This window comes from Neomonachus schauinslandi, chromosome 8 (assembly GCF_002201575.2).
Source record: "Neomonachus schauinslandi chromosome 8, ASM220157v2, whole genome shotgun sequence".
Classification (NCBI taxonomy): Eukaryota; Metazoa; Chordata; class Mammalia; order Carnivora; family Phocidae; genus Neomonachus; species Neomonachus schauinslandi.
This window is the reverse complement of record NC_058410.1, coordinates 61,393,526-61,465,614: the sequence shown is the minus strand read 5'-3', so window position 1 is coordinate 61,465,614 and position 72,089 is coordinate 61,393,526.

The following is a 72,089-nucleotide window of genomic DNA, read 5'->3' as shown; positions in this document are numbered from 1 at the left end:
CTATCTGTCGGGCTCCAGTTACTAAGATGATGATCAAGTCAAATAAGAAAACTAATAGAACTCCACTAGGTAGCGGTCTTTTAGAGAATCAATAACTAATAGAAATAATAAGAGTCAACATTATTAAATGCTTACTATGTACAAGCCCCTATGTTTATTAAATACTTCTCACATATAATTGGTCAGGAAGCCTTTCTGTTCTCAGTGCATAGCCCAGCTTTTGGTATACAAGGGGCATTCTCTTATTATTTTTCAATGAAAACAATAATTTTGTCCACATAAAAATGACAGTAAAGACTGTCACATTTCCTTAGTATTTTTGAAATAACTCTATACTTATAATTACTTTTTACCATCTTCCAACCTTCCTTTTTTTCTTTTTTTCTGTTTTTATTCCCCTGCATTTTCTCCTTCTCTTCCTTCTCCTTCTCCCCTTCCTCCTCCTCCTTCTTTTTTTGCTTAGGGCTTAGGTAGGAAATTATTTTGCTCAAACAATTATAAACAAACAAAACACTTCATTTTGAAATGTTACTCAAATTCAAATTCTTTTATATTCAAATTTCTTTTGTATTTTAATCTTAAAAAATGATTCTATCTGGATACGAATATATTCTCAAGATGTCATTTTTATGTAGGCCATTAAAATATCCCCTCTTCCTTAACTTTAATTATTATTGAGTTTTCTGGGGGTCATTTTCATCTCTTTTGTAAATGTAAGTAGAGAATTGTATTTTCTTTCCCTTTCATCTCTCATAGCTCCCTAGATCCCCACAGTTTTTCAGAAAGAACTGTAAATGATGCAGTTAGCATGCTTGCCAGTTTCTCTCATCCCACAGATAGAAGGTATATCATCTGAACCTGCTGACTTGTAGATATGCTTACTTTCCAAGGACTCACTTAGCCTGCTTTTGTAGATAGCTATTTTTACAAGATCTTCATTACTTCCTGATTGCCCAATATTTTTCTTTTTTTATTCTTTCCAAAGACCAATTTATAAGATAAGTTCAAGGCCTCAGACATGTTAAAGTGATCATTAATTTCAAGATGCTCCACATTCATGAGTCCATTGGTCACAGCATTGATTGTGTCCCTACTGTGTTCAGAGCTCTGTATTTACCAAAGCCAAGAGCAGCTTGAGGCTTTTCTCCCTAAGAGCCTCTTCTTGTTACAGTTTGTTACTCTGTCTCATGTTAGCTTTTGCTGGAGTTTCTCACTCACGCAACCTGTTGGGTTTGGGTTCATTATCTTCTTCTCAATTTACAGTACAGATTACATGCTCCCTGGAACAATTCTGAAGAGTATTATAAGAGAGCACGCTCAATGTTTACACACCTAGGTTCTGCTTTGTTTATGGAATTTTTTTGAAGTTACTTTGCGTCACATGCTCATTTGTTGTTGTAGCTTAATATTTTCCAAAATCTGATTCATTAAGACTTTTTAACTTACTCAGCTAATGGGTCTATCTTGATTGGAATAGAATACAAGCAGTGGATTTTGAGGGGTAGGCTTGTCATTATTATTGTCCAAGATGCACCATGATGATACTTACCTATTGATAATAGAGCTGACTCTCTTTCTGTTAATGGGTGGTTTTCAAATATGTGTTATGACTATTAATAGCCTAAAGGTTTGTAGGAATTCTACCTCCCATTGTGACATTTGGAAATCACAGTAACTACAGAAACTGACATTCAGACACACACTGTACATCACTTTTTTACACAATAAAACGGAAGCAACAGACTGTCCATCTTGAGTGATGGACTAATGGCCCCATTCACAAGGCAAATGGCTGCTTTTGGTTAATACTTGAGTTAATACTTGGCACCTTTCTGACTGGACTTTGGAATATTTGGAGGAATAAACAAGAGTAAGACATTTTGTTCGCTTCGTTTTTGTTAAAATTTCAAGAACCTTATTTTTTCATACCCACTGATTTAATTATCTCTGTATAACATAATTCCATCATTAGGCAAAACATTTTTGACTCTTTAAATACTGGAGAAGCACCAGGCCAGATTAACTGACATAAATGGTTCTTAGGGCTGAAGAACGAAAACAGTTATTTATTAAGACCCCGTTTTAATGTAAGGCTTAGCTTACTGGGGCAGCAGATTCAGGCGGCCAGACTGTGGCAGGAAGTGCAGGTGGGCTCCTCCTTGACATGGCCCCTCCTGTTGGGCATGGCCTAGTGCCAGGGGGACAGTGTAGACATCGGACTCACAACAGTTGGGTTCAGGTGCCACAGCTTCCACTCCTTATTCCCTGAAACTGGACAAGTTACGTTATCCTTCTGAGTTTCACTTTTCTACATATGCACCTGCTTTACTGTTGTATGAGATACCGTGTGGTATCACATGCAGTCCAGCATGAGACTGAGTGCTGTTGTCATTTTTCTGTAAATTTTATTTTTAAAAAAGGGAAACAGAAACAAGATTATTCCTAGATAATTAAGCCCACATTAAATGAGCTCTGTATACGTTAACAACATAAATATATACACAGTACAGGTAAAATCAGTATTTTAATGCAGTGCCTTTATTTATATCTTGCTAAACTGTAAAATGTTTCTCTACTTTCCCCTCTTCGTTCACTTTTCTCTCTTTTTCTCTTACAAGTGTAGGAACATGAGAATGACTTTGAAGGCATGGTAAAGGTCAAATGAATACAACGTAGAAAACAAGAAAAGGAAGTCTACTGTTCCTCAGTACTTGCCACACTTATTTTTTAGTCTGAAAGCCAAGTGGTCAGTCTGTGTATTAGTATGAGAATTTGTTATTCCCATCAATTAATGGTGGTTTTCGACAAGGACGACTAGAATTTGTGTTCAGGGGTTAGACCTCTTTTGCTTTTAACCTCTTATTGTTGTGTTTTCCTCCTGTTCCAATCTATGTTGGTCTGGCTCAGTGCCTAGTCCCTGAACATACCACATTCTCATGCTTCATTTGAGAATGTTGTCCCCACTCCCAGGAAGGTCCTCTGGAATTTAAGTCTCCTGGGCCCCTGCTATTCACTTGTCAACTCTTAATTTATGCTCGACTCCTTTAACAAGCTAGGCCTGAAGTCTCCAAGTGCACTAGACACTCCTTCTTCTCTATTTGTACAGACCCTGTATTACGGCACTCTAGGGGCCTTAGGTACAGAAGAGCATTTTTTTTTTTTAGATTTTATTTATTTATTTGACAGAGAGAGAGACACAGCGAGAGAGGGAACACAAGCGGGGGGAGGGGGGGAGAAGCAGGCTTCCCGCCGAGCAGGGAGCCCGACGCGGGGCTTGATCTCAGGACCCTGGGATCATGACCTGAGCGGAAGGCAGATGCTTAACGACTGAGCCACCCAGGCGCCCCCAATTTTTTTTTTTCTTATGACACCAGCATGGTCCCTGTCACACAACAGGCCCTCAGTTAATACCCATGGATAAATTAATGGGTGTTTGTTTCCCTACAGCAATGCTGATGTGATAAATGCCACATAGCAATTGTTTTCAGTTATAGAACTCATAAGCTGAAACTCTAAGGCCATTTCTAATCACTATTCCACTTAATCTTTAACACAACTCTATACAATTGACATTATTATCCTTTTTTTTAATAGATGGGAGTCAGAAAGGTTAAATAACTTGCCCAAAGTCATATAGGCAGTAAGTAGTACAGTGGGGAAGGAAACTCAAGTTGGCCTGGGTCCAAAGTCTTAGCTCTCAACACAAAGTACTGTAGAGGGTTATCAGTCTTCCTGCCTCTGCTTCTCTAAGCCCTGTAAGAGTTCAGTTACAGCAATTCCATGATTTGCCTTAATTCTTTCTTTTTACTATTGAGTTCTATCTCCACCAAACTATACGCTTTATAGGTGGTGCTACTTTCCAATGTGGCTTACGCTCCACTATACCTCTCTGGAGCTATAGTTTGAAACTACAGTGTGTTCCAGACTGAGGACCCCCTGGAAGTTTCTCCTATTATTCAATGGCATTTTTCCATATGTTTTCCCATCAGTGCTTCCAATGCAAAATTGTGTGCCCCTAGAGTTAAGCATAGTTTAATCGGCTGGAGATTTTGTTGTTTCACTGTTTCAAGCTCACTTTAAGTATATTTTAACATTACAATTTATTGCATGAATTTGTATCCATAGCCCCCCAGGTTAAAGTAATTGTATTAACTCCCAACTTACTGAGCTCTTACTGGATGATGGGCACTATGTGAAATGTTCTACATGCATTATCTAATTTAAACTTTATGACCGCTGTATAATATGATGCTAGTGCTGAACTCATATAGGAGAAAAATGAGGTCACTGGTCCAAGGTTACAAAGCTAACAAGTGAAAGATGCAGAATTCTATCACTGTACTATTACTAGAGTCTGAACCCTTAATTACTGCTATATTATCTCTCAACCAGTACCTCACAAAACATAACTATTTATGCTGAAAGGAAAAACTATAGCTGTTACTAATATAAGAATTAGCAGACTGTCTCAACAGCCATATCATATTTTTAGTGGCAAGTTGTACTCAAAAGCACTGAACAGGAAGATAAGATCATAGACTTACTTATCTGTAAGAAATTTAGAAAAAGAAATAAGTCCTGTTTACCAGCCTGATTGCAATTAATGGCTTCTTTTATTATATGTCATTGATCATTAATATACTAACTTGAAGTAATTAAAGCTAAAAGCAACAAAAGGTTATAGCTTTGAGCTTCTGCAACTTAAACACCAGAACACAAATGATTCTGTTAGCCATTGTATAATGTTGACATGTGCTTATAGACCCATTATTACACTGGGAGAGGCAGTCTTAGCAGACATGTCTGGGGGACCCCAGAAGCATATATGATTGATCTAATCCATTTTCTTTCAAACAGAACATTTCCTATTTTAAATGATTCCAAAATAAGTCCCCCACTGCCCCATATCAAAGTGCAATTATTTCTGCATTGATTTTAAATAAATGAAGTCAAGAGCCATCATAAGTGGAAAGGTTTTGAGCTACTGGTTGGACACATCATTCCCTGTTGAGAAGGCCAGGGAAATCTCTCCTGCCTGTCTTAAAGGTGGTCTCAGTTTTACCTGCATATTCTTTGTTCTCCTGATTATGGAAGGTATATAACATTGAGTGGAACACTTCTTGCTTTAATTCTTACCCACCTATTTACAAATGTGAGCCCCTCTCATTTCTGTTTACAAATACATTGTGTAGACAGGGAGTTTATAGAGTATTTCTAGGGTGCTAAAGTGAGCCACCGTCCACAAAGATGCACTGACAGTGAATTAAACAAAAACAACACATAAATGCATGTCTGAAAATAACACATTTTGTTATTCTTTAAAAACAAAACAGTCAGTTGTGTCTTATTGTTGAATTAAATGCTGTATATTGGTGTTAAAATAAATGAACTGATGAACACATTCCTTTTCAGTGCTGCTATCTGTGACGTACAATGAATCGCATTCCTGGAGGAATTCTTGTGGGAAACTTGCTTATAAATATGCTTTCTTTTCAAATATTAAGGGTTCGTTGATCTTTTATGTTTTGTGAATTTTTGTTAAAATTAACACATGAGGAAAGTGCTTTAAACAGGATGTGAGATAATTAATGCATGGAAAGTTATGATTTCTTTTTACCACAATAGACGGATAGATAGACAGACAGACCAATCTTCCTATTTGGTGTCCTTTTCCAGAATTCTCTTCATCTGATCAATAGCTTACTAGAGAAATGGAAGGATATTACAGGATTTTTAATTGGTCAATTTCTACTTTTAAAAATCTTCAATACTTTTCTAATTCTCCCCTTTCAATCCTCAAGGTTACATCTGCAATTATGCTACGTTATTGAGGTCATTCAAAATAATATATAGACACCTTAGTATTTTCTATTCTCCACTGATGGCTTTACTGTCCTTTCTCCTGATTTGCTCTAATGGAGCTCACTTACAAGCATTCTGTGCGCGTCGGGCTTCATCTCTGTTTGGCAGTGGCAGCTGCTGGCTTCCTCAGCATCCCTCCTACTTGCACTCAACACATCATAATGCTAGATGCAAGATCACCGTACGGATAAATGAAAACCTTGAGTGTTAATTCTGAAACGGCCCCGATCAATCAACACAAGTCCATTCAATTATGAAGAAGTTTATACTTCTAAATCTTCAGGAGCCAGCCAATGGTGCTCTGGTCAGGTCTGCGCTTTCTCCCTGGACGTCTGGACTTGTTATCCTGATCCTTCCCCCTCTTCCAGGAGCTGGGAGCATTGGAGAAATCACCTGCATCATCAACCGGGATGGTGGGAAGGAAGGATGTGGGGACACGACTGCACAGTAGGATGCTCTTCTGTGTGTGCGTGTGTGTGTGAGAGAGAGTGTGAAAATAGCTAAATCGCTGTCTGACTATGATGATGGCAGATGCGCAAACAACACCACAATGAGGCAAGGAATCTCATGTGATAGAAGCAACATTTTAATCCGGGTCAGGGGAATTTGAATTTATAGCTATTCTTTTCATCCAAATCCTTCCTGGGATCCACAAAATCCCTCAGAAACTGCTGGAGGAGGAGTGAATAGTTGCAACCAATTCGGATATCTAGGTCCTGATGTTGAGGATTTATATTACTCAGAAATTCCACTCTTACACATATCCTAGACTCTTCATAACAGCACTATTCACAATAGCAACACCTTAGCAAAATGGCCTCAAATGCTGAGAAAATAAACTGTGGTATATTCACACAAAATGTTACGTCGTAGTCACAACAAATGAACTATAGCAACAAGGATCAATGTAGGTGAATGATAGCAATAAATTATTGAGTGCAAATGGAAGTCCAAAGGTGGCATACTGTCCTTAAGAAGAAAAGCTATAATAAAAGTATGCACTTTTATGCTAAAAATATAGATGCAATAAAACCTATAAAACATGGAGTGTGGTCAGTGATGCATTTAAGTTTCAAATAATGCTTGCCTTGGGTGGGGAAAATATGAAGATAAGATGAGGAACCATATGATTAGATGTATGTTTCAGTTACTATGGCTTCCCCAAAAAAACTACCCCCAAAATTTAGTAATAAGTCGTTTATCATGCTCATGGTGTCTGTGAATCAGAAATTTGGGCATGGCATAGCAGGATGGCTTATCTGCTGCACCAAGTCTGCAACCTGAGATGGAAAACTTCAAGGGGATAAAATTGCCAGAAGAGTCATTCATTCTACAGACTCAGTGATTGATGGTGGATATCAATTGGGGCAGTTGGATCCTCTTCAAGTGGACCTGTCCGTAGGAACTCTGCATGGTATAGTGTGAGCTTCCCTACAGCATGGTGGCTTGGGTCCAGGGCAAGTTTCCTCAGAGAGAGCCACTTGGAAACTGGAGAGCCTTTATGACTTAATCTTACAAGTTAGGGGCATCACCACATTCTAATCATTGAGGCAGTCGCAAAGTCTGAAGCAGGTGCAAGAGGAGGGAATTACACTCTTTTATAACATCGTCATGTTAATGCAAGGTTTTAGAAGAGCCTGGGGGACAAGAAATATTGCTTTGATCTTTTTTGGAAATTACATTCTGCCATAGACTACCCTCTGACTACGAAATTTACATCCCTACCTCATAGAAAATATACTCAGCATCTCCTCAAGCTGCTCTCAGCCTCAACTCATTACAGCACAGTTCTCAGGCTCAAGGATGTGAATTCCATTCTCTACATCAGGTGCAGTGTAAATGAGGCATAAAAATGGTATTATTGATTTATCCAAAGGATACAAAAATATAGATTCAAAGAGTTACATACACCCCGATGTTTATAGCAACATTATCAACAATAACCAAACTATGGAAAGAGCCCAAATGTCCATCAACTGATAAATGAATAAAGAAGATGTGGTTTATATATACAGTGGAATATTACTCAGCCATCAAAAAGAATGAAATCTTGCCATTTGTAATGATGTGGTTGGAGCTAGAGTATATTACGCTAAGTGAAATAAGTTGGTCAGAGAAAGACAAATACCATATGATTTCACTCATATGTGGAATTTAAGAAACAAAACAGATGAACATATGGGAGGGGGAGAAAAGAGAGAGAAGGAAACAAACCATAAGAGGTGGTTCTTAAAAGATAGAGAACAAACTGAGGGGTGATGGAGGGAGGTGGGTGAGGGGATGGGCTAGATGGGTGATGGGCATTAAGGAGGGGACTTGTTATGATGAGCACTGGGTATTGTATGTAAGTGATGAATCACTGAATTCTCCTAAAACAAATATTGCACTGTATATTAACTATAATTTAAATAAAAATTTAAAAAATAAAAAATATTAATAACAGATGGAAAAAAAGATGTTATTGAGAAAGCTCAGATAGGGACTCCCAAAAGTGAGGAGCATAATATTATTACTATAATTGATTATGTCCAAAGGGTATATATGAGGCCCATATATGAAAACCCACTGAAGAGTAGAGACAGAACTAAGGTCTTTTTGTTTTTTTAAGATTTTATTTATTTATTTGACAGAGACAGAGATAGCGAGAGCAGGAGCACAAGCAGCAGGAGTGGGAGAGGGAGAGCAGGCTTCCCACCGAGCAGGGAGCCTGATGTGGGACTCGATCCCAGGACCCTGGGATCATGACCTGAGCCAAAGGCAGCCGCTTAACCGACTGAGCCACCCAGGTGTCCCCAGAACTAAGGTCTTAGGCAAATGGTAAAGTGGGCCTGGGGAAGTGACAGTGAGGTTAGAGGGAAGAGGAGAGGGAAAAAGGAATGATCAGCAGACCCACACACAGTGTTGCTGGGGCAAGATAACTCCAACAGTTCTGGCTAGGGGAAACCTAAGGACACCAGCTGCAAGTCACTAATGGGAACAGAATAAATACAGCTTAATAAATATAAGTTAACTAAGTGAAAGTTGTAAATCTATGGTACAGTTAACTAAGGGCTGTGGGATGTTAGGGGCAATGGAATGTGAGAAAGGAGAGTAGGAAAGTACAGGTATGGGTGTGGTGGGAGCTCATACTGATTGAGAGAAAGCTGGAAAAATAGACTTAAGCTTTGGTGGGGGGGGGCACAGTTGTTGGAGGAGTGTGTGTGTGTGTGTGTGTGTGTGTGTAAATGTGTTTGTGAAATGTGAAAAGGTTTGCTTTCTGGGAGTAGGGAGGACGAGCAGGACATATATTCAGCTCAGCAAACAGCGTAAAATTGTTTCCAAATTCTATATGTATTTGGTCAAGATTTGCTCAGACGTAGGATCACATATATGATTCCACTGTTCAAGAAAGTTACACCTGAGGTTTTGAGAAAGCCAAGAGCATACTGTTCCAAACAACAACTAAATACCTTAGGTCTCCCTTTTGGTGTAGTTAAGGAAATTGCTTTTATATCTTTGGGTGCTCCCAAATGAGATGCTACCAAGCGACAAAACCTTATTACCTCATTTCCTGAAGATTATATAAGAAGACTATCTATACATTCAAAATCACTAATATGTCAAGGATAACCCAAGTTTATAAGCCTGGTAAAGGTATAGAGTGCATATTATGCAATAAAAGTCATTACCAGAGATATAAAGGTAGAGTCCTTGTTACCAATCCAGAAAAGTGGTATTGCTCACTGTCAGCCTATGATGAGTCCAATTTAGCCAGCATGCTATGAAAGTTACTAAATTATCATGGATTTGATTTTCCCATAGTTGGCCCAGAAGTTCAGAGATATATCATGAATGACCATTTTCAGGTGTTTTATTTATTTATAAAGTAAAATCAAATGCTGTACAAAAGACCATTCGGTATTAAAATAACAGTAAAGAAAGAAGGAACGCATATCCTTCCTTTGAACTATTAATATGACATCGGAAAAATTTGATGAAAGAAATATGCAAATCGCACCTTTTCCCAGAGGAGCCTGACTGGCTGTGGATATCTGGGAAAGCACAGCCCTGATTATTCTTCCCCACAAACACAAAAATTCTCCTGACACCATCTGTCTGTCCTCACCTACCAAACATATCTGCTCCATTCTGAGAAAAATGTCTCTCGGCAACTTTCTTCTCATAAAACAAAGTTATGAAAATAAACTAGCATTATTCATGAACATTTCACCAGTCTGAAACAACATGTGCAAAATAAAAATAAAATTTGGAAAACCACATCTCAGGAAAAGCACAAATTCAAACCACGAAGAAAAAAAAAGAAACAAAAGAAAAGAGAAATCAGCCAGCCCCATAATAATTCTAAAAGTTTCGTCAGTTGAAGTAGCTAGGCAGGCTCGCTTGCCTCTCAAGCCTGAGGTTGAGAGGATATAACCCTTTTTTGCATTACATGAAATAGCTTCTCCTAAAAAAAAAAAAAATCCACTCTTGTTACATAGCCCTTGTGGTTATCCTTGAAGCACAATAGGAAGGCAGTCAAGACACTCAGAAGAATACATTTGAGTGAACTGAATGACTTTAAAGGAAATCAGAAAATGACCTCCAGAGCAGTAATCTTCATAGAGATATTTATATTTTAATATTGCAAGAAATTTTGCTGCTTATCAAAGCTAGAAAGTAAAACCACTGGCTGGGGTTGAGCTTCCTGTCTCCTGGGAAAAGACTTTTCTCCACACATACTTAGTTTTTCATAAATCCTGACTTAACGTGAACCTCCTTTCCAGTGACTTCTACCACTTTTCTTGCTCCTGACAGCATAAGTAATGTTTTTCAAAGAGCAGAAATGGCACCGTCCTGTCCTTAAGAAGCTTACACTCTAGTTTAAGCAGCTTTTGAGCCATTTTCATATCCACCCTAAAAATATATTTTATTTCACAATTAAGCAGGCACACACACGAGAGTATTTATATTTATTTTTCTGTGTTGAAGGGCAACAGGTAACCATGCAATTTCATTAAAAATATTAAAGAAAAAATCCCTCCCCCAATGCTCTCTTCTTTCTAGTGATTGCATATTTACCATGTAAGTAAATATATACATTAGGGAGCAGAATGCATCTGTATTTCACAAATAGGTGTACATGCAAACATAGCAAACAATTTTAGAAGCACAATTAGATAATTAATTAGGTTGGAAATTAAGATTAAGTCTCATGATTAACTAACTCCAGGCCCACCCCAAATTTGTGAGGCATTCTGGAACCGTAGTGTTTCTAATTCACTAAGCAGCACAAGTTCGAAAATATTACTTAAATGACTGTAACCCAGTCATCTTTAAAAAATAAAGGAGGAGGGTGCCTGGGTGGCTCAGTTGGTTAAGCGACTGCCTTCGGCTCAGGTCATGATCCTGGAGTCCCTGGATCGAGTCCCGCATCGGGCTCCCTGCTCGGCAGGGAGCCTGCTTCTCCCTCTGACCCTCCCCCCTCTCATGTGCTCTCTGTCTCTCTCATTCTCTCTGTCTCAAATAAATAAATAAAATCTTTAAAAAAAAAATAAATAAAGGAGGAGAACAAAATATCCCTACCATTTACTGGACATTTGTTATGTGGTAGGCACTGTATTGGGAGCTTCACATATACTATTTTGTTTAGACTTCCTAATAAGACAGCTAGATATATTAATTGTCCATTTCACAGATAGGAAAACAAAGACTCAAAGAAGTGAAGTGACTTGCTCAAGGTCAAAAATATTATGAGTAGTAGAAAAAGAATCCAAACTCAAGACTGCCCAAGTAGGAGGCACTTCTGCATGGTGCCTGTCTGTCCCTATCAGCCTATGAGCATCCGAGTGGCAGATGATCACATGGAAGGCATGTGCACGCAGGCACTGGGTTGCATCTATAAATAGTATAAACATCCCTCCCCGCCAAAAAATGTCTACCACGTCTCTCCAACTAAACTACAGAAAGAGCAGCCTGAGACAGGAGAGATGATGAGACCAGTAGGTGTTACAACTGGCTTATTAACTTCTTAAAGTGTGTCAACTGTAACATAAAACTCTTCAGTTCAGGAACCCATGCCTCTTTCAACATTTGTTTTTGAGATTTTGTAGTTGGATTGCATATTAAAGAATGAGATTTCAGTTGTCCTCAATCTCTCTCTCTCTCTCTCTCTCTCTCTCTCACTCACACACACACACACACACACACACAGATACGCACCCACCCCTTTCAGCCTCTTTACTCATTTTGAGCAAGGTAACTTGTCACATGTTCCTAATGTTCTTTTTTTTCTTCATGCTTTGTTTGTTGGTGTTTTCATTAATGCATTGACTACCTCATGTGCTTTTTTTTAAGGAGGGTCACAAACTTGCAAAAGCCTCAATTTAAAAAGCATATTGTAAAATATTTTTCTTAAAAAAAATGTTCTTTTTCTGAAGTCAATTAGACAACTTACACTAATTAAGAAAAGATTTAGAGTTTATATTTTCTGGTTTCATCAGGATTAAATTAGACTGGCCTGTGGATAGGACCGTAGGTTGTGAGGTCAAGGTGAATGCCACAGATTCAATTCTAAATCTAAGCTTAAATGCAAACTGAATGTCCGTCTTTGGCTGGATTTACTCTTGTTCCTAATCACTTGAAGAAGAAATGTGTTCTCCACCACTTCAGAATTATTTAGGAATTCATCCCTTCAATTTCTTCCTTTTTTTCTTTCTCCTTTCTTCCCTCCTCTCCTCTTTTCGGTTTATAGAAATCATATTTGTAGACAAGATAATAACTCTGTTGGTATGTGGGGGGAGTAATTTAATTATGCAAAACAGGAAGATGTTCTTTCTATTTGGTCTTCTGGGCTTGAAACAATGTCATTAATCAGACTCGCATAAGAGTTATTTCAGATTTTTCAAAACATCAGCTCTCCTGATTTTGTTCCTCATGTAAGTTCTAAGCCCTTTCTCTACCTACCTCGTATCCAGCAAGTAATGACTAGGAACTGCTGAAATCTTTACATTATCTTACTAATGTGCCAATTAAAGAAGGTGTTTTACCCAGATTACTAAGATTTGTCTGAGGTGGCCACCGTCACTTTGTTAAGGCTGTTTTGTGGACATCTTCATAATTAATGGAAAAATCATTAGGAATTCAGTCTTTATTAACCCCTATAGCTGCAGGGGCCCATTTCGTCTTAATTGCATTCATTTGGCACTGGCAGTATTATACAGCATAATCACTAATAAATGATCTTTTAATTTGTACCAATCAACAGAGCTTGCTTTCGTGCCAATATTCCTGTTTCTTTGATGTTGACCTGTCTTGATTTTTGATCATTTGGGCTTAAGATGATTTACTGGAAAATCAATATCAATACCAGACTGCTTGTATTCATAAGTCTGTGGTTAGGTTCAATTTAAGTGTATTTTGATTGAAATAAGTAGTGCTTGATTACGCATTCAGATGAGGGGGGAAAAAAGCATAATCAAGTTGGGAAATCTGGTACTGTATTCTTATTCAAAGGAAAATAATTAGAAACTGTAGGAAAACTGAAGATTCGGGAGAGCAAGTAGAGGTAACACTTCAGATGCCACTAATTAAGCAACTTTGTCCACCATCTCCTAAAGGCCTTCACCAATAGCGTAATATGCTATTACCCATTAACAAGGCCAATGGGGGCTTTGGTTACACTTGTTAATGGGAAACCCCGAGACAGTTTCTCTCATTATCCCCCTGTCAGCACTGTCTCTGCGGTGTAAAGTGGTCGTCATTGTTCCGTGGGTCAGCTAACCAGGAACCAAGCTACTGTACAGAAACATTCTGCAGCTAATTGAAAATGACTGAAAAATCCCCTTATCATCCAGTCACCTCTCTTTATTTGTGGAACAATGGAACATACATGGACTATGCGGGGGGAAAGGAAAGTTCAGACTACGACACTGAATTTTTCCTGACTAATACAACTACAAAGAAGTCTTTGAAGATAATTCCAGGGGAAAAATCCACTCACTTTTTTTAAAGATAATGACAGTAAGACGTAAGTTAGTGTAGAATATTGCATTTGCTGTTCTGAAGAGTACTTTATGTTTATATGATTCCCTTTACTAGAGGAACTCAAAGCTTTTCCCATGGAACTGCTGAAATCCTCATTATCCTAATGAGCGAATGGCACAAAACTGGAAAAGCCACAAGGAACATGAAGCTTAATCACATATTCTAAGCTGGGCTGTTTTCCTGAACTCTTAAATGCAATTTAGTATAAGGTATATCTCACTTTAAATAAGTCAAAGCCTGGAAATACAAATTTGTGGGGAAAAAAAAAATCAGGTCTTTTATACATGAAGAAAAGGAGAAAGAAGAAGGACTGGAATAATTCCTATGTTTAATATATTTGCTTTGCAAAAGGATTCGATTCATTGTTCTTTCCTTCAAATCGTAAGATTCTAAAGTGCATTTAAAATACGATGGAAATAAATATTCAAATTGATAGACAAAATGGGATGATTACGTATCTTAAATGAGAAATGCTTAATTTGGGTATCTGTAGGAGTTTTCAATTTTATCATCCCTAGGAAGGTGCAGCAATGCTCGGAGATCTATTATCATTCATTCATTCTTTCCTTCCATCGGCATTTTCTGGCAGCTACTCTGTTACAGGCATGGTTTCCAAGCACTGGAGATACAAAGTGAATCAGACATGACACTTTCACCTAAAGGAATGCGCAATCTAGTGGAGGAAATAATAACACAAACATCTAATCAGTGAAACAAACTATATATAGCAAACTATACGTAGTGAAAGGGTAGGCTGAGGAAAGAGAACCAAGACAACTTGAGAGGGTTAGGAAAGGTTCCTATGAAGAAATAACCCATCAGCCGAGTTTTAAATGAGCAGCTAAGTTACCTGAGCAACTGGTGGGAGCAGCCGTAGTAGTCCTTGAGCACATTTCAGAGACATGAGCAAAGACGAGAAGGAATAAATGATATGTTGTATGCAAAGTATTATGAGCGAGCAGTTCAAGGAGGCAGAGAACAGAGAAAAAAAAAAGAGGCTAGAGAGGTAGACAGACACCATATTCCTGCTTCTTCAAAATTTACCCTCCAAGATACCAGACAAATAGAGGAATCAGCTTTGCCACCAAGTGGAGGGCACAGGTTGTGAGGAAAGGATCAGAGAAAAGACTATTTTTATTTTTAGTCAGTATCCTGTTTCAATAATCCAGACAAGAGATGAGAGGGGCTTGAATTGAGTGGTAAATGTGGGAGACATGAGTTTATAATGGGAAATCATTAAAGATAAGCATGAGTAAGATCCTTGCACAGGGTGTCGAAAGTAAAAAGATTAGTGTGCTAAGAATAGAATTGGGATATCAAAGTGTGACATGTAAGTAAAGAAAGGGAATTCACAAGGGAGTCAGAGAAGGATGATTGGAGATATAAGAAAAACCACAAGTGTGAGGTATGATAAATTCCAATGAGATAAAGACTTTCAACATAGAACAAGTAATCAATCAGGTCAAAAATGAAGGGAAAAGCTACATTCAAGTAAAACCTTTAGAATATTTATTGCATTTGGATTTCAAGGGTTATCAGTAACTTAATGAGAACAGTTTATGGGAGTTGAGAGGGCAAAGGCCTGAAGGTAGGACAGTGAAGAGATGGGCATGGTGGGTGTGAACAAGACTTTCAAGGAATTAGGAAAACAAAGAGAAGATCAAGTTCAGCTGTGGCTAGTTGGAATACTGAATCAAGGGAACACTTTCTAGGATAGGAGAGACTTTAAGGTGTTTTAGGACTGAAGGAAAATCTCCGTTAACACGATACAGAAGAGGCCGAAGATTAAGCCAAGAGTAGGGATAAAGGGAAACTGAGCTACTAGGGAGAGCGCAGGTCACAGGATCAACATAGGAACTCAATCATAATGCGTGGGAAAGGAAATAGGCTAGATTGGATAAAATAGATTAAGAGAGTTTCTGCAAGGTCAGAAATGCTGGTAGAAGTAACAAAGGGAAGAGTAGGAATTATCATCAGGGGGCCTGATCCACTCCTTACCTTTGATGATGGTCAAGTAAGTTCTTGGTAATGCAAGGTTGGTTTGAAGACATGAAAGAAACTTAGATTAACTAGACAAGTGCACATTGACTTCATCCAGGCTTATATAGATTCCTGGTGATCTAAATCTCTAGAAGATTATAGACTGAATGGGTGTCCTGCATGTTGGCCATCTGGGGCAAATAAGGACCAATTACTCCAGATTATCACATTCTAAACTGTTTTCTAGCTTCATAAGATGTCAATAAGTAGTTACAATCCCACCCCCTCAAGAAAAAAAAAAAAAAAAAGGTCTGTGGATGAGTTTTAAAAACACTGGCTTAAACCCAAAATAGCAGGCATTTATTTTTGCTGAAAAAGCCTTTAATAAGCTCAGAAGCATTGTGATTCTCTAAAAGGAGAGCACAGTCTGCAGTTTCCAAAACTTATTTGATAATAACACATTTTGATCCTCAGAACTCCTTAAATTCATTGCATAGCTAGGAAAACAGTTACTAGGTGTCATTTAACAATGACGTCTTTTGATTTTAAATACTAGCTACTTTTACTTTTGCTTTAAATTTCAATCTGAGTAGTGAAGTAGTGCAAACTATTTAAGATAACTGTAGTATTTGTTTCTTAATTTTACCAACTGGTTGACTTCATTAAATGTTTATTGGAAGTGTGCTGTAAGCTTACCACTGTGTTGGATACTGAGAGGTTGCAAGCAAGGGAATGTGAGTTGCTCCTTGGTGCCAGGCTCTGGACCAGGAGGGAAATGGAAAAGCCATGGTCTGCACATTCAGCGTGCTCCCTGACCTTTCCTCTTAGGACACATGCTTTTGTTCCAGCCCACTGTGGCATTTTGACCACAGTGATCCTTCTTGTGAAATCGTTGCTTGCAAGTTTATGCTACCTAAGCACGTTCTGAAATCTGTTCTCTTCTCATTGTCATTTATATTCTCCTGGTCCTGTCTTCTTGGGCCACACTGAAAACGAAGGTTCATGTTGATAGTATCTGTGCCATTTAAAATTTTAAATCCTTCAAGTAAATCTACTCACGTGATTTTATTTTTTCTAGACTTCCCACTTTCAGCTGTTCCAGTCTGTCCTCAGACTTCATCTCTTCAACCTTGCCACGTTTCAAGTGCAGTGATATCTTCTGCAATTTCTTTAGTTTGACATGGTCTCCAAAGAGCACCACCAACGCGGGGCCTCACATTCTTGTACATATGCTTTCATTATCCAGATACACTTGTCTTTGAAATCACTTTCTAAAGTTCTATGGAAAAGTCATTCTGCCTTTTTGAAATTATATGTCTCTCTAAAATGTATCTTAAAGTTCTGATTTTCTTAGGAACAAAATCAAGACTGCTATTTTTAAGTTATGCTTTAAAATGTTCCTTTTAAGAGCTTGATTAAAAATTATGCTGTTAATTGAGATTCATTATTTCCTTCAATTTAATAAGGTCTCATCCGAGGTTACATTAAAAATATGGTACTACCTCACTGATGAAGTTCTTGAAAATTGCTTTTCCTGACACTAAAACGTACACTGTCATTGCTATTGTTGAAAGGTTTTTTAGAACACCAAAGGACCACACCTTGCTAGAAATTTCAACAAAACATGATTCTTATCCATTCAGCATTTTCCTATTATTTCTAGTTATTCTGATATTTAGAATGACATGTGAAAACCACCCACTCCCCCAAATCTATGAAAGTAAAACAATTACACAATTGGAAACTTCAGCCATTTGCATTATTAGAAAATGCTTCCAAACAATGTGGAATTATTTAAAACACCAAACAGAAAAAGAAAAAAAAAAAAAACAGTAACAAAACAAAAACAAAACCTAGTGTTAGAGAATGCTCTGACAAAATGAAGCATGGTTATCAATTAAGGATTACAGCGAAAGTTTTCATATATGTTTAGACTTTGGGGTTTCTGATCTTTTTGGTATGGCATTTTAAAAAAAGGCAGAATAGAAATGTGTTGATTTTTTTCACATATTTTATTTATAATAGCTTTATTTTGTCATATATCATTTAACAAGCTTTCAATCCCACAAAATACAATGAAAACCGTCATGTTTACCAAAATACTCCAGAGAGCAAAGTAGGGCACCCAGCTCCCATTTCTCCATGCAAAGCAGACCACGAGCCATCACCTCCACCTCAGCTTCTTGAAGAGAGCTGCTCACTTAATTGCTTATTTGCCCCCCTGCCTGACCAGTGGAAGAATAACCTTTCTAGGGCATTCCTCTGCAGTTCTGTGTGATTTGATCTTTCTTTGGTGACCTGGGCCATGCCATCCCAATATGAGAAGAAGCAGCAAATTGAAGTCAGATACTTATTGGAATGAAACTCTCATTTTAAGAAGAAATTCAGATCTATTTAGCTTGACCTTGGAACTTGAATTAAATCTTTAGACACTCAACTTTCTCCAGGGAAGTGTGAGGTTTATATGAATTTGAGTGTATTAAAGCTAGTCTGGCTCTGATCTACGTACCAAGTTGGTTAATTTTTCATTTAAAGGACAAAGGGTTTCACTGGAACTAATTTAACTGACTTAATTTGTGATATTCACATACCAGTTTATATTCTAAACCAGGAGAGGTTTTTTAAAACCATTAACATGTCATTAAAAAAACATAATATGTTCACTGATTGATGTTTTGAAGGCAGCCACGGTTGCCTATGGCTGGGGACTTCTGACATGGTTCATTTTTTGCCTTTGCTACTAACCAATTGTGTGACCCAATATGAGGTGTTTCACCTTTCTCTGATTCACTCTCTAACTAATAAACTGGGGTTATAATAATTCCCTCTTCTATCTTCTCAAAGGGGTATACTGAGAATTAGCAAGTTAATGGTCATAAAATACATCAAAATGATCAGTTAAAAGGCAATATGTTAGGACTTTTATGTTATGAAAACATATTTGAAATGTATTTTTTTAACAAAAAAGATGACTTCTTTAAGATTTATCATGTAAGCAAATATGAGAATAAATTGACTTAATAATCTGCTAATATATGTGGATTTGTAGGAATCCTGAATTAACAGAAACAAAAAGATCAAGTGCACATTTGAACATCCTGTTCACAGTATTTCTTCCTCAGTATTTTTTCCACATATTTGAACTGTTCAAAACTCAACTAGTATCAGAATCTTTGCTTGATTAACCCTTCCACTTCACTCCATCTCTTCCGTACTTTGTTGCTTGAAACACAATATTCGGTTGTTTGATTATATATGAATAAGCCTCATAAGAGTTTTAGAGTTTTTGTTTATACTCATTCTTTCCTCCTATCCGCTTACATAGTCTCCATGTCAGAGACTGTGTACCTGTTTACTTTATCTTCCTCACTGCCCCTTATGAGCAGACCATAACAACACTGGAGAGAAATAATTTTTGCTAATTATATACAAATAGGGCTGGAGGTTGAATTTGATCGGTGGTTCCTTTCTCATCTCATTTTTTAGCTAGCTTTATATAAAATTGTGGATTGCACCATGATAGAACTCAAGCAGCCACTGTCTTGTGGACACTTAGAAATTCACAAGTGTGATTTTGTTGCATTTAAGTTAAATGACATAGATTTTTACTCAATCTTGTTTGTAATTATATTGTTGGTAAAACACAAAAAACTAAAACACAAAAAATTATCATTATATTACCAGTTAGAAATTATTATTATTTTTAAAAGATTTTAGTTATTTATTTGACGGAGAGAGAGAGAGCACAATTCGGGGGGGAGCGGGTGAAGGAGTAGGAGAGGCCCCAGCGCGGCTCGATCCCAGGACCCTGGGATCATGACCTTAACCAACTGAACCACTCAGGTGCCCCACCAGTTATAAATTATAGTGATATCTTCCAGTATGAATCTTGATGCTTTGGAAGTCGAAATATATGAATATCGGAAAGAAAGGAGCTCACAAGGGTAGGGTGTGGAAATGGGGCATAGGGAAGAGAGATAGAAGCATAATAATACTTTAATTTTCAAGAGATGAATTCAGCAGCATCCATTCATACGTAAGATAAATATTAGTATTTTAAGCATCTATAAAGCAAGCTCTCAAAGTTTCTTTTCAAAAGGAAGGAAAAGTAGAAAAGAAAACTTCTAAGCAATGCACAAGTGTGAATGAAGGGGAAATCTTGTAGCACCTAGTATGACACTTAGTAATTTTTTCTTTTGTCTTTGTTTATTTTCCTTTTTAAATGTATTGCCTCGGGTCACCTGGGTGCCTCAGTCGGTGAAACGTCTGCCTTTGGCTCAGGTCATGACCTCAGGGTCTTGGGATCAAGCCCGTTGTGGAGCTCTCTGCTCAGCGGGGAGCTTGCTTCTCCCTCTGCACGCCCCCCCCCCCCGCCCCCGCCGCCGCTTATGCTCTGTCTCTCTCACACAAATAAATTAATGAATCTTAAATAAATAAATAAATATACTGCTTCATTATGAAAATCCGCATAGAACAAGAAAATACGTCTAAAGGCTAAATAATGAGAAGAACCTGATATTATTTATTTTGCCAATAAAATTATTTATTTATTAAAACAAAAAGAAAGAAACTCTCAGACTGGAGCACTGCTCTCACTCTTTATCCAACAGACATTATGAATGTATCTTCTCTTAACACTAAGAAACAGTGTCCAAGTCTGGAACTCTTAGCATGAAATTGCCATAGAGAGTTTAGAATACATTTTGAAGCCGTAACCGTCATGAGCAATAGCACTGATAAGTTAGAGATAAAATGTATCTGAGTATTATTCCAAAATAACAGACAAGGATCATTTTCTTCTTGCTAATTTATATATTTGAAATTCATTCACTTCATAAAGTTTTGAAACGTATATGCATAAAATTGGGCAAAGTACTCTTACTTTGCTCTGTATATGAGGTTCTATCGAAATCCTTATTTCCAATGTTTAAGTTTTCTCTGTGTTTCAATCACTCCTAACTTTTTCTTTGACTAGCTATTGATTCATCAGTTTTTCCCCCCAGAGGGCAAGGGATCTATTTTACAATTCCAAACTTTTTTGTCAATCTATCCTTTGTTTTGTTTTTTTTTTGATACATTTTTTTATTATGTTATGTTAATCACCATACATTACATCATTAGTTTTTGATATAGTGTTTTTATCTCAATTAGTTCTTTCCTTCTTTTTTTATTATCTTTCTCTAATTCCTGAGTGTTAATGTGCCAGATTTTCTTCTGGGTATAGCTTTAGCCATGGTCTCAGGTTCTGCTGAAGAGTATACTCATACAATTTTATTTTCTGCAGTCTCCAGTTTCGTATGTAGTTTTTTAAAACATTTTTTTAAGAGACTTTACATTTAAAAATTTCCAAGTTATTGGGATTTTTGCCTATGATTTTGCTATTAACTTCAATTTTTACCACATTGTTATCATAGAATGTAGTCAGTATTTGTTGTACATTTTTAAACTGTGGTTTTCCATATGATCTAATATTTAAGTAATATTTGTATATAGTCAATGAGCACTTACTTGAAAACTAAGTAGTTTCAAGTATAGAGTTACCCCTTCGCTAACCATTTTATGTCCCCTGATAGTTACACTTTAAAAAAAAAATCTACTTGGTTTGCTAGGGGCTGAGGAATGTTCTTTAGTTACTTATAATTCTGATGATTTTTGCTTTATACATTTTGATGCTATGGCATTTGGTACATCTTTATTACAGTCGTGTTTTTATTGTTACTTATACCCCTCATCATTATAAAGTTGGTCTCATATATTTTAGAAGTTGAGGTTCTGGTTTTCTCTCCCCTTTTTTTCTACCGCTTTGGGGTTCTTTTCCATTTCTTTTACTTTCCACCTGTCTGAGACATTCTGTTCATTTGGTGTCTTATACACTGCATAAAATTGAATTATGTTATACCATACAGCAAGACTCTGTCTTTTTGTAGGTAAATTCATTCCATTTATATTTTACTATAACAGATGTTTCGTGTTAGGTTTATTATTTTATGTAATGGTTTTTGTTGTTATTGTTTTAAGCCTCCCTTTTCCCCTTCTTAAATATATAAAAAAATTTTTTTTTCTCTTGGACTGATTTTAACACCTAGAAGAATGCAAATAAAAAGAACTTCTCTGTGGTATCTGGGTGGCTCAGTCGCTTAAGCATTTGACTCTTGATTTCGGCTCAGGTCATGATCTCAGGGTCCTGAGACAGAACCTGCCTAGTGCTGGGTGTGGAGCCTGCTTAAGATTCTCTCTCCCTCTCCCTCTGGCCCTCCCCTGCCTCTCTCTCCCTCTCTAAAAAAAGAAAAAAAGAACTTGTTTAATATCTTTTTGTTGAATGAATAACAAAAATGAATAAAACACTATTCAGTGCTTTAACTACCTCCAAGTATATATCCTTACTCCGAATAACCTTATATCTTTTCTCAACCACCTTACATAAAGAAAACAAACAGCCTTACTTTTGTTTGTTTGTTTCTCTCCCCTTCCTGACAATCTTCCATTTTTAACTAGGTATATTATTTTTATGTTTTTATTTTTTTGAAGATTTTTTGTGTATTTATTTGAGAGAGAGAGCACAAGCGGGAGGAGGGGGAGCAGAGGGAGAGAGAGAAGCAGACTCCCAGCTGAGCAGGGAGCCCAACGTGGGGCTTGATCCCAGGACCTGGAGATGATGACCGGAGCCGAAGACAGACAGATGCATAACTGACTGAGCCAGCCAGGTACCCCTCATTAGGTATATTATTTTTTAAATGTCAAAGTTTCTATTGAGCTCTATATTCATAATTTCTAATAGTTATTTCATACCACAGCTTCCTGATGCTCAAGTTCTTATTTGTTGCTAGATATATTCATTAAACAGTCATTTTCAAAAGGCCTCTAGGTTCCTCATTTCTTGGGTTCTTGCAGGTTTTGAACATCTTTCTGTTGTTTCTCTGCATATACCACAATTTGACTAGTCGTAACATTTTTAGGTCAACTTTCTAAGTTGTTCTTCCAGTGTGCTATGAACATTCACTCATTGTCTCTGGAAATTTAGAATGCCTATGGACACTGGGCTGTCGCTTTCATAGATTATTTAATATTTCTGATTGTTTTTCCATAGGATGAAATTTTTTAACCTTTGTAGTTAAATACATTTATTAAAATATATCAGATCATTGTTTTAAATATGTGCTTCCCCTAGCCTGAAATCTCATGTTACATTCAGATCTCCCATTTCTTATTTTCTTTCCTTTTTTAAGGAAATTTTTCTTCTACTACAACTTTGTTTGTTATTTCTGTTCCACTTGTTTTGTTACCTTCTTTAGAAATATGAAGGTGTTTGCATACATGGGACAACCTTTAACATTCTCCAGTGTCTGTGATGTTACTTTTAATTAGTTTTTTCTCTTTGTTCTTTTACATTCTGTTTTGTATAATTTTTTCAGACCTGAACTACATGACACTGTGCAGCAGTACCTATTCTGTTTCTTTATGCTTCATTTTGCAGTTTTAATTTGTATATGGTTCTATTGCTTGACTCAGTTTCTCCTCTGAACTCTGTTAGCTTATGTGCTATATTCCTCTTCTGTGTTATCATTATTTCTCTTTCTTCTTATATCTTGGTTAGGCCTTCTTTTCAGTAATAACTTTCTCCTTAAATTTATGAGAATAAAGACAAATATTTGACTGACATTATTTACTGGAGTTATTCTTTTATTCCTATGTGCATTTTGTTATCTGCCTCGGTTCTGTTATGTTCTTTCCCTTTGTTTGATGGTATGTATAAAGGGTCACCTGTGAGGTTCCTTTTGAGTGTTAGTCCTGTTTGAAAGGAGAGGCTCTACCCAAACCTGTTTCTTCATGAATAACATGGGAGAAATGGGGGAAATGGAGTGAGTTGACCAGCAGCCATGTGCATTCATGTATGTGCATACACATGTGTGTGATGTGGGTTAGTAATTTATGGCTTTTTTGACTGTTTTCTTTCCAAGCCCTTTCCCAAAACTCAGTTTTAAGAGAAGATAATGATGCCATATATTTATCATCCATCTTTACAAAATACAAATGATACCCACATTATTTGTTAATATGTTAGCACAGTTTGAGTCAACCAACACTTTTTGGACCCTTATCATATACAAGATCCTGTAGAGTATATTTCATGTTTAAGAGTATCCATAATTCATGACTTACTGGAAAATAGCACTGACCAGGACCCATGAGACCTGGGTTTCAGATATAGTTTGCCTAAACTAAGATTTTTTAGTTTGAAAATATTATTTAAATTCTCTATACCTCTGGTTCCTGAGAAATTTAGGTAAGACCATCACTAATTCTTTACAAACTGAAACCTCCTGATACTAGGAAACAGAGCAGAGATACAGAAAGCTATTTGAGTCTTTTGAAAGATTTTATCCAATCTTTGATGATAATCATCAACAAAATAAATTTTAAAATATGGAACTTTTATTTACATATAAATAATTCTGTAATCAGAAAATATATAGGCATGTTTTCTTCACTCACTGCTGGCCATGTTCACATGTCTTGGGAATGCCACATCACAGAGGGTATCAGTAGAGTAAGAAAGCTTTGTTAAAGTTTAGACTTATCTCTGTACTTTCTCCACAGAGGTATATCTCCTTGCATTCTCCGCTAAGTGGGGAAAATCAAAGTAAGTCAACAATTGTATTTTTTAAATTATAACCTGTGATCTTTCTTCACTAAAATGAATATTGACATCAAAATTCAGAAAAAAGTTACATATTGCCAAGTAGTAAGTTCTGCTCTTGAAAAATAGACACTGACTTAGAATTCTTTGCTTTAAACTGTAACTGTCTTCGTGATACATTATGAACTGTCTTGCGGTGCCTTATGTGTGATTGAAAAAACATATATTTTAAAATTCACAGAAAGACAATTAATAAAAGACCTACATTTTACTTACACTGAAAGCTATCTGAGAAAGAAATTACATAAGAAAATTTGAAGGGAAAAAAGGATAAGAAAAAGCAAAGAGATTCTGATAGGTCACTTTTTCATACACAAGCATTTAGTCTAGGGTAATCTTCCAGGACTGTCAGATTTGATTGAAAGATAATGCAAGATTTTTTTCTTGCCACAATTTATAGCATGTATCCATTAGGAATAATTATGGTTGCATGATTTTGCTAGCTGTTATCTCTACAAGTGTTACTAATGGTTTTATCAATTACTCCCTGTCCAATAACTGCATGGTTGTAACCTAATTTAAAGACACTCTATCACCAGGCTGATTTGTGTAGTAGTAAATGACAGCATTTGAGACACCAGCCAAATGACTCACTTCAGTGACTTAGTTAGTCTCTAATAATTAACAATTACTGGGTACCTAGAGAAAGCTCAAGAGACTGGAGCTCCCACGTTTCTCTTTCTTATCTAAATATAAGAAGTTAGAGAGACTTCGGTGATTCATATTAATAAAATCGAAGGCCTCTATGGGTTTGGAGAACATGTGTATATAAGAGCTGTTAATAATTTCTATTTAAAATGAAAGAAATTGGGGTGATGCATGTTCATAAGGCTATGTCTTAATACATTGGAATTGGGAGATATGCTGAGACCCACAAGTAGAAAAATTACTCTCTAAGTATTTTTTTTCCAGGCATGTTAGTGCTTCGGTTCAGAAGTAAAGTCAATGTGCTAAAAAGGGAATAGTGTTGGCAAATTTGTGCTATTTCTTGAACTTTAAAGGGAAAAGGCTGGATGTGCAAAAAGAAGCACTTCATTACAGATCATTAGTGGGGACTTTATGTACAGCTGAAGGCTCAGAAAGGTATTGCCTGCTTAGAACTAGCTGGGAAGAAATCTGAAATCCCCTTCTTTTTTTTTTAATGAATGTAAAGATGATTTTTTTTTCCTCTAAAGATGTTATCTCTAAGGATTTTTTTTTTTTAAAGAAATCGGTCCATTTTGAAAGTCTAAATAAGAGCCTGAATTTCAAGTCTTAAATGACCTACATTTTCTGAAGGTAGTTTGTTTTCTCAGGGTGCAAGATAGTGAAAGTGAGATATGAATGCAGGGAGGATCAGGGTTCTGGCCCTGTGCTGCCCTTCTGCAGAGTTCATCAGTATATTTGGAGTGACCTTGATGAGACCAAGTTGCTTAGGAGTAATTTATCAGTCAGTTTCCTGTGTCAGGCCTTAGTACTTTAAGGCTTCCAGGTAAACCATGAACTTAAGATAACAATCAATTTACAAGAAAAGTGCATCAGGTAGAATGACGAAGAGTTTCATTCAACACCATCATGACCTTCCCAGTTGTACAGGAAGACCCCAACCTGTAGAGAAACAAGGGTACTGTGCTCATTCTGTACCAGCTTGTTCTCAGTAGTCTCTGTGAGGAATTTGGTGAGCAGAGCCAACCACAAAGACATTACAGCCTCAGAGTTTTAGAAATGTTGTGGAGAGTACTCTTTAAAAACACCTTCACACTACTCTGATGACTGCACTTCACTACACAGTCATGGCTAGTAAACAGAGGTTCCTAGGTAAATTCTGATGGACATTCATCACCCCAATTCCTTCGGCTTGCTCCACAAATGTGCTACACGAATCAAATGTGCAAACGAGCTGAAAGCCCAAGTCCCCAGCCACTCCCTGCTACAGAGCATCATTCCTTGCACATATATTTATGTCACCGTTTTGTACTAATCACAAAAGAAATCAGTGGAAAGGAAAAAAATAAATCACTGAGGATCTGATCATCCCCCGAACAAGATCACAATGGCCAATTTGCAGGAAAGGGTTTCTCTAATTTCCCCTTGTGGTGGTGATGAGGTTATGAAACAGTCATAATAGCAGGAGAACTGCCCTCTCTGGAAGCTGCTAAGAAAACTCCAACCATAATAGAAGGGCAAGGGCCTCGTGGTGTTTCTTACAATGGAGTTGAAGCCCCACCCGCCTTACCCACTCGTATTTGCATATTCTTTTGAAAACCACACATTGAGTATCTATAGCCCCAGCTGATGTCATCGGGCACAGCATGCAGCCACTAGAAGTGGGACAATTATAATTTTTGTAGCTGATTAATCATCATGAAAAAGTAACAGTCAATTGACTCAATCATACATCCATGGTGATTAATCACACTTCACTTGTGTTTTTTTCCCCCAAGTATTTTACTGACAGTGCAGATGTTGGTTGATTTTCTCCTTTAGCCTTTTACTTGGTCACAGATGTTAAGTAATCACCTTGTCCTGATACTTGACTTATCCATAATCTTCAGTATTACAAGCCCTTAAAAGAAAATGTGCTGTTTTCTTAGAAATCAAATGGTAACATAGTTATTACCTTAAAAAAAAAAACAGGTTAATCAATATATGAAATAGCCATAATTGTACTCTGTAATCACAGATGCTTTTTTTTTTTTTAATAATCAAGCTACTCCCCCATTTGTTCCCCAATGGCATGATTACTGATAAAACATTGGGAAAGAGAGCTGTTTTTCTTCCCTCCTCCTGGAGTGTTAATAGCTCAATTCCACTTAGATTTAATTCAAAACTAGATGTTCTAATCCAGATTTATAAAAGGCCTCACCTGGTTGCATTTCACTTTGGGGGCAGACATAATTTACTCCTGAAAGTAGAACAGACATCGTACCACACTCTCACCTGACCAACAAAACTGGGAACGTCTCAGTTACTGGCCCATAAGAGAAGCTAAAATGATTCCACTGGTGCCATATTTATAAAACTGTCACATAGGAATTGTTGATATTTAAGAAGTAATTACCAACACACCAGTCTGTTGGTAAAAGAGGAATATTCAAGGAATATGCCAAACGATTAAGAACCAATTAAATCACTTTTAGGGACAAGTGACAACCTAGTTTGTATTCAAGGCAACAGAAACGCTTCACTTCAGGCTTCTTGCTGGAGTAGTGGGATTAGCGGGTGAGGTGTGTCAAAGATATGCTGCAGTCAAGCCCTAGCAGACACCCTTGCCTGTCTAATTTCTCAAATGGAAATGCCTGATCCCGAGGGAACGGCACGGCGGCTGTCACAAAGTGAAGTCCCACCCCCGCCCCCCAGCCTGGCTCCCATGATTTCAGACTCTCCAATCTTAGAGGACAGTATCATCTCCCAGGACTGCCCTTCGGGTCATCTTTGAGATCATTTCCCATCTCGGAAACTGCTTTCGTAACTGCCAATATAACACAGCACCACTGAGTTCTGTCCTAGGTGACTGTCTTGATACTGTTAATAAAGAGCCTTGGGTTGGATATAATTGTTAATAAACTAATTCTAAAAATCCACTCAAATGTCACTTATAATCAAGATTTTCTGCGGGGCTAGACCCCTGGGGAAACCTTTGAAGCTGTGAATCTTGTATGCAAGGGCAGGGAGGAACATAAGAAAGTAGAGGGCCACCATTGCTTTCTAGTTTAGGCGTTTAAAGTGATCACATATGCCGAAGCTCAGAAAGTGAGGGATGGGGCGAAGAACGAGTAGGAAACTCTCCAACTAAACCCAGTCCTCTTTGGATGTGCCAGAGGGAGAGGTGAAAAGATGTTATTACTTGTAATTTATAACAGGAACATCAAGGCACAGAAGATAATATAAAAGCATTTCAGTGAGAAATACCCATGACATGGAACTATTTAAAACAATTAATCAAAAGAGCCTAATTATTCAATTAGATGGATAAATGAATCTTCTTAAAGTGGATATGCAAAAAAGAGAGTGATGATGAAATCTTTTAAAGGGAAATGAGTGTAACAAATCAGCTAAATATGATCTCTAAAAAATTCTGAATAATAAGTCAGTGATTATGTTTTAATTGGACTTTAGCTTTGTTATAATTGAGGACACTCATTATCTTGTTTTATTGTATTTATGATTTTAATATTCATACCATTTGGTACTTTATCTTTGTATACTTTCTGCCTGTGCTTGTTGCACTTCCTGGCTGATTAGTGCCTGGGTCAGTGTGAAGTGAATACAGATGTCTCAATAATGACCGGCAGGAGCGTTGGGCTGATTTTCAGTGTTTGAAGGTCTCCTATAAAGTCGTCCTTTGTGCCATTGTGAGGGTTACTTTTTTCTGTTATTTTTTTTTTTCTCTCTCTCTCGCTCTCAACATGAGCAGCTCTGTTGGTAGGAGTCATCTAACAGAAAACTATTTTTCACTCTGAAGGGGATCAAGGGACTTCATTTTGGGGTATGGTAAGTGTTTCTAAAATGACAACTTATACATGCACATTGATCCTATCTTAGGAAAAAAATATGTTTTATGCAAACAGTAACATCTAACTGAAAATTCGAGCTCTTTATCTGAGTATAAAACGGAGGGCAAAACAGAGCTCTTAATGCTTGTAACTTCCAGACGATCGGATAAGCCACTCTTTGTTCACAGAGAAGGGCAGTTGAGCCAAAGATTATTTCCAAGTTTTTGTCAATCACTTTGCCCCGTAAAAGGTGCACACATGGCTGATTACTTACAAGCTCAAAATCAGCCAAAAGGTGCAGTCAGAAAGGGTCGGCAACTGTTCAGCTGCCTTATACATACAGAGAGCTTTAAATGGGCCTTTGAGAAGCAAAGAGGGTAACCATTTAGTGTGTGGGCATGGGATTTCTGTAAACCCAAATGACATACATGAGCATTTAATCCATTTTTTAAATCTTCCAAATGACTCAGTGGAAAGAATTGCATTTAAGATTTTATTTAGGTCCACAGTTTTGCTGCCAGTTATATTGAGATTTGGAGGTAAATAGAATGTGTGGACTCTATTTCACCCCGTGGTCAGATAAATTTGTATTTCCCAGCCAATCATCCTCTTAGTAAAATAACTTAGTGAAAAAATAATGAATGAATAAATAAATAAATTGGAAGGAAAACACCTACACATCTGATGGCCTGTGCAATTCTGAGAGCTCTAGTCCGCCTGGTCACTTTTCCAAACGCAGCCATGAAAATTATTTCAAAACCTGGACATAGCTCTTTATGGCAGATGTATTCCCATGATCATATTTTTGAAAAAGAAAAATTGACTTGTAATATCAAGCCATGATATATGTTTTCTATGATGTGCTCTCTAAACAGCAGATCTTAGGCAAGTGCTCATAGGCTCTCTCAACTTTGGCATCATTGATCTTCAGGGCCAGAAAATTTTGGGTTGTGAGAGGCTAATCTACACACTGTAGGATGTTTAGCAGCGTCCCTGGATCCACCCTACTCATGCCAGAAGCACCACCTTTCCCTCAGTTGTGACAAAGATGTAACAGGCATTCCCAAATATCCCCTGGGAGGCAAAATAGCCGCCCCCACATTTGAAAAGTATTGTTTTAAAGCCTTAGATGACAGTAAGACATTCTTAAAATTAAGATGGTCCACAATAATATAGTAATAGACAATTATAAAAGCAGGCCATTGATCCCATTCACTGTAATCTGGAAATTGGGAAGGGTCAGATGATTTTCTGCTCAGTTTTCTGATACTAACCCGTTCTATCATCCATAGCATTTTCAAGTTTTCCCGGGGATGAAAAAGAAATAGTACAAGAAGCTGTGATGTTTTAACTTGAGGAAAATTGGTAGATTTACTGGAATATAATAATAATGATAGTGATACTAGCAACAATGATAATAATAGCAGCATCCATTAACCAACACAGCACTAGGCAGCCTTATATTTATCTACTCATTGAGGTTATTTCACCATGAACAATTTCTCCAGGTAACAAGCCCAGATTACTCTGCTTAATCAGTGCTTATTCTCTGATCCAGTGCTGGTGTGTTGCCTAGAGGCTGTGTAACAAATGCGTTGGCACCCTTTCCCAAGGCTGTCTGTATCTGGGCTCTTGGATCAACACCAGGTACTTAGTTGAATACAACAACTTCAGTGGTTCCATTTTGAAAATGTGAAGATCAAGTTATTTATCTTGAGATACTGAATGCAAAGGATTATTAAAGAAGCTTCAAGAACTCCCTGTATGTGATTGGACAGTTAGTTTACACATGTATATCTCTAATTGTAGGAGGTCCAGCATAAGATTTCCACTTTAGCTATGTTGGATCAAATTTTTCCATGGAAGAAGAGAACCAATGGCATATCCTGTGCTGGACTCACTTGGCGTCTTCTCTGTGTCCTATACATATTCTCTGCAGAATCGATGGCTCCTTTAACTACCTTTATTTTACTTACTTTGGTTTAAAAAAGGTTAAAAAGCAGCACATTTTCCTCCTTAACTTCTTTGTAGCTGTAACTAGGATTCCTCTTCCATCTAGTTGAGTGTTCTTAACTTTTTTTTAAATTTTTTTAGCTTTTTATGTGTTGTATGTTCCTCTCCCACGCTGTCTTCCTGCATTTTATAATTGCTGAATGAGGGTCACCTAACCCACTTCTCATTCCATTTCTCTATCTGCCTCTCAAGATTTGACTTCCTTTTGAGCCTCTGTCCTAAAGATAAGTCCCCTGTCCTTTAAGAGTTTGAGCCACATGATCTCAAAGTAAGTGAGCTCCACGCATCTCACAAGCTATTTTTCACTCTGATGGTTCTAAACATACTACACAGCTATTGTCCTTAGAGTCACTGCTGGTCACACATAGGCTTTCTTCACATATTCTTCTCCATTGACCATGAAATGGAAGATCTTTAAGACCTCTTCTCTTCGTGCTCTGTGCCCCACAGTTTTGGTTGGGAGTGAAAAGCTTCTGCATAGAATACTTCAGGAATGTTAACACCAAAGCAGTAAAGGAAATGAGTCCTCAGGGATGGTGATTCTCTTCTTTTTCCTCTTTTGAAAACTCACCTCTTCTCCCTCATTTGCAGGACAAAATAATAAACAGAATTTCTAAGCATAGAAGGAGCTGCAAATTGCCTCCAAACATGTATAATCCCTTTTCATGTGTGTGGAACTTTCAACCACTTGTGTCATATTGTGTGTGTTACTTTAGTAAAAAATACTTTTCCCATTCAAGGATCTTATTGGCAGTGTATATCAATTACCTAAATTGAAAGGTAACACGTTTTTTTCTACATACAAGAAAGAGGGAAAATCTATTCCCAAATTTCCATAAAGATTTCATGACATTCCATTTAGAATCAGTTTCAAAATTATATATTGATCATTTTGATGAGAAATTTTATTATTTCTCCTTACGAGATAATGTATATCAACTTGTGAATTCAGATGATACTCTTCAAAGATGCAAAATAAAAGTGGGCCAGGATTTTAAATTGTCTGTTATTCTTTTCTGCAATTAAATTCCAAATAAAAATGAAGTGATGTGAAATTATACCCACATTAGCAGAATTATTTAAAAAGTAAATAAAATTATGAAAAAATTAAAAGAAGAAATGTTCACAAAGTCAACCATCACATTGAAATTCCTTTTTGCTGGGTTAGCTGAAAGACCATGAAAAAAATCCACCTGCCATTCAGTTTAATTTCTTGTGTTTAGAGCTCTACAGCATTCTGTGTAAAACTAATCAATAAAAAGGATTTATGAGACCTTGAAATAGAACAGTCGAAAGGAGGAAATTATAGTCAGTTTTAGTTATTAAAGATTTTCACCACTAAATTTAGTATAAGGGAAACGTTATACATCTTTTTTAGCTGAAACAGGACATTTATCAAATGCATGGATTGGGGAGACAATTGTGCTTAGACCCACTGTAACGTGTCTTTATTTGTTGCTCACCATTTATTGTGGGCTGTATGTAGTGAAGTAGGCTCAAACAGAAGGGAAATAGGGTTGGAAAAACTATGTTTTGTTTTGTTTTTTAAAAGGCAAGTGAGCCATGACCTAAACATGAGAGAACAAAAGTATTGTGAATTCAGATCCAGTCCATATTAAACTGCTTTGACTATATATTTAAAAGAATGAGGGCAAGGAAAGAAGGAGACAGGGAGAGAGGAAATAAGGAAGAAAAAGAGACAAAGTTCACCATCAGCTTAAATGGCTTTTCAATATTACGGAATCAAAATTTAGCTCTGATCATACTTGGAGGCCAAGTCATTACTGATTTTCCCTTAATTTTAGTATCCTAATATTTGCAGGACCATGAGCATTTCTGAAAGTAGTTATGCAGGGACTATGTAACATTGTTGCTTAGTGACAACGAGTTTTGAGAGCCCACCTCAAAGTGCTCCCATACTGCATATATAGTCTGGAGACTTTTACTTAGATTGATTTTGTAGCAGGGTAATTTGAGAAAATTCAAGAATTTCACTTTTGTTTGATAAAATACAAATGACAGATGGAAAACTGCAATATTTTGAAAAGAAAAAATGCAATGATGCACAGAACAGAAGATTGCCATAATAATAATAGCACTTAGCATTTACACTGAGTTCTTCATCTGCAAAGTGCTTTACAAGCAACTAATTAAGCCTCATAACACTCCTGAAAGACAGGTATCATTACTGCCATTCTACAGATGGAGAAAATGAGGCATGGGGGTTAAGTATCTTAGCCTAAGGCTACTGGAAATAAATAGCAACACCTGGATTAAGGGTTAGGGTCTCAGTCCTTCCCGGATAAAAGACCAGAGGACTAGCATTCTTTCAACCAAAACAATGACACTTTTAGTGCTAAATACTTTTTCTTTTTGAAAAGATTAACACATCATTCAGTTAGCACTGATTTTCTTATAAATTGCCGTGATACTTGCCTTCAGAAAACAATAACCCGTTCCCTGTTTCTTTATTTTCATCATTCATTCTTCTCACCGTCTCCACAATTATCCCCAAAGAATGCCTTTTCTGAATGACTAGGTGATGAGGGTCTTTAGAGTCAAGTCGGTGTCACCTGGTGGCAAAGCATTGAGACTTGGGTTTCACTTTATATTAAAGTTACAAATCATATCAATGGGCTTCATTTCAAAATTATGATGGCTTCTCGTTTCTGATGGGTAGTGATTGTTGGCAATTTCAAAATCCTACACTATGGGAGGAAGAAATAAGTAGATCTTATTCTTTTCTACCAGTTAACTCTCTCCATAATTTTCCTGAATCCCAAAATTATTGTTCAAGATGTAGAATGTCACCAAAGAAACAATTCTCAGCATGAAAGCAATCATCTAGTAGATTGCTTGTTTCTGAAGGTTTTGCTGCTGCTCACTTCTAGAAGTCACCTAGTTTTTAATGATATTTTGCTGAGCTCAAAGCACATTTTGGGAAATAGCAAAAATTTTAGGACAAGGTTCCTTTTCTTTCTCTTTGGAGGATTAACAGGGTTGTTAACCTTAAAAATAAGAGTGCCGGTTACTTTACCAGCAAAAGAAGGGTTTATTAGGGAATAAAAGAGAATTATAATAGGGACAAACAAGCTGGGGCAAAACCATAGGAGTATCCCCCGCACTAAGGAGAGGACCCCTCTCTTACAGAGCAAAGGCGGGAGTTGGAAAGACTATTATAAACAAAAAGTCCATTGGAGTAAATTAGGAGTTCAAAGTATAGTGGCTTTTCATTGGCTAAGTTGTGACAGTCTCTTATTGGCTGGGCCATTGCCAGAGGAGGAGGAAATCCTTTCTTCCACCTGTTGGGACAGTAAAGTAATATCCAGGAGCCAGGTCTGTGTGGTCCTGTTGGATTTGCAATTGAAGGCAAGTGGTAGAGCATCAAAGCGGCCCCTGCAGAACCTCCTGACACCTTTTTTCCCCCTTCTGACTCCATTTTAATGAGTTTTCCCTTTATTAATTTTTCAACGATGGTGTTTTCATGTGTACGTGTTTATAAATTCCCAGCCCCTAGGATCTTAAATACCAACCAAGGGGAACAGGATTTGAAACAAGAGTGAGCAATGCACTAATGATGCTGTGGGATCTAAATGTATAATTAAGTCATATTCTGCTATCTAATAAATCCATTGAGGAACTATGGAAAGGAACAGAGATTAGTTTTGTCTGCTTATGTACTGAGATCAGTTTTTGCCAAACTTCCGATTTGTACATTTGCCCATTAATTGGTAATCTGATTCTGAAAAATTATTCTTACAAGCTTGTTTTCTGGAGTTCCAAACAATGATCATGTTCAAAATCTAGAATGTAGTGATGGTTACACAACTCTGTGAATACACTAAAACCATGGAATTGAACACTTAAAATTGTAAATTTTATGCTTTGTGACAATAAAACTGTTTATAAAAAAAAAATCAGAAATTTCCAAGCCTCTTCACCACATCCTCCCATTCAGTGGTGGTCATTAGCTTCCAAGAACTACACTCTATCAATTTAGAACGTACTCTTCAGAGTATTTTTTAAAGATTTTTTATAAAATCTTAAAAGATTGTTTTTTTCCTCACCTTGTTTCTGTTGGCTCTGCAGAAGCCATTTGGGTGCCCAGCTGCTGCCCATATTCTCCACACTTAAGCCTACCCAACGGGAACACTGTTGAGAAAACCATTGCTCCAATACTGAATCAACCAACATGGGTCCCATACCCACTAAAAGTGAAACTATCTCCTATTCGAAGGAAACTACAGTTCATGAGGAAGACAAATTAATTTCTCTGCCCTCACAATTACACAAAAGATTCAGTGCCCTCACTGTTGCAATTTGATACCTCCCATCCTGGAGTTCAGAGTTCCATTTTGAGTCTTCCTGGCTAGCTGGCTCCTCTGTCTGTAGAAGGCTAAAATGGGCAGGGACCATGGCTTCAAGAATGATCTGTAAGTCCCATAGGAAATAATATAATGAATACACTGAATATTTGCTAAGTAAATCCATGAAGGTTGGATTGATTGGTATTTAGACGGAGTTACTATTTTCATCATTTCTCTTTTCTCTTTGCTTCCCCACGTCTTGTTGCCAATACTCTATGAATACATACTTATAATGACAATAGAATATTCTAGAAAGTGAGTATGTCGTGATTTATCCAATCATTTCCTTATTAGCATATAGTTGGAGGTGTGTAAAAAGAAAGTAAACTTGTGATTCCTACTTTGCACTAACATACACAGTATCTTCTTAAATACCCTCATTTATAGGTTTTGTTCTAACTCTGTTATTATTTCATATTTAATCTAATGTTAAAGCTTTACCGAATTGAGGTATGTAAATTGTTCTAATCCTCTTTCTGCTGATTGCCAAAGACCAGAGTAAGTTTGACCAGCTATAGTACCACGTCCAAATATATGAGAGTTTTCCTCTCCCTCGACGTTTGGCATTTTTGCATTCTGATTTCTTTCAAATAAATTAAATAATTCCTCTAAAGTACATTTCATAGTGTCCCATAGTAAGGTATTACACTTAATGGTATTAGTATGAATTTTGTTACTAATAAGATACAGATACTTGTCCAGGTACTAGGAAAATAATGGCATCTGTCTTAAATTCATCTTTCTTTCATTATCAGTAGGTTGAAAAATGTTCTATATTTATCAATCATTTCTATGTCTTCCATGAATTTTCTTATTATTTCTTTTATTTATTTTTATTAGAGTGCTTCTCTTTTTATCTAGATTTTAAGCATTTTAAATGTAGTAACAATATTAACTTGTCATTTTTGTCTTAAATATTTTCAACAATTTTAATTCCTTGAGTAAAAATTTCAAATTATTAATTTCAAATTTTCAAATTAAAAATTTCAAATTATTAATGATGTATATTAATCTTTTAAAAATTATTTTATCTACCACTATTTTTATATTTAGAATAGTTTTCCCAAATTTTAATCTCAGCAACACTCAGTTTTTGAGAAGTGTTGTTAAATAAATAAAATTATATGGCCTACTGTGTTTGGAGAGAATGAAGAGGTATTAATGTAAGTGGTTTTCTTTCATGTTTCCCATGCTTTTTAGGAAGGTACTATGCATTGAATTTCCAATGAGGGAATAAAGTGTACCACATTTATAGAACACATGTGGCCAGAAACCTCTCTGTTCACAGAGCATGCCATACCATAGGGCTGTTGTGGCTCAGAACCCAGGACAAGTGATACTGTGCAGAAATTATTTGCCTGTCCCAACATTATTTTTAAAAAGTCAAACCATATTTTCTTTTAGTTCTTAAAGGCCTCACTATTTACTTAACTTTTTTTCATATAAGGTGTTATTTGAAGGCTGGGATTTTTTTTTTTTTTTTTTATGCCACCAGTAATCAGTTCTCCCGGTACCTTTTGTTAAAAAACCTGCAGTCTTTTAATCATTTGGTTTATGATGCACTCTCTTTTTTGCCATGATATAATTCTTAACATACGTATTTGGTGTGCTGAAGTACTCTCCGTTTTATTAATCTGAATAGAATTTTATGAATCAGAACCACATAGTGTTTTAGTATAATGATACATTTAAATATCTCCTTTAATATATTTAAATATGTGATTTCTTTTCCCTGTGATGTTCATAGATACCTTTACCTATCTATTCTTCCAAACAAACTTTTAGAATTATTTTATCATGATCCTAAATAACATTTTATTAATCCTATAATTAATTTGGAAACAATTTGCATATTTTACAGAATCTTGCACTCCACTATGGAGATACAGTTTTTGTTCTTATTGTATTGAAGTTTTTATTTATATTGCTTAGGAATGTATTCTGATACTTAATATAGATTATGTGCATTTCTTAGTAAGATATTACTATAATGTGAATAGTACCTTTTCTCATTATGTGCTCTAATTGGTTATTGCTGCTATATAGAAAAACTATCAACTTTTGCCATTTGATTTGTATCCAGTCATTGTAATGAACTTGAATATTAATTCTCAGAATTTTGCAGATGGTTCTCTTGAGTTTTTCTATTTAAATAGTCATATTGTCTGCAAATAATAACAAAAACTTGCCTTCTCTGACTTCAGTAGTATTATGTTTTATTGCCTTGGCAAGGAAGTCTATGTCTGGGTTAATTAGTAAAGGTAATAGCCAGCATACTTGATGTTAATTAAATATAATATTGGCTTTTTAAAGATAATTTTTAAAATATATTAATGAATATTTTATTCCTGATTTTGTAGGAATTAATTTTTAAAAATCAGAAATGGGTGTTGAATACTATTAAGACATTTTACCAACAAGTAAGAGCAAAAGGCATCTCTGAGATTTCTTTTTATATCTGTCTATCTACACACACACACACACACATACACACATATAGGGTTATAAATTAAGACATTTATATATGTAGTTGTATATGTCATATATACAACCACACGCACACATACACATCTATGTCTAATGTTAATAAAAAGACCGGCTTTCCTGCACTAAATTCTCTCTGGTATAAACTAAAGCATGTTCCTAGAAGCTGTGTCTTAGTGCTTAATGCTGAGACCGCCACATAATTTTCTTATGTGGTTTCAGATTTCTGTAATAAATCATTTTCAGATTCTCCTTGGGCCTCAGGATAATGGTCTCTTTACCTCTGTTTCTCTTTTTTTTTTATTGGACCTTGTCTTATTGTTTTTGTTTTTCCCTCCTTCCAATGCTTAAATCAGAGCCCTCCAGAGTTAGTGTTTGCCATCAGACAAGATACCAATTTTCTTTGAAGCTGCTAATGGTCTACCAGGTGCTAAATGTATTCCCTTTTCATATCTGTGTATATGAAAGAGCACTAAACATCTATATTATCAGCCATACATCAGTGTCTAATAAAACTTTATCTGGTTCAGTTCTTTTGGACTGAAAGGGAACCATTTTCCAACTCCTAGAGATAAAGGACAAAGGAATTCTATACTGTACTGCTTTAGAAGCTCCTGCCTATAGACCATTTATGATTCCACACATGCATGGTGATGTTTTCTAAGATGTAACTCTCTATGTTCAACCCTGCACCATCTGCACAGTTGACATAGTAGAACTGTGTTCTACATATGGTTGAACCAAGACTTAAATGACAGAGTTGGTCTGAGACATAAGAACCAATGTTCAAGGTCCAGAGAGAGGCCTCCGGAGCTAAAGGTATTCCCCAGCTGACAGCTCCTAAGATGTGCAAAAAAATAAACGGGATCTACCACCATAAGAAATTGGATTCTGCCAACAACCTGAATGAGGCTGGAACGACGGTCTCCCCCAGAACCTCTAGATAAGAGCCCCAACCTGCCAACACCTTGGTTTTGGTCCTGGGAGACTCTCAGCAGAGAACCAGCTCAGTCATGCTGTGCTACAACTTCTTTTTTTTTTTTTAAGATTTTATTTATTTATTTGACAGAAAGAGAGAGAGTGCACATGAGCCAGGGGGAGAGGCAGAGGGAGAGAAAGAAGCAGACTCCTTGCTAAGCAGGGGGTCTGACGTGGGGCTTGATACAGGAACCCTGTGATCATGACCTGAGCAGAAGAGATCATGAACTGAGCTGAAATCAAGAGTTGGAGGTCTAACCACTTAGCCACCCAGGCACCCTCTGCTACAACTTCTGACATACCCAAACTGAAAGATACCAAATTTGTGCTGATGAAAGCTGGTAAGTTTGTGGTGTCAGGCTCATATTGCTGTCTGACAGCTTGCTTTGTCTCCTACTGCCCCCACCTCCTTTATCATTCACAGGCATTACCTCCCATAAATCTCTAGCAATTAAAACAAAACTTGAGGAAAGTTTGGGGGCGGGGAGGGGATGAGAGTGCCCTGGTACCTTAAGAAACAATACTTTCATACCATAAGGATGACTGCACCAGTGTTGTGTTAGATACTGACCTGAAGACTGTATTGCTGTGTACGCAGTACAGACGAAAGGAGATGTTTTCCTATTGTTTCTCAGGAAGCAGGACTCCTTTGTTGTAGACAACAAGTTGGAGGAGACCATTAATTATTTTTCTCATAATCTTCCATTGCTCTGCTATTCAATGGAAACCCCTCTCCCAACCAACTCAAGCACTTATATATTCTTTCCGTCTTAATTTTCCAGGGTTCTTTGAGTTTATATCCTTTTTCCTGTCTTCATAGATAATTTACTGGGGAGTTTAGAGATACTCAGTGAAGAGTTACTTACTTGGTGTCCACTGGATAGAAATCTGGAAAGATGGGGCACCTGGGTGGCTCAGTCGGTTAAGCATCCAACTCTTGATGTCAGCTCAGTTCATGATCTCAGGGTCATGAGTTCAAACCCCACCTTGAGCTCCATGTTCAGTGGAGGGTCTGCTTGAGATTCTCTTTCTTCCTCTCCCTCTGTCCCTCACCCTCATGCTCTTACTCTCTCAAAATAAATAAATAAATCTTTAAAATAAAAAAAAAGAAATTTGGGCAGACATTCAGATTCTTCAAGTGAAGATAAAGCTCACAGAAACAAATCAAAAGTAGTTTAGTCCATTCTGTTTTAGAACATTCCAATTCTCTTTTATAAAAGAAGTAAAAATTAAACACCTTTAAGCAGATACTTCAAAATTTCAACCTTAATTCATGTAATAATCATATGATAAACTATGTCAGAAAAATACTATGAAACTACTTAGACCATATAGATTTCTCAAAGTAACTAAGGCAATGAGAAAGGGTAACTATATAGTGTACCATTATGTATTATTTGAAATTATGATTTAGATACAGAATAATTTTTATTCTAAAGAATAGCAAGAGGCTTATAAAGTTGTTAGCATATACGTATTTATCTGCCCATCTTTTGAAACAATCCCCAAAGAATTTTGTAAATTGCCAATCTGCCACTAGAGATTTGTATTAGTATGAATTTTTCAGGGAAACAGAATCAATAGGAGATATAGATATAAATATAGATATATAGATACAGGTGGATATAGACATGAATACAGATACAGATATACACACTACAAGGAATTGGCTCATGTGATTATACAGGCAGAGAAGTAAAAGATCTTGCAGTGAGCAAGCTGGAGACCCAGAACAGTGGATGGTATAGTTCTGGTGTGCATCCAAGGGCCTAAGAACCAGGAGAGCAAACAGCGCAAGTTCCATTCCAAGTCTAAGTCCAAAGGCAGAAAAAGACTGATATCCCATCTCAAAGACAGCAAAGCAGGGAGAAAGAATTCTTTCTTATTCATCCTTTTATTCTATTCAGGCCTTCAACAGATTGGATAAGGCCCACCCACACTGGGGAGAGCAATCTGTTTTACTCAGTCTACCAATTCAAATGTTAATCTCCAACCAGAAATGCTATTGCAGACATAACCATAATAATGTTCAACCAAATATCTGATTACTCCATAGCCCACTCAAATTGAAACATAAAATTAATCATCACAACATTCTATTTTATAGTACTATAACCTAGATTAGTATAATAACTAAAGAAAATACAATTAGGGCCACTTGATAAGGAAAAAAAATTGATCCTATATCTTCTTTTCTTAATCCTGTATCTTCTAACACTACTCTTTTATTTAACATTTATTTGCTATAACAAAAATGTACAATATGAAATATAATTTGGTTTGTTTCAAAGTTTATGGCTATTGTGAATCTTCTTTTCCATGAGGCAGTGTCCTTAAAAGTTCACTGGAACTTTACTGCTTTCTCATATTTAGAACCATTGGGGCTTAATGTGAAAAACAACACATGTCTGACCTGCATAGTTGCTTCCATATGACTTTTTTTATGATTTGGAAATATACAGCATAAAGTATTATTTAGGAAAAACTTTCCATATCTATCTCTTCATATTTAAAATTTATAAATTAATGATGTGGTCTCAAAATCTTTTAAAAGACCTCTTGGTAAAATGTACCACAGAAGAGCCTTAACACAGTATAATTCCATTATTCTCATTTTATAGATAGGGAAATGTAGGCTTGTAGACATGAAATACCTCCCACAAGGTCGTAGCACAAATTAATTAGTGGCACAACAAGAAATGTTCAAGATGTGTAAGCAAAATGCAAATTAATTTTACAATATATTTACTCTTAAACTAGTTATTAATTTTTAAAATATATTTAATATATTTGATTTAAATATTATATTTAAATAAATTTAAAATAAATGTCGTGCACCCATTAAAGATTTGAACCAAGATGCTAGGACGTAGTCTTACTTCTTATCTTTACCTCCAAAAAGGTGACTTAATTAATTATGGACAAGGAATATAAAACAAAATCTAAGATGACATTGAGCCAAGGGAGCATTTAAAGCTGAAAGCAAATTGGTCATGATTTAATTTGAAGACAGTAAACTAGAGGCACTGAAATTGAGAAATCTGGTATGCCCACCTTCAAGGACGTAAGTGAACTTTTTATAAGACAACATTTCTTTTACTAGTGAATATAAAACAATTTAACTCACTTTATGTTACTGTCATAGAAGCATCTAATGACAGTTCCACTTCATTTTTCATATCCGCTTTCATCTGAAAATCTCCCAAATATACTTTACAAATAATAATTTATTAATTCACTGAAAAGTACTTTCAGTCAGGTGAGAACAGACAAGATCCCTCACTCTACTCACATTTTAATGGAATCATCCCATTGAATTGAGACCCAGTGATCTACTCTCCCCATTTCACAATGTCTACATTTTAGAAATGTCTTTAGCTCTATAGCGTTGTCCTTTATAAAAATAAATGAAAAGGATCACAATGTTACTTGTATATTTCACATGAAATCTAAGCACAACTTGATCAGATGCCATTTTTTTTTTCTTAGTGGGCATATGGCTGTAGCCATTGCAGAATTATCTCTATTTCTGGCTCTGTCCCTTTGCCTTCAAGCTGAATAATGCCACTATTTCATACAAACAGCTCATTTTCAACCACTCTAGCCATGCCAGGTAGAGCCAGCAGTTACCAACTCCTGGTGGTCTATGTTTGCACTGAAATTCTTGACAATGTGCTCCCCTTCTTTACCTTTCTCACTTCTGAGACACAGTAGTCATCTTTCTGAGCAAGGGAGTTAACCCAGCACAGATGGTCCCATCATCTATTTCTGGGGATGTTCATTTTTGTTTTTGTTGCTTAGGTTGATATAGATAAAGAAGATAGTTTTAAAGAACATGGATGCAATATCAATGGCATATCTATCTCAGCTACACAAAAGACTGGACTTAACAATGACTGTGAGACCTTTTCAGGGGTCTGGACTGGCTGATGTGCTGATGTTACTTTTTGGTAGCTAGTTTTCTCAGTTGAGAGCACCCTTAGTCAATAAGTGTACATTGTGTATCCATAGATTACATAGTGCAGACTATGTTCTTGTAGGTGATTGACTGAAAATATCTGGATTTATATATTGGATTAACATCTGGAAAATTTCCCATAACATTTTTATATGTGCCGCATCAAATTTGATTATTGATAAAATCTCGATACACTTATCCTTTACTTTGGTTCTTGGGAATAAAAATCAGTGTATCTGCATAGTAAATATCGACCAAACATAGAAAGTTACTTCTTTTAAAAATCAGGAGGGCACCTGGGTGGCTCAATTGGTTAAGCGACTGCCTTCGGCTCAGGTCATGATCCTGGAGTCCCGGGATCAAGTCCCACATCAGGCTCCCTGCTCAGCAGGGAGTCTGCTTCTCCCTCTGACCCTCCTCCCTCTCATGCTCTCTGTCTCTCATTCTCTCTCTCGCAAATAAATAAAATCTTAAAAAAAAAAATTTAAAAAAAAATCAGGAATTCACTGGGCTACAGAAATCACTATTGTCTATATGAAATTTATATGGAATTTGGGTTTCCCTTCCAAGCACTAATCCAATAATAGTCAGTTTATAAATTTTAAAAGAATTACTGCAAGCTCAACTTTATAACTGAAGACAGAAAAGTATTACTTAATTTCTTTGGATAAATAACTCTACCTCATGTATTTTTAAAATCAATGGAATGACTGTTCTTAGAGCAGTATCTCACACTTGGTTGGACCTGAAGCATTTACAATTTGAGTCTATTGGACATAGAATTGAAAACTTCTTTTATAATGAAACAAACCTCAGTGGAACTGCTCCTCACCTCCTTCAGTGCTCATCTTGGCTTAGCTGAGCTCCTCCAGATTCAGAGTAGGATGAGGAATGCATCCATTGCTCTTACTAAAGTAGAATCACTAATTTTTTAAAGTTGGTATTACTCCTTAAGAAACATACTATTAAATCAGCAACATTGTACTGTATCTGTAATTATAAAGTAATAGCATGTTCTGGGGGAGTTGATTGCTTATAACACATCAAAATCAGTAAAAAAAAAAAAAGGAAGAAAAAACACTTAATTGAAGGTGTATATTCTGAAGGTATATTTCCTGGGATTCAGAGGAAATTGCATGGATTGATTATAAATGTTAAGTTTCATTAAAAATAAAGACCTGTGGAGAATGTCTTGTCATCTTTCCAAAAGGCAGGCATAAGCTAGCTTATTTGAGACTCATTCTTTCAATAATCCTTTACTGAGTGTCCACTCTGTACATGAAGAAATTTCAAACCAACCTGGCTTAATAATATCTTCTTATTACTCCCATCTCCAATAAAAACTATGAGATTCTGTCTTCAAGTACAATGAAGAAGAGTTTAATATTTCCATTTTGAGCTGTTTGTTGGTGGGCACTGTTACATATTTTGAAATGAAATAGTAATTGGGGTGATTTTTGTCTATTCGTTTCAAGTGTACGTTTACTGTAAGGTAGACTTCATCGTTTAAATTTCAAAAAATTAATTTTAACAAATTATTCATGCTAATTTTAGCTTTCCAGTACCTTAAGGATCCATGGACTTGATAGTTTCTTGGTACCTCTAAGGAATTATAGACAACTTGGAAAGGAATTCCCTATAAGTACTAAATAAAATGATGACACTCTCTTCTTAGAGAGGTGCTATAGTGCATATTTAAGAGTGCGGGTTCTAGAGCAAGCCTTCCTGGGGTCAAATCCTGTGAACCACATCACTTCGGGGAAGTTATTTAAGTCTCCATGCTTCAGCTTCTTTGTCTATAAAGTGGGGTTAATAATAGTGCCTAACTCATTGAGTTGTTTTAGGATCCAGTGAGTTAATGTATATAAAGCATTTAGAATAATGACTGGTACATAAAGTACTCAATAAATGTGAATTTGTAGTATTATCCATCTCACCTTCCCATGGTAAATCAGTAACTCTGAGTGGAAGGACGGTCAGAACCAACTGAGTGGTGCAAGACCCACTCTCTTGAGCAGTCTCAGACTGACCTAGGTTAGAGATTCTGAGGGTACCCACAACTGAAATCTGCCAGGCAATCATCACTTTAGTTTACCTTTTTACTTTGCTACCTTCCCTTGTTCAAAATGTCTTCAGATGGCAATCCATCATTCTGCCCTTTCTTCTACTCAATGTGCCTCATTCTAATCATTTAACTCCGAGATGCTCTAGGCACTGGAGTCCTTAAAAATTAACTCCTTTATGGATTCCTCTCTGAGTGTCTCACGAAACAAATTATATAGTAAAGAAATTAGTTGTTCATTGAATTTTAAAGCCAGCAATTAATTTACTTAATTTCAAACTATTTAGTTAAGCTTTATTGTACACAATAGTTGTGCTTGATCTTATGCTCTTCAGAAATAAAACTGAGGAAAATTGCAGATCAGTCTGGTTAATCTAGAATATTCATTAGGAAGATTCTACAAGAAATGCAATATATACCATAAATTAAGGTACAGATCAAATATTGTATGTAGTTCAAATGGATAGAAAACCCCCTTAGTAATATATCTGATGCCAAGAGAAACCTCATCTGTCTGTTCCAATTCTTTGACGTGGAATTATAATTTGAGGTTCCAGAGAGTGAAAAAAATGTCATCTTTAAAGTTGCTGAACATTACAGTATCAAATGGTTGGAATGAAACTTGAGAAGTTATTTCAGGCCACACTTAAAATGTCCCAGGCGAACGAAAATGTACATGAATCTTAACTATTAAAGAAGCTCCATGTCTCCACAGCCAGAATAAGAGAATGATAGTTCCATCAGATAAAGGTTGTTCATTTTTTATAAGATTTCATGACAATCCATGAAATTCACAAGCTAAAATTTGCCTTTTTAGGAACTTTCCCTATCAATCATTCAGTATTTCATTGTTTTCATACCAACTAGCTTTTGGAACGTAGACATTGGATTCAAGATTGATTCCATTCTATGGGACTTCTACCAAACGCATCCTGTTGTCCACTTGGAAGCGGAGGTACAGAAGTTTCTCCACTTGGACAGTAGAATAGAAAAGGATTGAGTATTCTAGGGAACAATATATTAGCCATGAAGAAGAGAGCTGTCCAAGATAAAATATTTTTGTTTTATAAAAGATACTAAATATAGTTGATGCTTGAAGATTTGTTACTAGGTTGTAGCAGGTTCTTTTTTTTCTCCTCCAGTTTAATTAGTTTAGAGTGATAAGAAGGCATCCCAAAAAGACGGCTTGAAGATTTGTTATTTTAATTAGCCAAGTGTATAAAAAGGAAAACCATCATCTAATGTGAAGAAAACTGAAGGCAATGTAAGCAGTATCAAGAGGAGATAAGATCATCTCACCAACAACACTAGGCTAAACTAAGAGTTTTATGGGCTAATGCAGACTTATAAAACAGCAATGTTCTCTGCCTCTATACATGAGAATAATACCCATATCCTGGTACTACTGCAAAGTACACATGGACTCTGTACTGAAGCTACTTGAATAACTTCAAATGGTAAGGAGAAGCACCATGACAATTGCCCGAAATGTGTGCATTGTATCTGCCAATTTATAAATGACATAGAACATAAATACCCTTTAAAGGGGAGTGGAAGAGAAGTAAAATATATTTTGTGTTATCAAACCAAAGCATTTAGAAAGAACTTGGCATTTCTTATGGCTAGAACGTCAAATAGTTCACATGATTTAGTCTGAATTTTATGTGCATAATTTTAGATTGATTATCACAGACACATTTTTCATATTTGGCCCAGGTTTTCTCTGGCTCAGATGTTTTAAGTGCTTTGTGTGCATGGCTTCTGCATTAACATTGTGCTGTGTCTATTTTCTGATCTGTTATTAGTATTATCAATTGGAACCCAGGCAAACTTTTATATAAAATGAAGGTGAGAAATGAAAATCGTCAATATCTTTTAACTGTTAACCCAGGCCTGAGGTAGTCTGCATAAGCATCTGCTCTGCATTTCTAGAGATAGCTGCTTTTCTACCTTCGCTCTCTAATTACACCTTCTGGGAGACAGGAATTTGTACCGTTTTGCCCTTCATTTGCATCATCACAGCAACGCTAGCCTTCATGTCCCTTTGCCTGATAAGTTGCAAGGTTTGAGTTTCTGCTCACTGATTATTCAGCCAGGCTACCTCTCCTTGGAAGGCTCCAAGGACGTTGCTATTCCTCCTTCAGGCTTATGGCACACACTTGAAAAGACCCATCTTGCCTTCCATCCTGCTCAAACAGTGGTGCATGACACCCTCTCAGCCCAGGTGCCCTTTCTGAAGACTGGAGTGTGCCTACATTAGGGCTAAAAGCACAGACTTGTTGGAGGCTGAATACATCTTTGCATTCACTGGAGAATTAACCCTTGAGAAGCATGCCTTGCAGCTTACCCGTGGGTCTGGCTTTCGGAGCAGATTCATTATTTTCCATATTTGGCAGAACTAGTAAGATATTCTGTGTCTGTCCTAGGGCTATACGAGTATGCTTTCTCAGTATACGCACATCTAGGGCATTTAATCAAACACTTGTCTGAAGTGTCCCATTGATCATAAAATGATGCTTATTCTAGATTTTTTTGGGGGGTGCTTATAAATTCCTTCATGGAAGTTAGATGGGACTGCTCTAAAAATTACAAAAGAAATAACTGAGATTCTGAAGAAATCACATTGACATGGTGCAAAATGAAGTCTTTGGGGACTGTTGGTTATCTGAAACTTTACATAATATAAGTGGTTAACTTACAGATTTAACTAAAAAATTTAGATCATTGCTATACATGAATGATACCTAGAAGTCAAGGCAAAATGTCCAAAAAGTCACCTAAAATCCAGTTTCCTATGGGAGTTATGATTTGGTCAGATATGATGCTCATGCAATTCAGTTTTTAGGTAATTTCAAAGTTGGACAGAAATTTTCTAACCAAATTCTATTTGACCAAAATGATTTTTCTCCTCTGTATTATTGATTGTAAATTAAGAAACTGATCAGACTTGAACTAGTCTCGCCAATCATGAAACTTTTGCCTGGAAACTGCCTCACAGTTGATCAGAATTAAGAAGGAGAAAATGAAAAAAATTCACTCTAAGAATTGAATCATGTAGATAGCCAAATAGGATGTAGAGTAATAATTACATCAGATATCACTTTAAACTTACTTCTGGTATACATTATCTTAGCACCTTTGCAAGGTAAATATACAAATTAAGTGTGCTAGAATCTAATGTATTGTAATGTTCTGTAATCATAATTTGGCAAACACACAAATCATCATCAATGGCGTATTTCTTAGAGGTTGCACTAAGATTAAGCAAACAGATAAAAACAGCAAGGAAAAAAATGATTGCCCAAAGCTAACAGACAGTGAGAACATTTTAGGTATTTGAAGACAGTTACTGAGACCCAAATAAACCTTTCCTGCTTTGTACTAATTACTGTCTTTCCTTAAACTGTTACTCAGCAGGGCCTCTCCTGAACATTTGGACATAAAGTATATTCTTCTTTCGAGTCTTTGAGTTCTTTGCCACATCTTCAATTTTCTGTAGGACGAGTTATTATTTTAAGTATATATCTCACAGTGTTTCATACAGATTATAAACTCTTTAAATAAAGGAACAGGGAGAGAAAGACATTCTATTTACATTCCAATGATGAATTTCTGAATATTCTTGCATCATTTCATCCCACATGAATCAACCCCATACCTGGAACTGGTTTGACCCTGTTTCAGAGATTCAGGGTAGGACAGTGGAAAATCATTAAGTCTCAATTAAGTAGAGCTAATTGCAGAGTGAAGGAAATCATTAGGAAACTACAGATGGCTGAAATCCAAACATAAGAAGATATGTTGGACTTGAGACTTCATATGCCTTTTGGGAAGTCAAAAATGTTAGTAAAGCTGTTAACTATATATTTGAAGTTGACATATATCCCAGGATTGGAAAATGTTTGTAAATTCATTTTTCTACTGATTGAAAACCCATATTTCTTTTTTTTTTTAAGATTTTATTTATTTATTTGAGAGAAAGAATGAGAGAGAGAGCACATGAGAGGGGGGAGGGTCAGAGGGAGAAGCAGACTCCCTGCCGAGCAGGGAGCCCGATGCGGGACTCGATCCAGGGACTCCAGGATCATGACCTGAGCCGAAAGCAGTCGCCTAACCAACTGAGCCACCCAGGCGCCCGAAAACCCATATTTCAAGAAGTATTGATTACTGAATGTCAAACAATAGGAGAATGGTTAAATAAATTTTGGTAAATAATTACAATGGGCTACACAGACTTTGAAAAATGAGGTTATTTTGTATACATTGACATGAAAGCATGTCCATAATATATTGCTAAATGAAAGAAACAAAGTTGTTTTTTAATGCCTATTATATGATCCCATTTTATTAAAGATACACAAATACAATTGTCATAATATGGAAACTACAAGGCATATGGAATCACTAATGATCTAATTTTGGGGGATGGCAGAAAGTTGAGTAGTCAGAACAAAGAATACTTAAGCCAAATATAAAGAATGGATAGGAGTTAAAACTGATGAAGGCAAGGCAAGGAAAGGAGAGTATTCTAGGAAGAGAGAAAAACAGAATGTATTTGAGTGTTTGAGGAATCAAAAGAAGTCCAGTGTAGATTCTCAAGTTTGAGTGGGTAGCATCAGAGATAAACCTGGAGGAAGCAGAGCCGGATTGCAGAAGACATTGTATGTCTTAATAGTGACTTGAGCATTCTTTTAAGAGCGTCTGAAGGGATTTTAACAAGGAAGTGATATAATCAGACTTATGTCAGAAATATCACCATGTCCGCTTCCTAAATAGTATTGGAGAAAAGCAAGAGTGGAAAAATGGAGAATGCTTTTGAAGAATTTGTAGTAATCTAGGCAAGAGACAGTTCTGGCCTATAAGTATTACGAGTAGTGTAGAGAAAATTGCTTGAATTCGTGAGCTCTTTAGGGGAGAGAACTACAAGCTGTTCACTGAGATAAAGTACCCAGGAGGAGGAGAGGTTTTTAGGAGGACCCAACGAATTTAACTAGATACACTGAGATTGAAGTGCTTATAGCGCATCTGCTTGGAGACAGGCAGTGGACAAATGGAGAGATAAATGTGCAAACTGGGCATACCCAGTTGAGATCATCAGTATATATCTGTGGGGAGAACCCGAGCTCGCTCAGAGGGACTATTGCATGATATGAGAAAACCCTTGGTAGATTATGGAAGATTATCAACCTTTGGGGGCCCAGAGGAAGAAAAGAATTTACCAAAGAGGAATGGGAGGTCAAAAGAAAATCAGGAAGTAACATAATCAAAATAAATAAACATTTTAGTAATCTTTAGTAATTATTCCTGCCCAGCCATGGAACAGGGTATTTCATGAAGCAGGAAAGCTTCAAATGAGACTGTATCTAATTTTTTATAGTATCAGTGAAAAGATTCTTATATTGAGCAACAGTTTTAGGCTTAAAGACCTCAAAGGGGATTTTTTGTTTGTTTCCTTTTATGGTTTTTATTGAAACCTTGTAATACTAAATCACTATGGGGGCGCCTGGGTGGCTCAGATGGTTAAGTGTCTGCCTTCGGCTCAGGTCATGATCCCAGACTCCTGGGATCGAGTCCCGCATCGGGGTCCCTGCTCAGCGGGGAGCCTGCTTCTCCCTCTGCCTCTCAATCTCTCTGTCTCTTATGAATAAATAAATAAAATCTTAAAAAAAAAACTTAAAAAAAAAAGAATACTAAATCACTATGTATAGTTTATGGGAATGACAGACTCCTGTCATACCACTTCTCATCAACTCTCTTGAAAAATTCATAATGATGAGATGCCAGATAAATAACACAACCTAGTATAGGTTATTTATACAATCCAGTGTCAGGTGAATATAAAAACCCATCACACACATGGTTCCCATTTCTGGCATTCATCCAAATCCATTTTTGTTTGCCTGTTCTAACACACTATGTGTTGCCCTCATCTTTCATGATTCTCCAATCCTGTCTACTCTTTCCGAAATTGGGATCCTCATATTTGCTCCCGTTGCTGGATGACTGTTGGACATGCTGTCTGGCTCATAGTTCTTACTCTTCTTTGAACACAGTCTCTTTTGTTTACATCTATATCTGTTAATGGAACTAACTGCTATCAGAATTGAATTTCTAAAATTTCATAGGCTTAATCCAAAGTAAGTTTACTACTTCCTCCCGTAATAATGCCATAGTTTCTTGTTAGTGAGTGGCTTACCTCAACGTGATGAAACATAGACTCAGGCTCCTTCCACTCTGTTGCTCTGTCATCCCATAAGGATTCAGAGTTCTCTGCAACCTCTTGCCAGCAGGGAAAAAGGAGCAATAACTCTACTTGTGGGAGGAGGAACATGAAATTTGGTGCACAGTGAAATGGCTTTAGTATTGTCAATTTTCACCAGCAAATATGTAAATATGTATAGACCAATTCCCTCTAGCTATTGGTTGAGGTCTCCTGGACATTAATTCTCTCTGGTTTCCAGTCTACCATATTTGTGGGAACAGTGCACTTTGTCTTCATACAAAGACATGTGGATGCTGACAGCTGGAAATCAAGGCCAACACGCTTCAAAGTGGTTTATTCCAAACAGTATAGAGGATCCTCAAAAAATTAAAGTTAGAACTACCATATGATCCAGCAGTCCCACTCCTGGGAATATGTCCAGAGGAAATAAAAATACTCACTCAAAAAATATCTGTACCCCTATGTTCATAGCAACATTTATTACAATAACCAAGACATGGAAACAGCCTAAATGTCCATTGATGCATGAATGGATAAAGAAGTTGTGATACATACACACATGATAGAATATTATTCATCCATAAAGAATAAGGGAACTGCCATTTGTAACAACATGGAAGAAATTTGAGGGCATTATGCTAAGTGAAATAAGCAGACAGAGAAAGACAAATACTGTATGATATCACTTATTTGAGGTATTAAAAAAATCATAGAAAAAAAGACCTGATTTGTAGTAAACAAAGGTTGGGGGGAGCAACTGAAGAAAGTGGCCAAAAGACACAAACTTCCAGTTATAAGTAAGCACTAGGGACATAACGTACAAGACAATAACTATAGTTAGCACTGCTGTAAGATATACAGGAAAGTGGTTAAGGGAGTAAATCCTAAGAATTTCCCTCACAAGGAAAATTTTTTCTTTCTTTTTTTTTTACTTTTTGCTTTTTATTGTATTTATGTGATGTTAACTAAGCTTATTGTAGTAATCATTACACAATATATGTAAGTCAAACTATTATGCTCTGTACCTTAAAATTATACAGTGATATATATCAATCATATCTCAGTAAAACTAGGAAAAATCAATTTGTTGCGATGCAATACAGGCGGGATATTGCCAGTATCTGTTAGGACAGCTCATCACTTCTAGTAATAATTTCTACTAACTGTGAGCGTATGAACTACAAAAATTCAGATGTTCAACGCAATGAAGTTTATTCACATTTATATAAAAGAGCAGTATAGTGTTTCTAGTTGGTGAGCAGCTTTCCTCAATTTGTTGTTTTCAGGAAATGATGTCCCTACAATTTTTGACACAACTGTCATGCAGTGCTCCAAGTCTCTGTCCCCAGGGAGGGGGAAAGGAAAGTAAGTATGCACAGAGAACATCCACTTGGTTCAGAGGGGACTCACATAATTTTTGCTCACAGTTCATTGTCAGGCATGAGTTACATGGCACCTCTCGAAAGCAGTGGGGGCTGAGAAATGTAGTATGAGGTTGGGCCATAGCTTTCCAGCAATGATTCTGAGCTGTTGGACTCCAAGCCTTGAAATCACATGTAAGAGATACTTCCGCTTTGAACTCTGTGATGAGGGGCCATGAGAAAAGCCCACCTAGAATTGAACTGGATCCAAATTTGCCCCCATCTCTTTGAGCATAGCAACCTTGAACTCAGTACACATAATGCTTGATGCAATTGGGACTCTTCCATAGAAGAAACTGAAATAGCTAAGCAAACACATTTTTCAAAGTTGTGTGAATGAACATTGCTCTGCATACTTGTTCTAAACCTTGAAGCAGAATATTATACACAGAACTGAATTTCCATATGTGGAAACTGTAAAATTGCTATTTGCAAGTCATGTTCATTTGTATACCAGAAACCTGCCAGCGATGCACCCAAAATTCATTTGTAGCTGCTATTTATAGTAATATCAGCATTCAAGTTTTTATGTAAAAATAGCAAAGTGGAGCTACTGGTATAATAGTAGTTAACATATTTATTCATTCATACATGAATGTTTATTTGCTGCTTGTAGAAAAATATATTAGGACCTATATTTAACATTAGATAGAAGAAAATTGTGAGAAGGACTAAGGAAAAGGCTAAGGTCAAATATCTCAATCAAAACTGGAGAAATTTTTAATTAATATTTAGACTCTTTCCAAATGTCTGTGTATTTGACATTATGTCAACAAAAGTAAAGAGCCTTACATGCTCAGAGGTCAGACTCACCATAACCATGACCTCTCAGTAAGCAAAGGTCAGTTAGGAAAAGGTCCACTCACATAAACTGGGAGCTCTGTGTGTACAGAGGCTGACAAGTAATTCCTAGAGGGCTGTAGTGAGGTGGTAAAGGGTTGTCCACCCACATAATTTGTTAGTAAGTTATGGGTACTTTTCCTTCTTGTCTGGATATTTCCTCTCTTAAACAAACTATACTTTTATAATTAGAAATAGAGTCGAGAGATACTTCCAGTTTCAGCTCCCACATGTAAGAGCTTGAAAGTTGTTGCTCTTAACCTTACAATAAAAAAAAAGCTAGATAATCTGAATGTCAATAACTTTTGTCAGACCCCTCAGATAGCTGAGGTCCCAGGGCAGATCGCCACCTGAAAATCTGGAGAGACAGGTGTATGCAGAGAGATAGGGCTTACCTGTAAGAAGAGCGGCTGGAGCTATAAATTGGTCAGAACACTTAAAGGTAATTTTCACTAATTGCTGAAGGCTGAACATGGACTAAGGTAAAAGTGAGAAACTCCCGTGGGTCCAGTCTCAGGGGAACCCCGCACTTTCCTAAGCTTTCGTTCCAGGGACTTCTCCATCTTCTCATAGGGAGAATCTGTGCTAAATTGTTAATTATACCAGGAACCTTCTCCATAACAGAAGCCTGCTTCCCAGGAAAAAGAGCTTTGTCATAACACAATTCTGAAACTTTATCCCAGTAGGGGGAAAGATAATTAATCCCTACTCTATTTACACCTCTTCCCAAGGCCTTTCTGTCTCACTTGAGGTCAAGGGGAAAAAAATGAAACAGTAAATGGGATACAGGGCTTCAAGGAAATAGATTGGGAACACTGAAGCCAGGGAGAGGAGTAGAAGGAAAAGGAAATATTATTCCATTGGAAGAGAAACAGGAACAGTTGTGTAGGCCTCAGCTCTGAGACATAATCAGAAGATGTAGAATGCTTCCCAGCCCCACTGTACTGCTATGCCAAATATGTTCCAGTTTCATAACAGCTGGAAGAAATGCAAGGCAGACTTTCCCCTAAAGCGATAGATAGAAAACCCCAAAGCCAAAGAGAAGACAAAAACAAAGACATGAGAGGAATTTGAAGCCACCAGTATCTATAACTGTAATAAATATACAACACAGATCAGCTCCTAACCAAATTAACATAAATCCTCACACTAAAGGCATATTTCCCTCAGTTCTTATTATCAAAAACTACATGTATGGATTCAACAAAAAATTACAAGTTTTGCCAAAAGGCAAGGATCAAAACCAGATTCAAATATGACATAAATAGTGGAATCATCATACAAGGAATTTAAAATGACTATAATTAATATGTTGAGGATTCTAATAAAGAAAAAGTAGACCAGAATCAGGAATATATGGGTAATGTAGGCAGAGAGGTTGAAACTCTAAGAAAAAATGTGAAAGAAATACTAGATTGAAAACAGTAGCAGAAATGAAATGTACCTTCAACAGAGGCACCAGTAGACTCCACAGAGCTAAGGAAAGAATGACTGAATGGGAAGCTGGGTCAATTGAAACTTCCCAAATTGAAATGCAGAGAAAAAAAGAACTAAAAAAAAAAAAGAATAGAACATCATTCAAGGGCGCCTGGGTGGCTCAGTTGGTTAAGCGACTGCCTTCGGCTCAGGTCATGATCCTGGAGTCCCGGGATCGAGTCCCGCATCGGGCTCCCTGCTCTGCGGGGAGCCTGCTTCTCCCTCTGACCCTCCCCACTCTCATGTGCTCTCTGTCTCTCTCATTCTCTCTGTCTCAAATAAATAAATAAAATCTTTAAAAAAAAAAAAAAAAAAAGAACATCATTCAAAAACTGTAGGATAATGTTAAAAATTATAACATATGTGTCATTGAAATACCAGATGAGAAAAAAGAGACAAATAAGAATCTGAAGTTAAAGATGGCTGAAAAGTCTCCAAAACTAATGACAGACAGCAAACAACAGATGTAGGAAGCTCAGAGAAAACCAAACAAGGTATCCACCAAAAAAAAAGAAAAAGAAATAAAATAAAGATTCATACAGAGACAGATGACCAAAAAAAAAAAAAAAATTTTGGGGAAAGCAAGGGTGAAAAAAAAAAAAAAAACCTTTAACTGTAGAGGAACATACATAAGGATGAAAATAGACTTCTCATCAGAAAAATGCAAGCAAGGGAGAGTGGAGAGAAATCTTTAAAATGTTGAAAGAAAAAACACCAACCTAGAATTATAAATACATCAAAATTATTCTTCAAAATGAGACATAAAGACTTGTCAGATAAAACCTGAGGGAATTTATTGTTAGTATATCTACCTTATTAAAAAAAATTAAAAGCTCTTCAGGCAGAAGAAGAATATCATTGATTAAAAAACATGGATCTTCAAAAAATAAAAAGCTAATGGTGGAGCATAGAGAAAGAATGATTAAAGGTAAAATGAAATCTTTTCCTTATTTTTAATTTATCTAAAACATAATTGTTTAAAGCAATAATAGGAACAATGTGTTTGGTAACTGTAACATATGAATAAGTAAAATTAATGTGAGCAATATCACAAGGGATGAGAGAGGAATTGGGAACACTGAAGTACTACAGTGTTATATGAAAGTAAACTTAGATTATTTAAAAACATATAATGTAAACTGCAGTACCAATACTGATTTTTAAAGGAAAGTATAAATGATACTCTGGGAGGAGATAAACCAAATCCTATAAACTGTTCAATTTAAACCAAGAAGGAAAAGAAAGAGAGGGGGGGGAAAAGGAAACAAAGAGGAAATTTAACAAATGGAAAGTTACAAATATGGTACAAATCCACTTATGAGATCACTTTAAGTGTGAGTAGTCTAAACACACAATCAAAGCACATTGTCAGAGTGGATTTTTAAAAATGACAAAATATATACTGTCTCTGAGAAAATCACCTAAAATATGAAGACTCAGATGGTTAAAAGTAAAGAGATGGAGAAAGATACTACCACAAATAAATTTTTAAAAGATGAAGAAGATATATTAATTTCAGACAAAGCAGACTTTAGAACAATGAAGATTCAGAGATAAAGAGGGTGTTACTAGTGATAAAGAGGTCAATTCTCCAAGAAGACTCAGCAAATATAAGTGTGTATATACCTAACAACAGAACATCAAAATAGATGAGGCAAAAACTGATAGAACTGGAGAGAGAAATAAACAAATCTACTGTTACAGTGAAAAGCTTCAAAACTCTTTTGTCAATAATTGATAGATCAAGCAGGCAGAAAATCAGTAAGGTTATAAATAACCTGAACAGCACTATCAATCAACTTGATCTAATTCACATTTATAGAATACTCCGAGTTCTCATGGAACACTCACCAAGACAGGCCACATTTCTAGGCTATAAATCACAACTTAACAAATTTATAAATTATAAATCATACAAAGTACATTCTCAGACCACAAGGGAATTATACTAGTAATGAATAATAGAAAGACAGTTGGAAAATCTCCAATTATTTCAAAATTAAACAACACACTTCTTAATGACTTAATGGTTAATGAAGGAGCCTCAAGCAAAATTGAAAAATATTTTGATCCAAGTGGAAATAAAAATATAACTTATCAGAATATGCGAGATGCAGCAAAAGCAGTGCTTTGAGGGAAATATATACCATTAAATCGATACATTAGAAAGAAAGAAAGAAAACTGTAAAATCAACAACTTAAGTTTCATCTAGGAAACCAGAGCAAGAAGGGCAAGTGGAACCTAAAGCTGGCAGAAGAAAAAAATAATAAAAATTAGACCAGAAATCAACAAAGTTTAAATAAGAAAACAGAAATTTAACAAAACTAAGCTTTCTTCAAAGAAAATCAATTAAAATCAATAAGCATCTAGTCAATCTAGTCAAGATAAAAAGAGAAAACACAAATTATCACTGCCAGAAATCATCTCATAGATCTTAAAAAGATAATAAAGGAATAATAGAAATAACTGTATACCCATACATTTGTTAACTTAGATGAAATGGACCCATTTCTTGAAACATAAAACCTAATAAAACTCACTTAAGGTAATCTGAATAGCTCTATATCTGTTAAAGAGATAGAATTAGTAGTTTAAAATCTTTCCCAAAAAGAAAGCATCAAGTCCACATGGTCTTCCTGTTGATTTCTACCAAACATTTAAAGGAAGAAATAATACACATTCTCCACAATCTCTTACAGAAAATAGAAGCAGAGGGAACACTTCCTAACTCATTTTAGGAGGCCAGCATTTTTTTTTTTTTAGGAGGCCAGCATTAACTTGATATAAAAACAGCTAAAGACATTACAAGAAAAAGAAAAAAGAAAAAAAAACCCTGCAGGCCAGTATCTCTAATGAACATAGATACAAAATCCTTAACAATACGTTAGCTAATCTAATCCAGCAATATGTAAACATGATAATACATTACAGTCAAGTGGGGTTCATTTCAGGCATAAAAGGTTGGTTCAACAATCATAAATCAATCAATACAATTTATAATATTAACAGACTGCATAAAAAATATATCAAAATCAGAAAAGCATTCAACAAAATTCATTGATTTATGATTTTAAAATTCTTAAAAAAAAAAACTAGGAGTAGCCACTGGGAGAAAATATTTGTAAAACATATATTTGATAAAGAACTTGTATCCAAAATATATGATGAACTCTTAAAATTTCATAAGAACAAGAAACAGCCCAATTAAGAAATGGGCAAAAGATCTGGACACCTCACCAATAAAAATGCACAGATAGTAAATATACATACGAAAAGATACTCAGAGTAATATGTTACAAGGGAATTGTAAATGAAACAATAAAAAGATACCGCTATACACCTATTATAATGGCTAAATCCAAAAAAACTTACATTACCAAATAATGGTGAGACATGGAACAACAAGAAATGCTCATTCATAGCTGGTGGGAATGTGAAATGGTACAATCGCTTTGGAAGACAGTTCGGCAGTTTTTTTACAAAGCTAAACATAGTCCCACAATAATGATCCAGTTCATGCTCCTGGGTACTTACCCAAGGGAGGTGAGAGCATGTCTATACAAGAACGTGTACATTAATTTTTAGCAGGATTATTCTTAATCACCTAAACTGGAGGCAACCATGATGTTCTTCAGTAGGTGAATGGATAAACAAACTGAGGTACATCCAGACAATGGAACATTATTCAGCAATAAAAGGAAATGAGCAATCAAGCCACAGAGAAACATGGAAGAAACTTAAATACATATTGCTAAGTGAAAGAAGCCAGTTTTAAAAAGCTATATATTAGGGGTGACTGGCTGACTCAGTCAGTAGAACATGTGACTCTTGATCTCAGGGTTGTGAGTTCAAGCCCACATCGGGGTTTACTTTAAAAAAATCAAAACTAAAAAGCTATATATTGTACAATTCCAGCCATACGGCCTTTTGGAAACAGCAAAACTATAGAAAAAGTAAAAAGATCAGGGATTGTCAGCAGTTTGAGGACAAGGAGGGGAAGGATTAATAGGTAAAAAATCAGGGACATTTTTAGGGTGTTGAAACTATTCTGTGTGAAATTGTAATGATGGATACATGTCATTATGCATTTGTCAAAACTCATAGAACTGTACAACTGGACGGTAGTTAATGACTATGTGTTCTATAGGTTCATTAGTTATAACCAATGTACCTAATGCAAAATACTAATAATAGAAGAGAGTGTGTATTGGGGAGAGGATGTATATAGGAACTCTACTTTCTGATCCATTTTTTTTTCTGTAAACTTACTCTAAAAAATAAAGTTTATTTAAAAAATTAAAAATAGGGGTGCCTGGGGCGCCTGGGTGGCTCAGTCGTTAAGTGTCTGCCTTCAGCTCAGGTCATGATCCCAGGGTCCTGGGATCGAGTCCCACATCGGGTTCCCTGCTCGGCAGGAAGTCTGCTTCTCCCTCTCCCACTCCCCCTGCTTGTGTTCCTGCTCTTGCTATCTCTCTCTCTGTCAAATAAATAAATAAAATCTTAAAAAAAAAAATAGGGGCGCCTGGGTGGCTCAGTCTGTGAAGCGTCTGCCTTCAGTTCAGGTCATGATCCCCGGGGTCCTGGGATCAAGCCCCTCATCGGGCTCCCTGCTCGGCGGGAAGCCTGCTTCTCCCTCTCCCACTGCCCTCGCTTGTGTTCCCTCTCTTGCTGTGTCTCTCTCTGTCAAATAAATAAATAAAATCTTTTTAAAAATTTTAAAAATTAAAAATTAAAGGAACTTCCTGCACTTCATAAAGAGTATCTATGGAAAACCTACAGTTAACATCATACAAGATGAACCTGGAGTTCTGTAATAATACAAAAAGTAAGGAAATGTTCCAAAGACAAAAGGATGGGATATATCAAAGGGACACAAGTGCCAGATGAATGAACTACCAATGGCCAAAGCTGGGACAACTGTAGCAAAAAACAATTTAGTACTGAGTTAGAACCCGAAGTATAAACTAAATATATACAAGTCCATACTAATATAAATAATTGTTTGAATAAGTAAGTGGGTAAGAATAGGCAAGTCTCCTGTGCAGAAAAATTCTAAATAATTTATGTAGCTATTCCACTCTCAAGGAGGTGAAGCGTAACTCCCCACTCCCTAAGTAGGCTGTGCATAGTCCTAGCTGGTGTACTCACTGTGAGCATCTTTGCCTCAAGCACTTTCACCACATAACTAATTGGCCATAAGGCAATTTTGCTTTAAAAGACAAAGATCACAAAAAATAAAAGAGGAACATTCATTAAAAAGGACATAATGAAACATGAAAAATGAATACAATTAAAAAGACTGCTGCAAAATACAAAGTATCGAATACATTCAAAATGTATAGTGTAGATTCATGGCAATATGGGCCAATAACTGATTTTATTTTGTGGATCGTACCTGAGTACTTGTCTTCAAAGTCTTTTGTTCGAAGTATTATCCTTTTTTTTTTAAATTTACTTTTGGATTCTTCTCATTTGGCATCATACTTTTTCCTTTTTCAAAAAAGTGTCTTCTTTCATTAAGAGAGATATCAGTTTTTAAATACTCAGATGCATATTTGCAACTGAGCTTTGCATTGCGTTGTGAAAGCCTTCTACATTGTTGTTTGTTCTTGGCATATTGTCACATGTCTAGTGGTTAATGTTCCAAAATTCTATGGGAAGTGTGGGTTCAAAACTCTTTGCCACTGCATACACCATCATGAGGGCTAAGATTTATGTAATATAAAAATGGAGTACTACATCAATGGAGAAATGAAACCAAACTGTCAACCAGTTAGTTCTTTAATCTTTTACGGCAGAATTGCCTTGCAGCCAATTAGTTTTGTGGTAAAAATGTCTGCATCGAAAATGCTTGCAGTTAAAGTCTTGTGGCAAAGGTGCCTACAGCAAAACGACCTAGAACCATGCATAGTGACTTCCTTACAAATAGCATGGTATGGCAAAGAGAGAAAAAGAGTAGCTTTGGAGTGAAGAAACTTGACAACAATGATCTCAGCCAGACGATCATGGTTAACATCAACAGTGATAAGTCACATTGATAACATGTAACCTTGATATAATGTAATGGGAATGGCATTTATCTCCTTGGCCTTCCTACCAGTAACCATAACCCCAGTCTAATCATGAGAAAAACAGCAGACAAATCCCAACCGAGGCACCATCTGACCGAGAGTCCTCAAAAGTACCGAGATCATCAAAAAACAAGGGAAGTCCAAGAAACTGCCACAGCCCACTAGAGTATAAGGAGACAAGAGAACTAAATGCAGTTTGATATCCTATGCTGGGTTGGATCCTGGGCCAGGAAAGGACATTAGTAAAAACTAATGAAATCTGGATAAAGTATAGATTTGTTTATACTCTATGTACTAAATGTATTACACTAATACAAAGTGTTAACACCTGGGTGTGGGCTGTCCGAGAATTCTCTATACAATCTCTATAACTTTTCTGTAAATCTAAAACAAAAAGCTTATTTTTAAAAATAAAGTTGAATTTATTGGTGATATCTTCACCAAGAAATAACAGGAAAGCTGGAGAAAATCAGTATCTGGCCCTTGATCAGAGAGCATCCAAAGGCAGTTTACAGAATTCAAAATAATACCTAAATCTTTTTTAGACTCTTGCTGTAATATTTATATACCTTATGAAATACTATATTTTTCTCTGGAGGAATTGCATAATGTTTTATTAACATCATCCACTTCATTATGTTCATTATGTTGGCATTCATAAAAGGTGAGTGTTGTGCTCTCTTGGCAGATATAGCCATGTTCCATACTGCTATGAAAGAAGCACAGCACTGGCCCCCCTAAAAATGTGGGCCCCCCTGGGCCTCAGCCCCGCCACCAGCCTGCATTCCCTGGACCCTTCAGCTCAATGCCCCAGTCTTCCCGCAGCCATCACTCCTGGCCCCTGGCTTCCCGGAGAGAATGACCATCACCTACACCGGACACTTGGTAAAGTGACAGTATTCATTGAGTAGGGAACAGAAATCTATCAAAATAATTTTTACTTTATACTTTTAGTAATTAAAATTCTTAGCAAAGAAGTTCCATATTTAGAAGAAATAAAACAATTTAAGCAATACAGAGTAGCTCATAATGAAAAACTATAATCTCCTTGCCACACCTCACTCCAGTCCTACTTCCCAGTGGGAACCAGGTGTAACTCTACATAGGTTTTTACTTTGAGTTTTTTTGTATTTATCTCAAATCTTGTAATAACAGCTTTATAGTACTACTTTTTTAATGATCAGTTTGGGGCATTATGAATGGATCGTCTGTTAAGAAAAAGGAGTGCTTCCTGCTATAAACATCGGGGTGCACATACCCTTTTGGATCCCTACTTTTGTATCTTTGGGGTAAATACCCAGTAGTGCAATTGCTGGATCATATGGTAGCTCTATTTTCAACTTTTTGAGGAACCTCCATACTGTTTTCCAGAGTGGCTGCACCAGCTTGCATTCCCACCGACAGTGTAGGAGGGTTCCCCTTTCTCTGCATCCCCGCCAACATCTGTCGTTTCCTGACTTGTTAATTTTAGCCATTCTGACTGGTGTGAGGTGGTATCTCATTGAGGTTTTGATTTGGACTTTCCTGATGCCAAGCGATATTGAGCACTTTTTCATGTGTCTGTTGGCCATTTGGATGTCTTCTTTGGAAAAATGTCTGTTCATATCTTCTGCCCATTTCTTGATTGGATTCTTTGTTCTTTGGGTGTTGAGTTTGATGAGTTCTTTATAGATTTTGGATACTAGCCCTTTATCTGATATGTCATTTGCAAATATCTTCTCCATCGACAGATGAATGGATAAAGAAGATGTGGTATATATATACAATGGAATATTATGCAGCCACCAAAAGGAATGAGATCTTGCCATTTGCAACGAAGTGGTTGGAACTGGAGGGTATTATGTTGAGCGAAATAAGTCAAACAGAGAAAGACATGTATCATATGACCTCACTGATATGAGGAATTCTTAATCTCAGGAAACAAACTGAGGGTTGCTGGAGTGGGGGGTGGGGTGGGAGGGAGGGGGTGACTGGGTAATAGACACTGGGGAGGGTATGTGCTATGGTAAGTGCTGTGAATTGTGCAAGACTGTTGAATCTCAGATCTGTACCTCTGAAACAAATAATGCAATATATGTTAAGAAAAAAAAAAAAGAAGAAGAAGGTAGCAGGAGGGGAAGAATGAAGGGGGGGAAATCGGAGGGGTAGACGAACCATGAGAGACGATGGACTCTGAAAAACAAATTGAGAGTTCTAGAGGGGAGGGGGGGTGGGAGGATGGTGGTGGGTATTGAGGAGGGCACATTCTGCATGGAGCACTGGGTGTTATGCACAAACAATGAATCATGGAACACTACATCTAAAACTAATGATGTAATGTATGGGGATTAACATAAGAATAAAAAAATTTAAAAAAAACCTTAAAAAAAAAAAAAGAAAAGAAAAAGGAGTGCTTCCTTCATTTATTCCATTTCAGCTCTTCTCCCTCTTAAATGTAGTCATGACACTATATTTATCTCCTCTAAATTTACTTTGTAATTTATAATAATGTCCTTATACTTCTAATCTCTGTTTTTATCAGCTGTAGATGATATCATTTTAGTCCCCACATTGTGAGATATTATTTCTGGAACATGCCCCCTCATGGGACCTCCTCAGTTCTGCTTTGGTTAATAATTTTCTCTCCTCTTGTACATTTGTAGTGCTAACGTATACATTCTATTCTGCAACTATAATTAAGGCTGCTTTGTTTTGTCCATAGTCTGATTCTAAAGTCAGATAAACACTAATTAGTGTTTATATTTTAATGAATAATTTAATATTGTTTACTGTGCAGCCAAATATTTTACTCTTAATACATTCATTTTCCTGTAAATCTTTTTATTTTTCTTGTGCTTTTTCAGTGTCCTTTCCCCCCACCCTCACATTGCTTGACTTCATTTTCTCTGTAAGTTGTAAATTTTGAAAGACAGTATCATGACTTTCACATTTTCCTGGGGTCCTGTGTGCCTACCCAGGCCTGGTACATGGCATCATCCTGCAGTTTCCACCTCTATTTTTCTGGATTGGACCCCTTATTTCCTGGATCCCATGGCTTGTTTTTTGTTGTTGTTGCTTCCTGAAACATTTTACTGAAGCATACACTCAAGTCATTTTGTAAGAAATTATGTATTGGAAGTAAATGGCCTAGGTTTTCCAAATGGCTTTATTATAACTTTACAATGAAGAGACAATTTGGCTGATTATAAAATTTAAGTGCAATTTATTTTATTTTTTTTTATTTTTTTTTAAAGATTTTATTTATTTATTTGAGAGAGAGAATGAGAGAGAGAGAGCACATGAGAGCGGGGAGAGGCAGAGGGAGAAGCAGACTCCCCGCCGAGCAGGGAGCCCGATGTGGGACTCGATCCCGGGACTCCAGGACCATGACCTGAGCCGAAGGCAGTTGCTTAACCGACTGAGCCACCCAGGCGCTCCTAAGTGCAATTTATTTTTATCAACCTTTGGAAGTTCTCACTTCTAGTCTTCTGTGTAGCTAATGAATTATTTTCCTATTATGACTTCTCTTTCTTTTATAAGTGACCTATTTTTCCCCCTTTCTCAGAGGGACTAAAATTCCTTCTTTATCTTTGATATCACCCTTGTGATGTCTAGATGCAGTCCTTTTTCATTTATTGAACCAGGAACTTGATGGGCCATTTTAATCTGCTGGTAAGTATTGTCAGTTTTGGAAAGAAATCTCTCCTATTGTTTATGATGAGGCCTCCTCCCAGCCTCCAAACCCCTATCAAGAAGAGTCAAGAACAACTCAGAATTTTGTGTGCTCCAGGTGAGACCCCAGTCTTCCCAACCCCACTAGCACCCAGACACTAACAACCTCCCCACCACTTTCTGCCTTGATATCATCAGGTCTCATCTCACTTTGTTATCTCTCCTCTCAGTTACCACAAGAAGGTGAGTATTCCCTGGTCACCCTTTATCTCTGGAATGTAAAGAAGTCACAGACACACACCACTAGAGCTAACTGGCACAGGGTATAATATGGGGCTAATTGGGGAAAAACTTACAAAACATATATTCCCTCAAGCTGTCATTCTTTCTTGCCAGGCAAAGATGTTATATGCTCCGTGGCCAGGGTCCCAGCTGAGAGAGGTCTTTGTCAGCCAGCAGGCTGGACATATACTGGGAATACTCCAAGACTGAGAATAAACCCTGCCAGCACCTCATGTTTCTTATTTATAGGTTAGCCTAAGGCAGAGTAGGAAATATCTCTTTTCTCTAAAAAATAAATATTTCAAGGGATCTCTAGGCTGAGGCACGATACTAGGGAGTGTGCATTCTGGAGGCCAGGGTCTGCTCACAGGCAGCCCAGGGGCTTCCACAAAGCCTCATGGTCCACACTTGAGCTTGGCGCTACAGAGCCAGCTCTCTGCTGAGCCACCAAATGGAAGCAGAAGATGAGCCTCCAGAGCCATCCAGATTATCGCTCATCTATCTCCCAAGTGCTAATCAGTACATAATTCAGAACATTTCCTCTATTCGTCATCATCCTCTTTTAACTTTTGAAACCCTCCAACTGGGACTCCTAGTCAGTCACTGCCAAAATCTCTCACAATCTCTCATATATTCAAGCTCTTCTCCAGCCATTCCCTTCACCTTCTCACTCTCTGTGAAAGGGGGTTCTCTTCTGCTTTCCCTCAAGTTCTTTCAGGGTAAATGTTCCCTCTCCCACATTGCTCTGATCACTGTACCTGAAAAATGGAGTCAGAGTCCTCCATACTCCTCACTGCTACCTCCAGGTAGTTCGTCCCTTCCCCCTAAGAATCCCCAGCTTTCCATCTCATGTCTTCAGATGCTACTCCCACTAACCTTTCTTGTTACAATCATTTACCAATCTCTAATGGACTGAAAGTCATGAGTTCCCGGGTTACGTAACCGTCATGCATTCTAACATTATCACTTCCACTGTTTCAGTAATTTCGGTACCTACAAGCATGACTTTTTTCATATGCATTTCCTTGGCCGCCTCTTTTTTAATGATCTTGTCCTTTCTACTTCAAACTCCAATATTTATTACTAGGGTTATATTCTAGTCCTGGTCATTATTAAAAATTGAAACCTCTTTTGATTTCAACTTTAAAAATCCCATTTTCCAACCACCACTTTCTGTCTTGCTCTCTCTCTTCCCTTATTTTCCAAATTTCAACAATCATCCAAGTCAGCAGTCTTTCAACCCTACCATATTTTCATGGCCTTTACCCATTTCAAGTCTATATTCCTCTCCTTTTTTAGCTCAAATTTTATCATTGACCATTGTAATTATCCCCCTTAATATACTCTCAACTCCCTTTTCTTTTCCCACCCAAATCTTTATTTTTTTTATTAGAATCAATAGTCCACCTATTTTGCTTCTACAACAACACAGCTTGATGTAATCAGAGAAAATAAACAACTATATCAACTGTTCTCATTCAGTGCATTACTACTTGCCTCAGACGGACCCATAACGTGACTAGGTTATCATAATACATTTCTCAGGGCCATTTACTTCCCTACTCTCCAAAGTCAACACATTTCAAACTTTTACTTTGCTCTTAAACATCCAAAATCTTCACCACTGTCTTAACGTAGACTCCACAGAAAACACAGCCTATAGCAACAGCTTAAGTGCTAACACTTTATTAATTAGTGAAGTCCTGAGAAGCAAGAGTGGGGGGAAAGGTGAGTGAGGCAAGGGTGACAGAGCTAATGCATGGGGCTAATGAGCTAATGTTCCAAGTTGGCTATAGTTTTATGACAGCATAGTTGATTAATTATGCTGAGTCTCCAGGGAGGAAGGGAGACGGATTCATCTGCTGGCTCCATCTCCAGTGGATTTTTCCTTACAGGGCATCAACACCCTTATACCCTCTGGTTGCACTAACAAGCTCCTCCTCAGGGAGTGAGGAACAGAGTCCAACACAGCATTAGCAGCATTCAGAGTGCAATTCACTGATTCCATGATGTCTTCTGTCTTCAAACCAATAGGGAAGCATAGGCTAGGACTTGAGAGGCTCTCAGGTTAGGTCTGAGGTAAGACGAGGTCACATTGGCTCAGCGTGTTAAACTGTGAGCTGCAGCAGTAGCAATGATTTGTCCACATGATCTTGAAAATAATGAACCTCCTAGCTAGGGCTGCATAGGCCAGAAAGTAAGGAAGCACATAGGCCAGAAAGTAAGGGGCCCATATACTGAATCCTGTACAGTCACTTTTACCCTCCTCGTATGGCCTTGCTTGCTAGTTCCCTGAGAAAACTGAAGCAAGCAAAAACTCCCCCCTCCATACATGTCAGCCTACTGTTATCTGTGCCTGGTAACTATGCCTCATCTCCTATTACTATGGGGTCACCTTTCCATTGTTCATAAGGTTCATAAGTTTTCATTTTATTTCAACTCTCACTTTTTCTTCTCTACTGAATCATACCTTAAGCCTATGAACATACTTTTTCTCCTATTTGAAAAAATAAACTCTCTTCATCCCACTTCTCCCTTTTTGATCCATTTCTCTGCTTGTTTTTATAGCTAAACTCTTCCAACATGTTTTCTAAACTCACCGTCTTCATTTTCTCTCCTTGTAATGGTTTTTGAAACCAACCAGTTGGGCTCTGAACCCATCGCTCTTCCAAAACTGCTTTTCTCTGGGCCTCCAAAGTCCTTGACATTGTTAAATCTGGTGATGACATTGTTAAATTAGATGACCTATCAGCAGCATTTAGCATAGTTGTTCACTCCTTCCTCCTGGAAATGCATTTCTCCTCTTGGTTTCCAGGATACCACACTCTCCCAGTTTTTCCATATCATTGTCTGATCCTTCTCCATACCTTCTGCTGGTCTTACCTCATCTTCCCATCCTCTCAGTGTTGGCTGCCCCAGGTCTCAGTCCTTGGACCTCTTCTCTTGTGGCCTTTAGTGTGGTCTCATCCAATCTCATGGCTTTCGAGGTTGTCTGTATGCTGACAACTTCTCAATTTTTATTTACAGCCTGGACCTCCCCTTGAATTCCAGATCCATACATCCGAAAGCCTACTCTACATATCCACTTGGATGTCTAGTATCTATGCATGTAAAGGAAAAAAGACAAAAAGTAGCTCCAATAGAGGTTGAAGATTGATGCTTTCCAGGAAACACTTGAAGACCAGGTGAGGGGCGTCTGGGTGGCTCAGTTGGTTAAGCGTCTGCCTTCAACTCAGGTCATGATCCTGGAGTCCCGGGATCAAGCCCCGAGTCAGGCTCCCTGCTCACTGGGGAGTCCTCTTGACTCACCTTATTCTTTCACATTTTACACATAATCAATCCATCAGCAAGTTCTAATGCATTTACCTTCAAAATATATTCAGAATCAACCACTGCTCAGTACCTCCACTATTACCACCATGATCTGGTCACCATCATTTCTCATGTAGATTATTGTCATGGTCTTCTTAGTGATCTTTCTCTGTATCCTCCTACAGTCTATTCTCAACAAAGCAACCAAAATAGTCCTGTTAAAACATGTCAGCTTAATGTCACTGCACTCAAACATGTACAACAGCTTCTCATTTCTCTCGAGTTAAAAGTCAAAGTAAGTCTATACAGGGTCTATGAGGTCTTACAAGATCTGAGTCCTCATTCCCTTCTCTTATAACTGCCTACCTTGCTCATTCCTCTCCATCCCACACTGCTATTCCTTGAATACCACAAGCTGTCTCCAACTCCAGAGGTTTTATACTTGTGGATACTTGCTGATTCCTCTACCTGAAGCTTTCTCCAGGTACCTGCAGGTCTCATTCTCTCATCTCTTTCAGTTCAGATGTCACCTTATCAAGGAAGACTTCCATGCTTATTCTTTATAAAACTGTGGGCTTCCTACCTCCTCCCCCAAGTGCTCCTATTTTCCTCACCTGCTTAATTTTTTTCCATAACACTAATCGCTATCTGAATATAATACATTTTAATGATGAATTTGTTTGTTCTTCCCACCATCTACCCTCTCCCCCACTAATATAAGCTTCATGAGGCAGAGATTTTGACTGTTTAGTTCACTACTGTATTTCAAATACCTAGAACATGGCTAAGTTCATGGTAGGAATGCCTGAATGAGTGAAAGAAAGAAAGAAAGAAAGAATGAATGAATGAATGAATGATTCTTATTATTTCCTATTCTCTACTTTTCACTCTTCTCTCTCTAAAACTCCCATTCATAGAACATAGACATTCTAAGTGACTCTCGTTTCTTCTCATATCTTCATTTCCTTTTCTTTGGGTTTAACTTTCTGAAATACTTTTTCAACTTTATCTTCCAAACCTCATGTTACATTATTTGTTTCATCAATCATATTTTAGATTTCCCAAAGGTCTTGTCCTATAATTGTAGCTTATTTACAGTATTCATTATTATTTTATGGATGTGATATCTTTCCAAATCTCTCTAAGGATACTCATTGGAGATCTGCTTTTTATTTTTCATATTTTTAATTTTTTTAGTTATCTTCTATTCCTTGTATTATCTGTTAAGTCCATTGTCATGTTTCCACTTTTGTATAAATAAGCAAAAAAAAAAAAAGCCAAGAAATGTCCACAATAAAACATTAACTATGTTTATAATGATGTCTGGGTGGTGGGTTTATAGATGGGCTGTCAATCACTGTGAGCATATTGTTTTTACTTCTACTCATCTATATTTTCTTATTTTCTTTTTTTTAAGATTTTATTTATTTATTTGAGAGAGAGAGAGTGAGAAAGAGTGCATGAGAGGGTGTAGGGTCAGAGGGAGAAGCAGGCACCCTGCCGAGCAGGGAGCCTGATGCGGGACTCGATCCAGGGACTCCAGGATCATGACCTGAGCCTAAGGCAGTCACTTAACCAACTGAGCCACCCAGGCGCCCTATTTTCTGATTTTCTTAATAAGCAGATATTATTACTCTAATAGAGACTATTATAAACAACAACAAAAGAACAAACTGAGGGGAAGGTTAGTGCCAGAGGGAAAAAACAGATAAATAGGAAAAGCTGAGTCCTCTGGGAAGAGAAAGAGACTGAAAGAGACAGGAAAGTCAGACATAAATCTAAAAAGAAAAACCTGAGTGGTTCCAGTGTCCAGAAGTAACAAAAGTTTACATTCCTGATTACCATCTACTTGTATGTTCTGAGAGCCATTGCTCCAGTATTATACTCACTGTGTTATACTAACTGTCTCTAGTAGAGCATTTTTTTCTTTTACATAGTTTTCTTCCAGGGGGGTTCTGCTCTAATTCCCTCTCCCTGGAAGAAAACCCTTGGGGTACACTGAGTTATATCTGCATGTTTTGAAGCATGTGGTTACCATACTTCTTTACTGAAACTCTAAGGCACTTTTGGAAGAGCTTTTTTATGCCCTGGGCTTGATAAGTAGGCTTCTTCTCCTGCCCTAGACCTTGAAGTTGAATACGTGGAGTCAAATTCCGTCAGTGGGAGAATTCTATGGCTGCTCAGAAAACTGAAGCTTACTGGGGCCTGACCTGAAAACTTAAACATTTATTTATTTCAACTACTAGGGGTGAATTCAAAGTAAATGTTCATCTAGGAACATCGAATCAGATTTGTACTTCGTGATAAGGTTTAGGAGTTCTCTAATGTTAGCAGGATTGGTAGGTAACGTAACTAAACTAATGTTTTGGGGTAGAGCAATTTTCTTTGAAAACAAAACAGTCAAAACTCCTAAAACTTTATTGTTTTAATGTGGAGGGACATGTAAGAGCAATAGTTGAAAGACATAAAGAATGTGAAGCCATCTAGCATAGTAGGGGCTAAGGAATTTTTTGTTAAATCTGAATATTGGGGCACCTGGGTGGCTCAGTCAGTTAAGCATCTGCCTTTGGTTCAGGTCATGATCCCAGGGTCCTGGAATCGAGACCCACATCAGGCTCCCTGCTCAGCAGGGAAATCTGCTTCTCCCTCTTCCTCTTCTTCTCCCCCTCCCCCATCCCCACTCATGTGTACATGCACGCTCTCTCTCTCTCTCTCAAAATAAATAAATAAAATCTTAAAAAAAAAATCTGAATATCGTCCAAGCCTCTCATTCCACAGTGGAGGAAATCAAGGTCTGATGAAGTTAACTGACCTGCCAAAGGAAAATAAATTATAAGGCCAGAACAAGAGTCTACAGTTAGAAGCAAATTTCTAAATCAAGCATAAAAACTCCAAATCATTATTTTAGCAGTGAAAATTTCAAAATGTAATTTTTCCCAAAAGAAATGGATTCTACCATTTGTAATTACATATGCAAGTGGTTTCACAATGAATAGTATTATCGTAGTAGCCAAATAGTCCAATGTTGCATGCATTTAGATACTAGCTACTTAAAAACAATCAGCTTTATTGAAATCTAATTTGCATATAGTAAAACGAACCCATTTCAAGTATGAAGTGTAATGAGTTTTGCAAAGATATACACACTCCTATAATCACTACCATAATCAAGATTTAAACATTTCCATCACTCACCAAAATTTCCTCCCACCTCTTTACAGCCAATTCCTTCTCCCATGCCCCAGCCCCCAAAGAACTGCTGATCTGCTTTTCATCACTATAGAGTTGTCTGTTCTTGAATTTCATATAAATGGAATCATACAATTTCATTTTTTGTCTGGAATCTTCTGCTAAGCAAAAGGTTGCTGAGAGTTATCTGTGTATGTTCCTTTTTCTTGATGAGTAGTATTCCACTATGTGGATATACCAAATTTGTTTATCCATTCACATGCTAATGGACACTTAAGGTTATTTCCAGATTTGGGTTATTATGGATAAATTTCTCATCAACATTTGTGTATAGACATTGTTTTCATTTCTCTTAGCAAATGACTGGTAGTAAAACTGCTGGGTCATATGTTAAGTGCACATTAAACTTTATAAGAAATTGCCAAATAATTCTCCAAAGTGGTAATGCCATTTTACATTCCCACCAGCAGTGTGTGAGAACCCTAGTTGCTCTTAAATCTTCATTTCCCTGATAACTCCTGATGTTGAGCGTCTTTTCATATGCTCACTGGTCATTGTATATCTTCCTTTGTGAAAACCTATTAAATATTTTACCCACTTTCTATTTGGATTATCTTCATATTAATTGAGTTGTAGTAATTTTTATAAAACTTGACAAAGTCCTCTATCAAGTATATGTACTGCAAATACCTGTATTACAAGGCCAAGTTCATGCCTTGCCTCT